At 36.0% G+C, this 72089-nt stretch overlaps 1 pseudogene; it reads right to left on the bottom strand.

Annotated features, from left to right (window-relative positions):
- Positions 1–40788: 40788 nt before the first annotated feature.
- Positions 40789–41142, bottom strand: LOC100589018 (annotated as a pseudogene).
- Positions 41143–72089: the final 30947 nt, after the last annotated feature.

The raw sequence follows: 72089 nt of genomic DNA on the forward strand, positions 1-72089 counted from the left end.
AGTGTGATTGCAGGTCCTCATTTACATAATTGCATTATGACAACGACTTTAGGAGGATAATAAATGAGGAGTATTTTGATGTTTGCTGGCTCTGATGCATAAAATACTCCCAGATTCCTTTCTGAGTACCTCCATGACAATTTTGCTGAGTAAATGAGAATAAAAATCTCTTTTAAGTTTGGGTAGTGGGCAATCATTCTTTGTTTGCAACTCAGACACTGCAAACAGTATGTCTTACAGTGCAATCTAGTATTCATAAAGGTGTTCCAAGAAAGCACTGAACAATAAGTTTCAGATGTCCTCCGAAGTTGGAAATATTTCGCAGTGTTTCTCCTTTATGAATGTTAGCTGTGAGGACTGCTACAGAGAGAAATTGGCCAGGAATAAAACGTATTTTTTCCAAAGCAGTTTGGTCCTTTGCCTAGGGAGTCATTGAAAAAATATGGAATATTCTAGGGGATGGAATTGTCCTGCAATGTAAATAGCAAGCCATCAGAAAAAAATATGTTTTAAAAAATAAAATAAGACATCTTATACTAGAATATCTGATCTTTGTTGGATTTTGCTATATTTTTATTTGTAATGTTATGCAAACAACTTGCTTAAAATATTTGACTACTAAATTTAAGGACATTGTCTGTAGCTTAAACGTAGCATCTATCAGATATAGAAATATATTTAAAGCAATTTTAAAATTATAGTAAAAATCCATTTATTTGTAGTTTACTGATAATGAGTATTATTTTTATTGAAAAGGAATAGAATAATATTTTAAGTTTTTACTAAAAATACAAAAACAGTTTGCTAAGTAACTTACTTGCATAAACAAATTTTAGGGAAAATATACAATGTACATTTTTTTCAGGACTCAGGACAAATTAACCATCCATATTTCACATGCTAATGACAAATGATTTATTCATTATCTTCAAGAGGTGTGCCACGTCTCTGTTTGGCAGCTTATTTTACTGTATATTTAGAAAATAGTAAGGCCATTTCTCTAAAAAATGTTTTATATTTTAAATGTTTCACATTTTGTAATTTAAATCATAGTACTACTAATTCATTCCAATAAGTGAAATTTCTCTATGCTGAACTATCCTGGTTACTTTTACATGCTTCTCTCTTTTTATCCCAAGTGACTTCTACAATTCCCTTTCCCAATCCTATCTTTGCTACATGGAATGCTTGTAGGTGGCTAGGGAGTAGAACTTGTCTTCCATCACTAGTCCTGCAGGGCCTGAACTAAGCCAGCTGCATCATTGGTGATTAAGGAAAATATTGATTGCCCTATATAGCATAAATAAATGCAGCCTGCTAATGGCTCCTTTATCCAGAATGTGGATATTGACAATAAAGCACTTTTAGAGAATAGCTGGTGGCTCTGAATCCTAGAGACACAAATTCTGGCCTATGACCAGAGACTATCTCTAAACAAATTACACAATAGCCTTTAAATAAAATCAAGTTACCATTCTATAGTTTCTGAATCAGCAAAAAAGAATGGATGCTAATTCTTTTTATTCTCATGTTTGTGATCCTCTTGGTTTGTAATTAATGAATGATTTTACCCTACGGAGTATGCAGGCTATTTGGAAATTTTGATTCTAAGCTGCTCAAAGACCACCTGTAGGCTACTTAGAGCTGAACTATGTGAGATTTGGCTCTTGTGCCCACAACATAAAATTGCGCAGTTCTCATGCAAAAGTCAGAGAGACAAAAAGGGGAGGTCAAAAGTGTGATAATAACTAGCCAAGAGCCAGCATGCTCCATAATAGTCAGAAAGCACCAACTGTATACTTACTCTATAAACAGTCATCCAAATAGCAATACTTTTGTTATTCACCAAGTATTTCAGTAATGACTAATTCCAAAACCTATACTTACCTTTTATTGTTTCTTAATGCATCTCTAAAATTCTATCTATGATTACTTTCATTTTACTTGAAAACCATCTCTCAATATTTCCTTTAAAGAATTCTGTCATATGATCTTGGTCTCGTAATATTATTGTACCTTCATTGCTGAAAGATATCATCTTGGGAAAAAAATATTCTGGATGAACAGTAATTTTCGTGCTGCAATTTAAAGCTATTCTTTCATTGTCCTCTGGCTTTCATTGTTTCTGTTGAAAAGCAGGATATTTGCTGTCCCAATTGGAGATCACTTTTTTGTTGTTGTTTTGTTTTGTTTTGTTTTTTGAGACACATTCTCACTCTGTTGCCCAGGTTGGAGTGGAGGGGCATGATCTTGGCTCACTGCAACCTCCACCTTCTGGATTCAAGCTATTCTCATGTCTCAGCCTCCCAAGTAGCTGGGATTACAAGCATGTGCCACCATGCCTGACTAATTTTCGTGATTTTAGCAGAGGTGGGGTTTTGCCATGTTGGCCAGGCTGGTCTCAAACTCCTGGCCTTAAGCGATCCACCCACCTTGGTCTCCCAAAGTGCTGAGAATACAGGTGTGAGCCACTGTGCCCAGCCAAGATTTTTGAAATTTCATTTTTTTTTCTACTCTGGGCGTTTTAAAGATTTTTTTCTTTCATGTTTTTGTAGTTATTCTAGGATGGGCCTGGGTATTTGGAGTTGATGAGGCCTCTTAAATGTGTAGACAGATTGTTCACTAGTTTTGAAAGTTCTCAGTCAGTATCTCCTGAAAGAGAACTCCTGCTACTTTCTCTCCTATTTTTGTAAGAAGTTAAATTATAAATATTTTTAAATGTTTTTACTGTATTATTTATGTCTTTTACTTTCTCATGCAGTTTTCCTCACTTTAGCTCTTTATTCTTCATTCTAGATAATTTCTTCTCACCAATTTTCCAATGCCCTAATACTCTCCGCAGCTATGTCTAACCCACTATTTAACTCATCTAATGAGTTTGTAATTTCAGATACTGCATCTTTCAATTCTACTATATTTTAAGGGTTTTTTTCAAAGAATTTTCAATATTGTCTTTTGTCTTCCTGCATAGAGCAAGTAAACTAAAATACTGTCAGATAATTCATATATGTTTTTCTCTGTAAGTCCTTGTCTGTTGTCTGCTATGTTTTCTGAGTTTTTATTTTTTTTCCATATTTTCTTATGTCCCTTTATTCCTAATATTTTATTTTCAAAATTGTTTGTAGAAATAATTTGAGCTTAGGACAATATTATCTTCCAACAGGAATAATTTTCATTTGTTTCTACCAGTTAACTGGGAGTCCTAACTTACTGGGCTTAGCTAAATAAAATTTAGAGACTGACATTTTTTGAGATGAGCTGCATTGCTTGCATGTACCTGTCTACTTTTGGTTTACTCTTACTCCTGGAAAGAGTACTTTTGGTTCCCACCTTATGGAGAAGGTTTAGTAGTCCATTATTCCTAATTGGCCCTAGACTATATGCCTTTCCTGTCAGCTCTATTTAGCTGTGACTCTCAAAAGTAACATCTAGTATCTTAGTATCTCAGAAGCAGGGGGAAAAGTAACCTTGAAAACATGGTTCATGTTTTTTGGCAGAAATTCTTTCTCAGATCTGGGCCAGCAATTCTTTGCAATCTTGGTAGCTTCCTGAAGCCTCAAAGAAATTATTTTTAATAGTGGTCAACCTTTTACAGTTGTCCTTAGTGAGAAAGTCCTCCCAATTTAATAGACTTCTATTAATAGAAGATGTAGTTTCAAATTAAACTAAAACTTGTTTGAAGATCGGAGCTCTTTGCTCTGTATGACCATTCCCTGTTTCATGAAGCAAAATATAGTGCATGTATTCAACCAATACTAGTGTGTAGCTTTAGAAAAAAGTGTGTCTCAACTTACTCAATTTTCTTGGAGATGTTATACATTTAACCTTATCTTACACATGCCCCTATTTTTAATATTTCTTCTGCTTTTTGGCTCCTTCTCATTGGAATAGCTGTTTTTACTATCTACTTTACCTTCTAACTACCTTCACCTTATTATGTGACTTGACTTGCTCATTATGAGCAGAATGTTGTGAGAGCCACCAACCCATAAAGTTGGCATGGGCACAGAATTAACCATCAGGCAATAAAAATACAAAAAATTAGTAAAACATCAATAATGCAATAGAGATGATGAATTAAGTAAAAATTGGTTATTAAAACTCCTAATAAAATAGACATAGCCCCAGAAATATTAACCAAAGAAAAAGAATTTATAAAAAAAATTAAGAATAATAAAAACCCATAGGTATAGATGATGCCAAAATCATAAAGAAAATGAATGAAAATTATTAATGCCTTTATGACAAGAAATTTGAAAACCCAAATGAGATTAATATATTTCTAGGAGAAAATAACTTATCAAAGCTAATTGCAAAATAATTAAATATTCTGCATGACTTATTAAAAAATTTCCCATAAGGAAACCAAGGATCTAAATATTTTAAGAACAAGTTTGTAAAATTCTCAGCAATCTTATAGCAATTTTTCCATAAGTATTAACAGAGGGCGTACACCCTGTTCGTTCTATAAGATCAATATAATCTTGACACTGAAGTTTGAATTCTGACAAGTATTGGTAAGGATACAAAAAAATGGAAACCATTATATACTACTACTGAAAGTATCTACCAATGTATTCATTTTGCAATATCTGAATGTGTAGAATTGCATTCCTAGCTATATATCGTAAGTAGAGCTGCTTAAAATCTTTTCACTAACTTTACATTGTGACTAGGCACACACATACACATACATAGAGATAAAATATCATAAAGCAATCATTACTCTTATTATGTCTAATGTTTTCAATATGTTTAATTCTATTCCTTCACATTGTAATAAAATTGGGGTTAAGTATGGCTAAGTTGATATCATATTCCACTAATGGTTCTCAGATCTCATTTTGAATAACTGTACCCTAGAGAAACTTTAACAAATGAACAATAGATGTGCAAATTACTATTAGCACCATCTATCAAAATAACAAAAACATGCAAAAAATCAAAATGTCAATAAACACGTGTATAAATAAATGTGAGGTATTTATAAAATGGACTATTATAAATCAATCAAAATGGTAAAACTATTATTGCACACGTCAATAAGAGCGAATCTTAAAATATAATATAGATATGGGCTGGGTTGACCCATGAGTTGTAATTTACCAACTGCTGGTTTAAATAATGTCTGAATGAATAAATTGTTGGTAACAAAAACAGTTCCTTAATTTCGAGAAAGAAAAAATCATGTTTATGTTATTAGGAGGATTATTTTATAATATTTGAGGTTTAATCAAGAAAAAGATAAAAATATAACGTAGTCATACGAAGATGCTAGAGTTATATTGAACTAAAAAAGCAAATTATAATAGAATACATATTGTGGCCAGCGTGGTGGCTCATGCCTGTAATCTCAGCACTTTGGGAGGCTGAGGCGGGTGGATCACGAGGTCGGGAGATTGAGACCATCCTGGCTAACACGGTGAAACCCCGTCTCTGCTAAAAACTACAAAAAATTAGCCAGGGTGGTGGCGACTGCCTGTAGTCCCAGCTACTCAGGAGGCTGGGGCAGGAGAATGGCGTGAACGTGGGAGGCAGAGCTTGCTTGCAGTGAGCCGAGATCGCGCCACTGCACTCCAGCCTGGGCGACAGAGCTAGACAACGTCTCAAAAAAAAAAAAAAAGGAAAGAAAAGAAAAAACAGAATACATATTGTGTGACTCTATTAATATCAAGTGTAAAGCCAGATGAAAGTAGATACTAAATTGGATATAACACATATGAGTTCCCTGAAGGAAACCATTTTCTTGTGGATTTGAGATTTCAAAAGATTTTAACACAAAGTCTGTTGATACAAATGGCTGAATTACAATGTAAACTGACTCCTCACCCTTGCAGCATCTCTTATTTAAAGTTAGAATACTGTGGAAAGAGTGGGACCCAAAAAGTCCAGATGGATGAAGACACCTCTACAATTTCCTTAAACATGAGGTCGTCACTTTTACATAGTTACAGTAACTTTAGATCTTTGATGTTGAGCAAACTAACCCTCTTAAATACTTCCTATGATATTATTATCAAAGTGGGATAAGAAAATGGAAAAGAAATACTACAATGCTATGACAATGAGTAAAAGACAATTGAATCTAGTATGGACTAAAATCCATACAAGACTGCTTTATCAAAACTATGTTCTCACCTAGTGACCCACTTATAAGTCAACTAGTATTTAACTTCTACTATAAACTCTACCAAAACTAAATTAAACCAATCTGTCCTTTTATTTGACAAATACATAAGTACCCACAGTGTGCTGGGTATTGTATTATAAACTCAATCACATACCTTATATTATTCTAAAATAATTATAAATAACTTTTATTATAGAAATGACATCACTTCAATACATCTGAATTTATATTTCCATGTATTTCTTCTGTTGCATTTACGCACCAAAGTGTAGCTAATTCGCTTGCTAGATTTGCAGTCATTGGCTATCTCCATCTCTTCCACATTATTTACGAATCTGTGCCTTTAGTATTCCATTAATTGTTGGCAGATATCTTGTAGCCATGTTTTTATTACAAGTTACTTCATAACAGTTTTGAAGGAAGGGAGAGTATAACAAAGTTATAACTGAAAAATTAATGATTCTGATTCGCATAAAAATCACTGACACATATTTAAATAGCAGATCTCTGGACCCCTTGGAAGGTTTTTCTAAAAACTTCAGTTTAATACCTGAGTCATGTTTAAAGAAATAAACAATAGGCCAGGTGCGGTGGCTCATGCCTGTAATCCCAGCACTTTGGGAGGCCAACGCGGGTGGGTCACCTGAGGTCAGGAGTTCGAGACCAGCCTGGCCAACACGTGAAACACCGTCTCTACTAAAAATACAAAAAAAAAAAAAAAAAAAAAAAAAAACAATTAGCCAGATGTGGTGGCACGTGACTGTATTCCCAGCTACTCGGGAGGCTGAGGCAGGAGAATCGTTTCAACCCAGTAGGCAGAGGTTGCAGTGAGCTGAGATGGTGCCACTGAATGTCAGCCTGGGTGACAGAGTGAGACTCTGTCTCAAAAAATAAGTAAATAAATAAACAAATACATAAATAATCAATAAAACAAAAATGCAGCCTTATTAAGATGAACAAAGTTAAGTTCACCTTTGTGCTGAAGAATGTCCATATAATTTTCTTTTTTTTTTTTTTTTTTTTTTTTTACATTTTTTTTTTATTATACTTTAGGGTTTTAGGGTACATGTGCACAATGTGCAGGTTTGTTACATATGTATCCATGTGCCATGTTGATTTCCTGCACCCATTAACTCGTCATTTAGCATTAGGTGTATCTCCTAATGCTGTCCCTCCCCCCTCCCCCAACCCCACAACAGTCCCCGGAGTGTGATGTTCCCCTTCCTGTGTCCATGAGTTCTCATTGTTCAATTCCCACCTATGAGAGAGAACATGCGGTGTTTGGTTTTTTGTCCTTGCGATAGTTTACTGAGAATGATGTTTTCCAGTTTCATCCATGTCCCTACAAAGGACACGAACTCATCATTTTTTATGGCTGCATAGTATTCCATGGTGTATATGTGCCACATTTTCTTAATCCAGTCTATCGTTGTTGGACATTTGGGTTGGTTCCAACTCTTTGCTATTGTGAATAGTGCCGCGATAAACATACGTGTCGATGTGTCTTTATAGCAGCATGATTTATAGTCCTTTGGGTATATACCCAGTAATGGGATGGCTGGATCAAATGGTATTTCTAGTTCGAGATCCCTGAGGAATCGCCACACTGACTTCCACAATGGTTGAACTAGTTTACAGTCCCACCAATAGTGTAAAAGTGTTCCTATTTCTCCACATCCTCTCCATCACCTGTTGTTTCCTGATTTTTTAATGATGGCCATTCTAACTGGTGTGAGATGGTATCTCACTGTGGTTTTGATTTGCATTTCTCTGATGGCCAGTGATGATGAGCATTTCTTCATGTGTTTTCTGGCTGCATAAATGTCTTCTTTTGAGAAGTGTCTGTTCATGTCCTCTGCCCACTTTTTGATGGGGTTGTTTGTTTTTTTCTTGTAAATTTGTTTGAGTTCATTGTAGATTCTGGATATTAGCCCTTTGTCAGATGAGTAGGTTGCAAAAATTTTCTCCCATTCTGTAGGTTGCCTGTTCATTCTGATGATAGTTTCTTTTGCTGTGCAGAAGCTCTTTAGTTTAATGAGATCCCATTTGTCGATTTTGGCTTTTGTTGCCATTGCTTTTGGTGTTTTAGACATGAAGTCCTTGCCCACGCCTATGTCCTGAATGGTATTGCCTAGGTTTTCTTGTAGGATTTTAATGGTTTTAGGTCTAACATATAAGTCTTTAATCCATCTTGAATTAATTTTTGTATAAGGTGTAAGGAAGGGATCCAGTTTCAGCTTTCTACATATGGCTAGCCAGTTTTCCCAGCACCATTTATTAAATAGGGAATCCTTTCCCCATTTCTTGTTTTTGTCAGGTTTGTCAAAGATCAGATAGTTGTAGCTATGCGGCATCATTTCTGAGGGCTCTGTTCTGTTCCATTGATCTATGTCTCTGTTGTGGTACCAGTACCATGCTGTTTTGGTTACTGTAGCCTTGTAGTATATTTTAAAGTCAGGTAGCGTGATGCCTCCAGCTTTGTTCTTTTGGCTTAGGATTGACTTGGTGATGCGGGCTCTTTTTTGGTTCCATATGAACTTTCAAGTAGTTTTTTCCAATTCTGTGAAGAAAGTCATTGGTAGCTTGATGGGGATGGCATTGAATCTATAAATTACCTTGGGCAGTATGGCCATTTTCACGATATTGATTCTTCCAACCCATGAGCATGGAATGTTCTTCCATTTGTTTGTATCCTCTTTTATTTCATTGAGCAGTGGTTTGTAGTTCTCCTTGAAGAGGTCCTTCACATCCCTTGTAAGTTGGATTCCTAGGTATTTTATTCTCTTTGAAGCAATTGTGAATGGGAGTTCACTCATGATTTGGCTCTCTGTTTGTCTGTGATTGGTGTACAAGAATGCTTGTGATTTTTGTACATTGATTTTGTATCCTGAGACTTTGCTGAAGTTGCTAATCAGCTTAAGGAGATTTTGGGCTGAGACGATGGGGTTTTCTAGATATACAATCATGTCATCTGCAAACAGGGACAATTTGACTTCCTCTTTTCCTAATTGAATACCTTTTATTTCCTTCTCCTGCCTGATTGCTCTGGCCAGAACTTCCAGCACTATGTTGAATAGGAGTGGTGAGAGAGGGCATCCCTGTCTTGTGCCAGTTTTCAGAGGGAATGCTTCCAGTTTTTGCCCATTCAGTATGATATTGGCTGTGGGTTTGTCGTAGATAGCTCTTATTATTTTGAGATACGTCCCATCAATACCTAATTTATTGAGAGTTTTTAGCATGAAGGGTTGTTGAATTTTGTCAAAGGCCTTTTCTGCATCTATTGAGATAATCATGTGGTTTTTGTCTTTGGTTCTGTTTATATGTTGGATTACATTTATTGATTTGCGTATGTTGAACCAGCCTTGCATCCCAGGGATGAAGCCCACTTGATCATGGTGGATAAGCTTTTTGATGTGCTGCTGGATTCGGTTTGCCAGTATTTTATTGAGGATTTTTGCATCAATGTTCATCAAGGATATTGGTCTGAAATTCTCTTTTTTGGTTATGTCTCTGCCAGGTTTTGGTATCAGGACGATGCTGGCTTCATAAAATGTGTTAGGGAGGATTCCCTCTTTTTCTATTGATTGGAATAGTTTCAGAAGGAATGGTACCAGTTCCTCCTTGTACCTCTGGTAGAATTCAGCTGTGAATCCATCAGGTCCTGGACTCTTTTTGGTTGGTAAGCTATTGATTATTGCCACAATTTCAGAACCTGTTATTGGTCTATTCAGAGATTCAACTTCTTCCTGGTTTAGTCTTGGGAGGGTGTATTTGTCGAGGAATTTATCCATTTCTTCTAGATTTTCTAGTTTATTTGCATAGAGGTGTTTGTAGTATTCTCTGATGGTAGATTGTATTTCTGTGGGATCGGTGGTGATATCCCCTTTTTCTTTTTTTATTGCATCTATTTGATTCTTCTCTCTTTTCTTCTTTATTAGTCTTGCTAGCGGTCCATCAATTTTGTTGATCTTTTCAAAAAACCAGCTCCTGGATTCATTAATTTTTTGAAGGGTTTTTTGTGTCTCTATTTCCTTCAGTTCTGCTCTGATTTTAGTTATTTCTAGCCTTCTGCTAGCTTTTGAATGTGTTTGCTCTTGCTTTTCTAGTTCTTTTAATTGTGATGTTAGGGAGTCAATTTTGGATCTTTCCTGCTTTCTCTTGTGGGCATTTAGTGCTATAAATTTCCCTCTACACACTGCTTTGAATGTGTCCCAGAGATTCTGGTATGTTGTGTCTTTGTTCTCGTTGGTTTCAAAGAACATCTTTATTTCTGCCTTCATTTCATTATGTACCCAATAGTCATTCAGGAGCAGGTTGTTCAGTTTCCATGTAGTAGAGCGGTTTTGAGTGAGTTTCTTAATCCTGAGTTCTAGTTTGATTGCACTGTGGTCTGAGAGACAGTTTGTTATAATATCTGTTCTTTTACATTTGCTGAGGAGAGCTTTACTTCCAACTATGTGGTCAATTTTGGAATAGGTGTGGTGTGGTGCTGAAAAAAATGTATATTCTGTTGACTTGGGGTGGAGAGTTCTGTAGATGTCTATTGTGTCCACTTTATGTAGAGCTGAGTTCAATTCCTGGATATCCTTGTTAACTTTCTGTCTCGTTGATCTGTCTAATGCTGACAGTGGGGTGTTAAAATCTCCCATTATTATTGTGTGGGAGTTTAAGTCTCTTTGTAGGTCACTCAGGACTTGCTTTATGAATCTGGGTGCTCCTGTGTTGGGTGCATATATATTTGGGATAGTTAGCTCTTCTTGTTGAATTGATCCCTTTACCATTATGTAATGGCCTTCTTTGTCTCTTTTGATCTTTGTTGGTTTAAAGTCTATTTTATCAGAGACTAGGATTGCAACCCCTGCCTTTTTTTGTTTTCCAGTTGCTTGATAGATCTTCCTCCATCCCTTTATTTTGAGTCTATGTGTGTCTCTGCACGTGAGATGGGTTTCCTGAATACAGCACACTGATGGGTCCTGACTCCTTATCCAGTTTGCCAGTCTGTGTCTTTTGATTGGAGCATTTAGCCCATTTACATTTAACGTTAATATTGTTATGTGTGAATCTGATCCTGTCATTATGATGTTAGTTGGTTATTTTGCTTGTTAGTTGCTATAGTTTCTTCCTAGTCTCGATGGTCTTTACAATTTGGCATGTTTTTGCAGTGGCTGGTACCGGTTGTTCCTTTCCATGTTTAGTGCTTCCTTCAGGAGCTCTTTTAGGGCAGGCCTGGTGGTGACAAAATCACTCAGCGTTTGCTTGTCTGTAAAGTGTTTTATTTCTCCTTCACTTATGAAGCTTAGTTTGGCGGGATAGGAGATTCTGGGTTGAAAATTCTTTTCTTTAAGAATGTTGAATATCGGCCCCCACTCTCTTCTGGCTTGTAGAGTTTCTGCTGAGAGATCAGCTGTTAGTCTGATGGGCTTCCCTTTGTGGGTAACCCGACCTTTCTCTCTGGCTGCCCTTAACATTTTTTCTTTCATTTCAACTTTGGTGAATCTGACAATAATGTGTCTTGGAGTTGCTCTTCTCGAGGAGTATCTTTGTGGCGTTCTCTGTATTTCCTGAATCTGAATGCTGGCCTGCCTTGCTAGATTGGGGAAGTTCTCCTGGATAATATCTTGCAGAGTGTTTTCCAACTTGGTTCCATTCTCCCCATCATTTTCAGTTACACCAATCAGACGTAGGTTTGGTCTTTTCACATAGTCCCAAATTTCTTGGAGGCTTTGTTCATTTCTTTTTATCCTTTTTTCTCTAAACTTCCCTTCTCTCTTCATTTCATTCATTTCATCTTCCATCAGCGATACCCTTTCTTCCAGTTGATTGCATCTGCTACTGAGGCTTCTGCAATCTTCCCGTAGTTCTCGAAACTTGGCTTTCAGCTCCATCAGCTCCTTGAAGCCCTTCTCTCCATTGGTTATTCTAGTTATCCATTCTTCTAATTTTTTTTCAAAGTTTTTAACTTCTTTGCTGTTGTTTTGAATTTCCTCTCGTAGCTCAGAGTAGTTTGATCGTCTGAAGCCTTCTTCTCTCAACTCATCAAAGTCATCCTCCATCCAGCTTTGTTCCGTTGCTGGTGAGGAACTGCGTTCCTTTGGAGGAGGAGAGGTGCTCTGTTTTTTAGAGTTTCCAGTTTTTTTGGTCTGTTTTTTCCCCATCTTTGTGGTTTTATCTACTTTTTGTCTTTGATGATGGTGATGTACAGATGGATTTTTGGTGTGGATGTCCTTTCTGTTTGTTAGTTTTCCTTCTACCAGACAGGACCCTCAGCTGCAGGTCTGTTGGAGTTTACTAGAGGTCCACTCCAGACCCTGTTTGGCTGGGTGTCAGCAGCGGTGGCTGCAGAACAGCGGATTTTCGTGAGACCACAAATTCAGCTGTCTGATAGTTCCTCTGAAAGTTTTGTCTCAGAGAAGTACTGGGTTGAATGAGGTGTCAGTCTGTCCCTACTGGGGGGGTGCCTCCCAGTTAGGCTGCTCAGGGGTGAGGGACCCACTTTAGGAGGCAGCCTGACCGTTCTCACATCTTCAGCTGCGTGCTGGGAGAACCACTACTCTCTTCAAAGCTGTCAGTCAGACAGGGACATTTAAGTCTGTGGAAGTTCTTGCAGAGTTTTTGTTTGTCTGTGCCCTGCCCCCAGAGGTGGAGCCTACAGAGGCAGGCAGGCCTCCTTGAGCTGTGGTGGGCTCCACCCAGTTCGAGCTTCCTGGCTGCTTTGTTTACCTAAGCAAGCCTGGGCAATGGCGGGCACCCCTCCCCCAGCCTCACTGCCGCCTCGCAGCTTGATCTCAGACTGCTGTGCTAGCAATTAGTGAGACTCCGTGGGCATAGGACCCTCCGAGCCAGGTGCGGGACACAATTTTCTACAGCACAGAGCAAAGTGATTCCAGGTTCAGAAGAAAGCCTATCTTTTTAATACATTAGAAAGGGAGAAGTCAGAAGAGAAACATCAAGGAGAGTAGTTAGAATGCATGTTGTCCCTTTAGACACATTGAAGACATTTACATGTATTTCAAATTTATATTTCTGAAATTAGGATGTCATACACAGCTTAACTGAAAGATACTTGTTTTGTGTTTTATATTTATCTATGGGTGGGCACATCAAAGCCAAGGTCTCAAGTGGTTAGGGCAGGCCAGTTAGAAGATGACTGGCTTGATGTCATAGAATAAAGTTAACTAGAAATAGTCACATAAACTTTAAGTGTTGCTGCTTCAAAAGAACCGAATAAAAAGAAATTGTACATAAGTGTCTGCAATGTCATCATCATCTTTGTGCTCAACCTTCACAGTACAAAAAAATGTGATATTCTGATTTCCCACTGGAGAAGAAATATATAAAATAATTTTCAGGTATAATGAAAGCCTTTAAAAATCACATCAAAAATTGATTTTTTTTCTCCATCTGCAGATATCTCACTTTGAAATGTAATCCTCTGGTAGAATATTGATGGATAGCTTCCTCATGATGCAGTCTTAGAAGACAATAATATTAGGAGTCATGAGCATTAGAGAGTGGATTAAAATTTTTGTCTTTTTCACTGTACTCAAGAATACATGATAGGTTTCTTCAATATTATTTTAATTAATGGAGAATGCCTTCCTCTTCAGAGCTTACATTATCTATTTGAATAATATGTCTAGTTTGTGTCCTTATTCTTCCTACTCATATTTTCTGCTACCACATCCATCATAATTTAACTACGGAATTTTGGAAATTTTCATCACCGTTACATTTTTTGGTGCTCAGCACAGTGGTTAATATAAAGTAGGTATCCTATAAATATCTGTTTAACCTAAGGGTTGGTAAACTTTTTCTATAAAGTTTATATTATAAATATTTTAGGTTATGCCTGGGCTTTGTCATAGTTACTCAATTCTGCTTTTGTAGTGAGAAAACAGCCAAAGACAATACATGAACAATTGAGAATATCTGTGTTTCAAGAAATCTTTATTTACAAATATGGGCGAGGTTGACCTATGAGCTGTAATTTACCAACTGCTGGTTTAAAGGATGTCTGAATGAATAAATTATTGGTAACAAAAACAGTTTCTTAATTTCAAGAAAGAAAAAATCATGTTTGTGTTGTTAGAAGGATTATTTGATAATACTTGAGGTTTAATCAAGAAAAAGATAAAGATATAACGTAGTCATACAGAGATGCTAGAGTTTTCTGAAATGATAGCCTCAGAATCCAATGAGGTATATTTTGTTCACTCAGAGCCAGTTTCCTAAATAAATGATAAATAGAAACAGAGAAGATCCACAAGCACTGAGAATGGACCCCAATCCATTTCTTGAGAAGAGCAAGATTGTATTCTATTCAGGATCGTTAAAAAAGATATCCTGGTCTAAATCTGGCAGAGACTGAATAAATTGAAAAATGAGAGAAATTATTTTTAATATAATTTTTGTTGTGTTAATTAGTGGCCCACTCTTTTTAGAACTGCTCATAAAGAAGACTGCCAAATTGTGTAAAATATGCTGAGAAGACTTGCTCCGGTAACATTCCAGAATACAGTGTATAGCGTCCATGGTGACTACAATAGCTAATTATGCCCATATGTCATGTTCTTGGCAGTAATGACACTTTAACAGATTCCAAAAACTATGCATTCTCTTCTAAGTTCTTTACTTGGGCATGGACTATGCCCAGTGTTAAAATAGCTTCAGCTAAATAGTCCAAATTTTAGGAAAATATCTGCATATTTAGGAGAATAATTATGCACGGCCTTTTATGGGTGTGATAAGCTATACCATTAAAGAAAGTTTATCCTTTTGTCATATATGCCATTACCAACAGCAGATTACACATTATATATGAGACATAGTGTAGATGGAAGCCTAAAAATTCCTTGGGGTGCTATGCAGACTTTTCACATCAGAAATGTTCTACCCTTAATACAGGTTATAATTAGGACACATTTATTCTTTCTTATTTCCTAGGTTATGCAAGTAGACTTGATACCTGGTCACTTGCAGGATAAAGACGGGACAGCAGAAAAGCATGTAACCTGTGATTAAATCGTTTTTCAGGGTAGAGTGACCTTTGTGCCACTTGCTTCTAGTTAAGAAAGATAGATAGAACTTCTTCAGCTCCAAATAAACAGTTCTCTCTGGAAGTCAGTTTTCTGAGTAGTCTACATATAAGCTTTTTTGAAATGAGGCTTGAGCTGCTTTCAGACTCAAACTAGTATTGATTACCAACCACTATGATACTTTTAGGGTATTAGGGATGTATATGTTGGAGGACAGGAGAAAAATGGAGATTACCTAGAGATGAGAGATAAAAGTCCTGCGTCAGGGAATTTGGGGCAGAGAGGCAAAACTGAATTCTTTTATTAAACATGTTCCAGAGAAACAGGAGTGAAAGCTTCAAAACATTTGAGTCTAAGAAGTATGTACTTCTCTGTCTCCGTCATTCTACTTGTTTTGTGTGTGTGCGTGAGTTTCTGTGTGTGCATGTGCACAACAGCGTGTATAAATGACCTTTGGGAGTAAGATTTTCAGATATTCTCCCTAAGTCTCATTTCTTATTAAGTTTCTATCTCTGAATTCAACAGCCTCTAAGAGCTATGTATTTCAAAAATGCCTAGGTACCCGAATTCTGAGAGACATAGAGTTTTGGCAGTACTAACAGCTATTTTACATGACAATATTAGACTAATCATGAGAGTTACCAAATAGTTTATTAGATACTATTTTATAATTAATATGGGATTAAGCTTGCAATCAGTGGCATAATTAACATATATGTCAACACTTCCTTCTTCTGTATGAAAAAATATTTTCAATAATAATTATGTAAAACATTAATAATTATAATTTTCTGGATTTATTAAACATTTTATAACAATTATAGAAGATTAATAATATCAACTTTAAAGACTTTCAAATTAAGTAAAAGATTTAATGTGTGAACTAAGATTTACACATCTGAAACAAAAATATTACACTTCACAGTTCCTGTTCTAGTTCACTGTTTTAAATTTTAAACACCATTAAAAACTCTAGATGGTTACAAAGAATGATAGAACTGATATAACTCAAGTTCTGTCTCTTCATCTTTCCCAACATGCTGCTAATATTTTTAACTTAGAATCAATCGTTTAAACAAAGGAATATGTGGTGCTGCAGAGGTTGGAGTTACTGTGGCCAACACAAGGTTGAACAATGTTGAATTGTTATAATCTTAGTTCTAACGCAGATGTGTGAGTCCACAGATGTCATGGTATCAGACCTGATGAGGTAAGAGTAATTGTCCAAATTAACATCCCTGTGGAATACACTTTTTTCTAAAAGGCAAATGATAAAAATGTACTATTTTGAAGGCTAATTAAATATTATTGAAATTCAGCAGTAAACAAAGCAACTGTTTAGAATTTGGCCAACAAAATATTTTTTCAGGAAAATACTTTATCACTAATAGCATTGAAATGTCTGGCTCATAGTGATAAAAAGAGACTGGCTTTTGGTTGAGTTCTTATTGTTTGTTAATTCTCTAGATGTGACTCATACTTCTTTATTGTTGACACTCAGGTTGATTATTTGTGGGAGGGATGTTTTACATCTCATATTCTGCAGAGGTGACTATTTAACCAGAACTTGTTAGCTCTCCACAGAAAAGTGCCACCTTTAAGTTAAAAAGAAGACATCTTCGGATATTATGAGCTTTGATATCAGCAAACTTAAATTTTATCTCACAAATTACTAGCTAGGTAATCAATATACTGACGGTTATTTTAAGCCATTTCTGACCTTACTTTTCTAAGTGGAGTGAATATGAATATACATATATGGGTGACATGTGGGTAACAACAAAAAATGCTTGTCAAATGAACGCTAAGAGGAAAATAAACTGAGATAAAGCCAAGACAAAGTGAGAAAGATACCTTCGAAAGACAAATCAGATTTGTGCTCTTTCTAATCCACAGACAGCCAAGAAATGGAAGATTGTGCTTGTGTGTCTGAGAAGTGGGTATAATTCACAAGAACCTGGTTCTAGCATGCATTTGTATTATAGCATATATCAAGATGCATGCTTTCAATTTTTTTCTCTGCAAATGTGTGTAAGGCTGAGCGTTTGTACCGTAAGAAAATGTAGTCTGTTTTTCATTTTTCTTCTTGAGTTGTATTTAAATAGCATGTTCATATTTTATGACCTCTAGTCGGAAGGGAATTTAAGCTGCTTTGTCTATTCATATTATTTTGGGGCATTTTACACTCAGGGCTGCAAATTGTATACTTACAATCTTTTATTGGAAAAGATGTCTTCTTTTGTTTATGAGTGCATCAGTGATTATAGAAACAGGCAGCTCCATCCCAAAAGGAGTGTGCTGACCAGGATGTATAATTTGTCTCACATGCCCCAAATAGAGTCAAAACATTCATAATTTAAACCTGACTAATGGAGTTCTCTAACTGTATTCCGTAACAGACCCTCAGAGAAAGGTTCTGAATATGCTCTCAAATCCCATAACAACTTGAATGATGATTGCAAGTTCTTATTATAGAGAATAAGAAGTTATCAATAACCCCCCAAATTTCTTAGAGACAACACACAAATGCTTTCTTCATGATACACTATTCCAACAATGGAACAAAAGTTTGATTTTTTCCTTGTCTTTTTCGATCATATCAGTATGAATATAATTTGGGTCAAAAATATATTTTGACTTATACTTTAGATTGTGATATTTGTTTTGCTTTAAAAAACATATTGAACCCAATTCTCCCCATGTGTAAAAGACACATACATCCAACTACAAGGGCAAAGGTATTATAAACATAAGGATATTTATACTCCAATTTCCCTTCCCTTATTTAAAACTCAATTTAGATTCTCCTAAAAAGCAGTAGAAAAGACTTTACAGCTTAGATTTACAAACATGTTTTCCTGTAAACTAGACTAAAGGAAAAATAGGTAAAATAAAATTATAAAACAACACTCAACTTTGATTAGAATATGCTTATTCAGTGACCATGTTTTTTTTACACACTATGTGAATGGGGAAAAACCAACACCTTGGCATTCTACAAATAGACTCACAGTTAGCTAGACTTAGAATGCAGATTTTATTACTCTCTCCAAGTGGATCACCAAATAATTCCTTCTAATCACAAACAGTATGCTTCCAAGCTGACCTTATTGATTACTTCTCTCTCAATCTCTCAGCAATTGAGTGATAGGCCTACCAAACTTCATTTGGTTGAAAGTTCTAAAAGATGTTGGGGTTTGTGCCTTGTAGAAATGCAGAATTTTTAGATAAAAGACTTATCTGAATATGTAATGAAAGTGATGTATATACACATAAAATATTACATACGAATTTAGGGGGATTACTGACCCCTGAAACCTGGTCATAGATCCCATTTTGAGGTCCTCTGCTCTAGGGAACCCATGAGGAGTATTTGCTTACTCTTAGTGAGCACAAAGCATCTCATATTGCAATTTTACTCAGAGAAGATGGCAACACTCAGCTTTATCCAGGTAACTCAATAGGTTCTTTTACATTAAAAAAGAATGTCTGAGGAGGATGTTAAAACAAGTAAGTATTGTTTGGTTTTTAAACATCTGTCAATATACAAAAAAAACCACCTCAGTTTAGGAAAGTTTTTGTTGTTGTTGTTGTTGTTGTTCTGTATGTTGTTGGTTCTGCAAAAAAGGAGTAACTATAAATTCAGTGGATTATCAGGACATCACCTCCTTCAAGACAACAGACTTACCAGGGGTCACAAAAGAAACATGCAAACAAGCAAATGAACTGGCACTGTGAAAACCAAACATCTTTTATCTTGTCACTAAAATCTAGATGATTCCTGGAACACCTAATATGTAGCTATGTATTAGTTACAAGTGAAATGCACAGCTTCATGTTGAAACATGGGGAAGGTTTATTTTTTACTTCGATAACTGTGTCATTGTTTTTGTTAGAGTAGGTGGTTAGGCAGACATGAGCAGGGCAGAACCCTTCCCCCACTCACCACCATGATTGTCAGGTGACCACAAGGTGATGGTAAGGTGGTTGTTAAACTGTCTCTCTCTAAAATAATAATTGGATGCAGCCAGCACCAGGGAAAGGCAATCTCCCAATAGATAAAAAACACCAGAAGCTGGTGATCAGCAGCTTTCCCATAAGATCACAGGAGTTAGGTGAGTGGGCTCAGGCATATGCACTAAGAGAAGAAATGGCACTTTAACTGGTATATGACCTCCCTCTAGGAACAGTTGAATAGTAAGGGAAATGGCTCAAATGAACATGCACACAATTTCAGTAAACACACTGCGCATGCAGCCCCTCCCAAGGGTTGACAGACCACTGTCCATGGGGACAGCCCATCCTAGGGGAAGAATTAGGGGAGAAGAGATGCAGGACCCCAGAAGCATGACAACATATAAAACCCCAAACCAAAGTGAAACCATGTACTTGAATCTCCCAACTCTCCCACTTGGCCTTCTTCCAAGTGTACTTTACTTCCTTTCATTCCACTCTAAAACTTTTTAATAAACTGACTCCTGATTTAAAACTTGCCTCGGTCTCTCACTCTGCCGTATGCCCATTGGGCGAATTCTTTCCTCTGAGCAAGAATTGAGTTGCTGCAGACCCACATGGATTCATGCTGCTAACAGTTTTGAATAAAAAAGTTAAAAGAATCTTAATCAAAAGTTAAAATGTGCTATATGGAGTGGAAATGGGTCTGATATGTAGAAAACACATAGTTTATTTCTAACATCATTTAAATGTGCATGTCTCCTCTTTTTAAAATAATCAGTTTTGCTCTAATTCTGCAGTCAGCTACAATGCAATTTATTTGCATGATCCTTTAGACTTGTTCATGGTATCTGTTTCGTATATTATTATAACTGCAATTGTAAATACATGAATTCCATGTCTTTTTCCGAGATAACGCTATTTATGGTGAATTTTTTTTTTAAATGCTGCTCCTTCTCAGGCCCTGTGCAGAGTATCTGCATTTGTTCACTTAATACAACCACCCTATGTGAAGAAGCCAATTTTTTGTCCTTGTTTCATATGGGAAAACAGACACCAAGAAGCTGAGTTGCTTCAGGCAATAAATTAAGTCACAGTGAAGCTGAAATTTAAAGACAAAGCTCCCTGACCCAGAGCTTGAGCTCTTAGCTACCATTTATCATATATTATGTGGAGTAAATTATCTACCTTGAATTATGTAAACATCCTTCCTTCCCCACATCTTTTCTCGCCTTGCTTGGCAGAGGTATTAGAGTGAATGATAATAAAGACAGTCTCTGTTTGAAAGATCAAAAATCTAAGTTCACCATCATTGTTCACTGTCATAGGCCAACAACAGAGCAGCATATCAAAACTGGTCCCTTCAAATTCTAAGACAAGGCTGGTGGCTATGCTGTTTCTTTATATCATGCAGCATCATTCTCGTCCCTTGATTTACAAAATGACTTATTCAAAGGATTCTTAGTTACAACACTTGCTTATTGTTGATGAGTACTAGGAAACAGTATGGAAAGCTTGTCCATATTTTTTTTTTTTTTAGTTTGTAAAGCAATTAAGCGAAAGTTATCTCAGGCCTTTTTGCAACTATAAAATATGAGAGGTTTTTGCACATAAACTTATAATTAAAAAACATTAAAATAGCCCATAATCTCACCATCCAGATAAAATAAATTGGCTCAATATTTATGCAGGTTTTCTTATCTGTATCTCTAAATAGTTATGCTTAGAGTAGTTAAATCATAAAGATGAGCAACATGTGAAAAAAAGAGCTTCGTTTCTTATATCCCCAAACCCCTTATCAAATATATCTACTGTTAATCATTCCTTGTGATTGCTTCTAGAAATATATTTTTTGTGAGTACATCTTATTTTGTTTACACAAAAAGAATTAAACAAGCTTCCATTTTCTGCCCCGAATATCTTTGTTTAACATACCAAATATTTTTCCATATTAATACATAGAAATCTACCTCAATCTTTTAATGCCTTATTATTTCTTTTTTTTAAAAACTTAATTTTATTTAAGTTCCAGGATACATGTGTAGTACGTGCAGGTTTGTTACATGGGTAAACATATGGTGGTTTGCTGCAACTCTCAGCCCATCACCTAGGTATTAAGTTCAGCATCCATTAGCTATTTATTCTGATGCTGTCCTTCCCCTGCATCCCCCTGACAGGTCCCGGCGTGTGATGTTCCCCTCCCTGTGTCCATGTGTTCTCATTGTTCAGCTCCACTTATAAATGAGAACATGCAGTGTTTGGTTTTCTGTTCCTGTGTTAGTTTGCTGAGGATAATGGCTTCCAGCTCCATCCATGTCCCTGCAAAGAACATGATCTCATTCCGTTTTATTAAAGCCTTATTATTTACTTCAGATACCTCATAATTAAATTGGTTTATATCACATAGGTGGATATGTAGACTGTTTGCAGGGTTTTTTTGTAGCAAAGAATCTTGCCAGAAATATTATTTTACATATATCTTGAAATAATTTAGTATGTAAATTTTCAGTCATCACATTGCTATGTGCATTTAAAAACCTACAATATGGTCAAATTGCTTTACGAAAAAGGTGAAATTTATTTTCGTCCAAGAATGTAAGGGACTGCCTATATTTCTAAAATTTACCACCATTAAACATTATAACTTAATGTGTTATTCTGATAGATGGAAAGAATCGTGTCTTGCTGATTTAATTTGCATTAATTTAATAATGCCATTGACCATGTTTTAACACATTTTTTGGCATTTTGGCATTTTTCCTCAAAGGGTCCTCTCACATTTTCACATTTGATTCCTATTAACCATCTTTTCTTATTTATTTTTATGAGCCCTTTGTAAATTAAAAAAAAAAGTGACCTCTTGTAAGTGTTACTAATACTCTTTCCAGTTTATCATTTGTTTTTTTGACATTGCACTTTTCTTACCATGTGGAGGTTTTTCTTTTCCAAGTTTTATATTCTGTTTATAAAAAGTCTGCTCCACTAAAAAATAATTAAATTCAATTTTTAATACTCTGTATTAGTTTTGCAGGGCTGCTGTAACAAGGCATCACAAACTTGGTCCCCTAAAACAACAAAAATGTATTTTCACACAGCTCTAGAGCGCAGACATCTGAAATCACTGTGTTGGCAGGGTCTTGCCCTGTGTGAAGTCCTTCCCCTAGCAGTGGATCCTTCCTTTTTTCTCCCAGCTTCTGGTAGTTGCCCACAAGTTTTGGTGTTTTTTGCTGGTGGATACATTACTCTAATCTCTACCTCCATCATTTTATGGACATTCTCTTTGCGTGTCTATGTTCCTTTGCTTTTTTTGAAGAACACTAGTTATTACCCACCCTAATCCAAGATAACCTTATTTTAATTAAGCTAATTATATCTGCAAATCCCTTATTTTCATATAAGGTTACATTCTAAGCTTCAGAGTGGACATGAATTTTGAGGGGTTCACTATTCAACCCAATGCTAACTCTTAATTTTATTTTTTTACTTAATAATTTGAAAATCATTTTTGTTTAAGGAGTAGTTTTCAAATTTTAACATGCTTCAGAATCACCTGGAGGACTTGTTAAGTACACGTAATTGGGACCCACATCCACAGTTTCTGATTCTAGGTTGAGATTTAAGATTGCTGGTGGTCTGGGTGCCCACTTCCTAATGAGATTAGTTATGTCCTTTCAGAATTCAAATATTGAAGTCCTAATCTCCAGTACCCAGAGTGTGACTGTGTTTGGAAACAGGACCTTTAAAGTGGTAATTAAGGTAAAATGAAGTCATTAGAGTGGGCCCTAACCTAAAATGGCTGATGTCTTTTCTGATAAGAGAAAAGATAAGGATATTGAGGAAGACCACAAGGAAAAACCAGAAGATGGCCATCCACAAGCCTGGGAGAGTAGTCTCAGAAGAAACCGTCCCTGCTGACATCTTGATCTTGGACTTCTAGACTCCAGAATTTTAAGAAAATAATTCACTGTTGTTTAAGCCACCCAGTATTTTGTGTGTATTATGGCAGCTCTAGAAAGCTAAGGCAGAACAGTCGTGTAAGAGGAAAAGTTTCTGTTTACAGAGTTCTAAATGGCAGCCTGTTATTCAAATACCAACCACTGAATGATTCCTTCAGTCCCTCTGTGTTAGTCCATTTTCACATTGCTATAAAGGAATACCTGAGACTGGGTAATGTATAAAGGAAAGAGGTTTAATTGACTCATAGTTCTGCATGGCTGGAAGGCCTCAGGAAATTTATAATCATGGTAGAAAAGGAAGAGGCATGTCTTACATGGCAGCAGATGAGAGAGAGCAAATGTGTGTCAGCTAAGGAAAAACTACCATTTATAAAACCATCAGATCTTGTGAGAATTCACTCAATATTGCAAGAACAGCATGGGGGAAACCACCCCAACAATCCAGTCACTTTCCAACAGGTCTCTCCCTAAACACCTGGAGATTACAATTCAAGATGAGATTTGGGTGGGGACACAAAGCCTAACCATATCACCCTCTTTCCCCACTGGTTTGCATCCTTGTAGTAAATCAAAATCCCATATTTATTATAATTTATTTTGGCCTCTATTCTGCTCCAAACCAGTTTTTATTTATGCAGCTCAAAAGTACTTTAATATGTTGACACAATGGGAGTTTAATATATTAATATGTCAAAGGTTTTGAAATTTGTATGATATTTTAATATCTAGCAAGATTATTCCCTTTTCATCAGTCTTTTCAGAATTGGTTTAGATATTTCCATTTCCATCTCCTTTTCAAATGGGGACTTGATAACAAGGCTGGAGTGCAATGGCACGATCTTGGCTCACTGCAACCTCCACTTCCCGGGTTCAAGTGATTCTCCTACCTCAGCCTCCCAAGCAGCTGGGATTACAGGCACACGCCACCATGCCCAGCTAATTTTTGTATTTTTAGTAGAGACGGGGTTTCACCATGTTGGCCAGGATGGTCTCAGTCTCTTGACCTCATGATCTGCCCACCTTGGCCTCCCAAAGTGCTGGGATTACAGGCGTGAGCCACCGCACCCAGCCTGTTCCCCTATTCTTAATCTCCTTCTTCTTCATCTTTTACATCTATCATTTATGACAAAATTTTGGACTCATGTTATTTCCAAAAAGGAATAATAATTTCTAATTACATTCTTCATTTTTAAAGATGTTTCCCTTAAATTTGAATATCAAACTGTATAAATTAGGTTTAAGTTACTACTATTTTTTTCCTTCAGAATGTTGTTGATACTGTTGTTAAGAAGTTTGAGCTAGTGTATCATAGCAACCTCCCTCTTCCTCTTTCCATCCCATCTTTTTTAAGTTCCTGAATTTTTTTTTTGCCTTAAAACTTAATTTTTTTTTACTTGAAATTCAAACCCAGAGATATGTCTTGTTTGATCATTTTGTATATTTTGTTTTTCCTGTTGCATGGAATTTTGTTTATTTCTTTTTAAATTAGTGATTTGGGTTATTGGCAAATTTCATTCTAGTCTATCTTTTCCTATTCCATTATTCCATTCTAATTTTTCATTTTCTGTATCAGTTGTTTTCTGAAGAAACACTGATTCTGTTGATGTTCAACTAACTTTGTCCTCCTTATCCAAGGATTTGGTCCAAGAGAGAGAAAGTTCATTGCCCCTTTTTTCTTTTCGTTTGTTTGTTCGTTGTTGTTTTGAAGAAGAGATGAGAAAGGTAAAGAGAGAGGAAGATATTGAAACTTAAATGATTCTTAACCATTAAAGCTGAAAAGCTTTGGAAATCTGGTTCAATGCTTTTACTTTTCAAAGCAGAACACTGAAATTAAAAATTTAAGTGATTGAGCCAACGACACACACTTTGAGGAGAATATTTGGAAAATTTAGATGAAATATACTATATTGTTTGCTGCACAATTTGCAGTTAACAAATTTTCACTTCCTTTACCTTCTAAAAAAGGATTTATAAAGCGTATTTCATATATTTCATGTGATTCTTACCTGGAATAGTATATATTATTTTATAAGCATAAGACATAACCTATAATTAGTGTTCTATAAAAACTATTATAATATGAAAGTGTGGGGGAGGTAAATGCTATTGAAATATTGGCATATCACTACTCCAAGACTAATGCATATTATTTTCATGTGAGATGAAAATAAAGCCTTATTCAATTATTCATTTAACTAAAAGTGGTCACTTGGCATCTCACACATCACTCACAATTTCTTTGTCTTGCCTCATGTTGCGTTTTCCTGCTAAGCATACTGTCAAATTTCTTCTTTGTTAATGCACTAAAATAATTTCTATCAAAATTAAAGTCAAGACATCCCTACACAAAGCAATCTTCATGTCTCACCTTTGTCAATGCAGCTTGTATTACCTGGCGGAATTCTAATTTCTTTCTATTGTCTAGGTGTATGATTTCATTCTTGCTTTCTCTTCTTGAAAAATATTTTAAGTTGTCTAAGACTGAAGCTCTGTATTCTCATTTTGTATCCCTCAAGTGCCTAGTACAATGTAGTCTGTATTGTTAGTACTTGTCAAACACTTCTGGAAGAAGGAATACCCAGTTCAACCACTTTCTTTCCCACAGATTTTGCCCTCTCACTAGCTACATGATAATAAGGCACTGAGTAAATTGGCATTTTTACATAGCTTTATACAGTTAAAGACAGAAAATTCAGTAGTTTTATATAGCATCTGTGCTGTTCAGAATCTCCCTTTCCTTAAATTTCTCCCTGTGCCACAACAGGTAAAGAATATCTCAGGGTGAGCTATTTTCATCCCTTTTTAACTGTATGGAATGCTCCTTAAGTGTCATTTTATTTTTTTATCCAAAACATTTAGTTGGAAATTGTTAAATTTCCAAATTGTAAGGCAATTTTTGACTTTGTTGACTCTTGACCTCATGACCTCATGTAGGGTTCATAGCACAGCCAGGAAAGTTGAGGTATGACCATGTAGCTTTAAGTTGGAGTATCCTTTTCAGTCTAGATATGTCTTAATTTATGTTTTTGTTTATTTTATGATATATACCTCCAAATTAACTTTAAAATTCAAAAATTATAGGGCACATTATATTTATCTGTCAACTGAAATTTTATCTCTTAGTGAAAAAAAAAATCCAAGATTGTTTCAGAAAATTTGGCATTTAAACAGGATCATACTGACTTTCATGGGATTAATAATTCACATATTTTATCGCATTTGGGGCATTTCAGTAAGTCCATTATACATATATTTTCTGTGCAGTCAGTAAATTTTGTAGCTCTTAAAACCCATGAAATGAAATATAGGTTTGAAAAGCCATAACAGTATCAATACATTAATATTTATGTAGCTCTTCTCATGACAAACATTCTAAAATGTGCTCCAGTAAAATAAAGTGAAATAAAGCATGAAGAGAATGTGGATGATTACAAGTCAAAAGGTCGCTTTAAAAGACAAATCAAATGAATCTGTTTGACAAAGTGATTGACCAGTTTATACCAAAGATAGCAACTCCATTTAGGTGACCTCTTAGCTTGGGAGGCTAGAGAATTAGAGGCAGCCGTTCAACAATGAGGCAAGTGTTATAATTAACAAGTCAAATTCAGCAAAGGCTTTCTAATCACTCAGATAAGACAGCTTCATTCCTATTGGACTATAAACTAACCAGGGCTTCAGTCCATGGGCCATTTTCATAACTCTATCAAAGTGACTTTGCAGTTCTAAATATAAATAAGAGTAAATAAGCTGATAAAATGCAGTCATAAAACATCTTTAATTTATTGTGGGGTTCTTCACACATCACAGAAACAAATTATTGATATAAATTATGCTAATTTCTTTCCATGATGAGGTCATTCATGAGTAAAAGATAAATCTAGAGGACAAATGCCCTTTAATGCCTACCTACTGCTTCTCTAAATGTGGGTTGTCTCCACCTAATTTCCTTTGAAAATGAACGATGCTATGCAAAGATATACTTCACTTTAAGACCTGTTTAGTTTAAAATGATGGGAAAGCGGTGGGGGGAATAGGTGGAGTAATAACACAGGATGTTGTTGAAGTATATAATCACAAATAAACAGGAAAGAAAGAGCCTGGAAGGCCACGTGATCCTGAAATACTGTTGTTATAACATTTTTAACCACCAAAATTCTTCCAATGATTATGGAAACTTATTTTTTTCCCTAGGTATGCCTCATCACACTGCAAAAAAAGTTACTCTAAAGATGGATTACTGATTTTTTTTCCCCCTGGATCTGAGAAGCTTTAGGAGAAAGATGACCGTTATCCACTCATTTTAGCTACATATTCATTCATGTTATGAAGAAGGACAGGAATGAGAAATAACCAAGGGTGATTATCACACTTACGATACTGTCATATTCCACTAAGGATCAGTGTTTTTCTAATATAATTACACACATAATTTCTACATATAATTTATTGTAGTAATAAAACCTATTGGCTTAATGCTCTCCCTTTCTTGGGAGCCAGCATTCCTAAATGAAAAGAACAGTCGTGATAAGTAATACTTTCCTTTCCTTTTCTTTCTTTCTCTCTTTCTTTCTTTCTTTCTTTCTTTCTTTCTTTCTTTCTTTCTTTCTTTCTTTCTTTCTTTTTTTGTTTTTGACATGGAATCTCGCTCTGTTGCCAGGGCTGGAGTGCAGTGGCACAATCTCTGCTCGCTGCAACCTCTGCCTCAATTCTCCTGCCTCAGCCTCCCGAGTAGCTGGGATTACAGGTGCCTGCCACCACGCCTGGCTAATTTTTGTATTTTTAGTAGAGACGGGGTTTCACCACGTTGGTCAAGCTGGTCTCGAAGTCCTGACCTCAGGTGATCCACCTGCCTTGGCCTCCCAAAGTGCTGGGATTACAGGCATGAGCCATCGTGCCTCGCAGATATCTAATACTTTTCTAATTAAAATAAGGCTTAGTTCTCTCTATGATGTCTTATGGTGATTCTCTGTTCCATTTAGAATTCCCTTGTCTGACTCTAATATTTCAAAGCTCCACATGGCTTTCAAGATAAAGTATACCCTGATCTGGATCCTTCATGACTTTTCAGCTTCATGTGCTATCACTCAATTAATCACATGTTATGTTCTGGTATGCCTGAGATGCCTTCCTGACCCTGGCCTTCCTAACTTCTGTTTTCCTTATTTAAGACTTAATTGAGTCATCGCCTCTTCTTGAGATATTTTATAACATTTCTTTTCTTTCTTTGAGCCTGAGACAGTGCCCCTCTTGGGTAGGTATTACCACAGTGCCTTACGTTTTCCTGTATCACTATTAGTATAATTAACCAAGTCGCAGAGTGTGAATATTAGAAAGTAGACACTTGGGTCAATTTATTTCTGCCTTCTAAACACCTGTGAGAGTTCATGACATTTAGTAGAAGCTCAAAAATTATTTGAAGGAATAAATAACGTCATCAGGCAAACAGTTTAACTTTACATAGTTGCTATGCAGGAATAACTCATTGCATCTGAGTGGCCTGTCCAGAGACACTCATTCCCTTCTTAGAAATAACCACCTACAAATTATAGCATTGCCAGGTGTTTATATCTGGCCCCTAAAATTAAAGGAGTCCCACTTTCTGCCCTAAAAGAGTATATATTAGAACTATTAGATAACCCAAGGGGCTCTTTGAGAATTAAATTAAGAAACAAAACAAAACAAAATAAAAAATTGGGTAAAATACATTTATGTGAGATATATTTGGCTAAAAGGTCTGCTAACGCCCTGAAATTTGTGGATCCCAGGCTTTTTGCTGGGCTATGAAAACACTTGCTTATAAAGCCAGAATCCAGTTAAGCTTCATTTTTAGATAATTATGTTCTTTTTCATCTCAAATTATAGACTTAGTAGTTCAACATCTATTCCTTCTAAAATGCTTTGCTAGATAAATTATAAGCCTGAGTTTTTCAAGCAAGTATTTTTTTTTAAAAGCATAGATTTTTGACACAGTTATTCCACTATTCACCTCTGTTTTACACTTTACCACCTTGAGGAGTAGTTGTTGGTATTAACATGGCTGTTTACAGCTTTAATTGAGACACCTTCCCTTCCCAATACACCACTGATCATGGATAGAAAGCAGATAGGGGCTAAGGCCCTGGGCTGGTGATGTTCATACAGAATCTACATTTAACATTTGCAGTGCTTTTAAGACCTTAATTTCTGGATCTTTTGCGTCTGAATTATCTAGGATGATTGTTAAAAGGTGGACATTGTAACCCTTCCAGAAACTAAATCAATCTTAATTTCTGAGTGTGAGCCAAGAAATATGCATTTTAATCAATGACTTTAAAAAGATGTATCACTAATTGAGAAAGGTGGGCCCTGTTATAACTTCTTTCAGTAGGATATATTGTGAATGTCTTATTTTGACATGGATTTATCATTCAATAAATATTTATTGACAGTTTTACTATGTGTTGGACTGTTTTTTTAGTAGTGGAGGAAATGAAGGTGAGAAAAGGCATTAAGAAGATTTGGGTTTAAGGGATTGACAGACAACATACAGAAAAACAACTCGTTGTAAACAAGGATTATGCCTTCCCCTTCACTCTGAAGTACTGGAAACTAAGCATTTTCTTCTGTGTAGACAGCAACTCTTTAATACCAGACTAGAAACAGTCTTCAGAGCAGAAAAGATCACATATCAACTCTTCCAAAAATAAGGTGTCATGTTTGTTTCACCAGGCCTCCAGTTTCAAATTGGTGTATAAATAATAACGCTGCTCCATGACAGGCTATCTCATCCAGTTGATGCTTAGAAATCTAGATTGCAATGATTTTTATCTTTTTAGGGCCTACCAGGAAGTTTTATTGTTTCAAGCTCTAGACTTCAAATGAATGTTTTCTAGAGATTTGATTTATTATTTACCAGGCAAGGTAGATTGTTTGGTTTTAGTTGCTTTAAAATTTTCACATACTTAAATTACAGTTCTGTTTTGTGGCATAGAAGCTGGGGCTCACACCTGCTCTGTTGTCTGTGTGTAGATGACCTGTCTTCTCAAGGAGACCCTTGCCTTGCCAGTGGGTTCTCCCTTAGTCTCCACATAGCATGAATGGCTTGACCTTCCATGTTGACACTTGTCCCTGTTAAACAACCCAGTTTCATTAAAAAATGGCATTTACAGTTCGGGCTTGGCAGACTGATAAAACATTTGGCTGATCACTGAACTGTCACTCTGAATTTCAGATACTCATTCCAGTGGACCACCTTCACTGCACTACCATACCATGGCTATTGAGAAGTTTACTGCAACAATATTCTCAATAATATAAAAATCCATCATTGGATTAAACTAGACCACCACATTTTATCAACATTCCTGTACTATGGCTTTTATTATACTGTCACTTTGGCTTATGTTGCCAGCTTATATTGAAGGATGTCATCAGAAACCACCCTGTGGGGCTTTGTGGCATATTTACTGTAGGGATTAAGTTTCTTGGTTCACCACATGACAGAGAAGCCTTCTTGCAGGAGCCTGTGAGAGAATTTCTCTCTGTGCTTTTGAGAAATTGATGTATCTTTATCTTACAAACGCAGTGAATTACGTAACTAGTCATGTTTTTCTTTTCCTGCTGACTGATCAAAAGGTCGTTACATATTTGTGATTTCTCTTTACTATGTTCACAGGATCTTGTGGTATTTATGTTCTGTACTTATCTCCCAGCACCACATCACATTTTATTACCCTTAATTTTTTGTTGCCTCAACTTTCTTCCAAACTAAAAACATACTTTATTTTTCTACTGTGTGTATTTCTTAAGATGTCCTAAATTATTTCTGGAAGAAGACAAGTTACAGTTGTGAATTGTTTGAAGTTTGTTTGTTTTTGATTTTTAAGATAAGAAGTGATCACTAACGATTACGTTGGAAAGCTCCAACCTATAACAATGAATAATCGAAAGAATATTAGTGAGATGGCATTAGTGAGAGTGGGGTGTAATACAAAATGAGGTAAAAGAGAGCTTGGAGAAACTTAAGTAACAGAATGGACTTTTGTAAGCCCTTGTAATATAGGCCCATATATTTTCCATATTTGGCTTCTGTAATTTCCGCTGTCTGTTTCCTTCACAAACATTATTCCTACAGTTGACAGTATCAGACTCAAGCAGGTAGGAATTAGACAATCAAGCAGAGCAAGTTTGGTCCAGTTTAGCATTGAGTGCTTTAATTGTGATAACTGCTATTCCTTTGATATTTGGTAATATCAAATTGACTAATTAAACCTTAACTACTGTAGATTATATTCATGAGAAAGCATTTCATTTTACTATTGGTAACATTGAATATAAAAGCCAGAAAATCAATTACAGAACATCCAGTCTAATGTGTTTATTAATAATTGCTGAAACTGGGGATCAGAAAAGTAATGTTACTTGCCCAAGTTACTTGCAACCAATTAGTGGGAGAACCAGAACTAGAATAGAAATCACTTGATTCATGGACCAGCAACAACTCAGAATGTACATTTATTACAAGTCCTCCTGTTGAGGGCTTTGCACCATTTTCTTTAAAGAGGCCAAGTTCAATATCTATTAGATGTCAAAACAGAGAAAGAGGTTACTGATATGAGAGGATACTTGGAAGTGCCATTCATGGTCTATGCTGTTTCCAACATCTGAAGATGAGGTGAGCTGAAGGTGAAACATGGGAAGAGGGCAATAAGGGCAGTTAAATGAGAAAACCATGTCAGAATGGCTCTAGTAATTTGAGTAGCTAATGGAGATAAATATAGGTAGATCTAATGCTTGCTCGTTAAGTGTATATTGAAATAATTATCTTGATAATCTAGGTAAAGAACCACATTTTCGCCTAAAATCAAGATGAATGAATCTAATGGGGTTTTAAGGATTTTATTATCTCATTTTTTAAAAATTTATTTTTGATAGTGTAGACAAAGCAATAGCTATTACATTTCCGCAGTTATAGATTAAAACATTTTGTGCTTACAGAGCAAATTGTGATTGAGACGTTAGAATTTTAGGAATTTGTTTATTGTAACCAGTCAATCTGGAGAGTTCAGTTGAGAATAATATTGTTCCTATAGCACAGGAATTTCTTTGCTTCATTGTGAGTTGTAATTGCTGGAGATTCTAATCATACAGGTGATGGCCCTAATTATATTTATTTTATTTCAGTCAGCAAGACTACATTTACATGAAGCTGACACAATAATTCTTCCTGGTGTTTGACCCTCAATCTCTATAAATCTGTTACGTGAAATAACAGTAAAAACAGTTCTACTCTCTCTTGTTCACCCTTCCAATAATGATAGTGACCTCTCCTATTTTATGAAAGGCTTTTTTTTTTTTTAACTTTTAAGTTCAGAGGTACAAGTGCAGGTTTGTTACATAGGAAAACTTGTGTCATGGGAGTTTGTTGTACAAATTATTTCATCACCCAGGTATTAAGCTTAGTACCCATTAGTTATTTTTGCTGATCTTCTCCCTCCTCCCACCATCCACCCTCCAATAGGCCCCAGTGTATATTGTTCCCCTCTATGTGTTCATATGTTGTCACCATTTAGCTTCAACTTATAAGTGAAAAACATGTGGTATTTTGTTTTCTGTTCCTCCGTTAGTTTGCTAGGGATAATGGCCTCCAGCTCCATCTTTGTTCCTGCAAAAGACATGATCTCATTATTTTTTTATGGCTGCATGGCATTACATGATCTATATGTACTACATTTTCTTTATCCAGTCCATCACTGATGGGAATTTAGGCTGATAACATGTCTTTGCTATTGTGAAGAGTGCTGCAATGAACATATGCATGCAAGTCTTTATAATATAAACATTTATATTCCTTTGGGTATATACCCAGTAATGAGACTGATGGATCAAATGGTGTTTCTGTCTTTAGGTCTTTGAGGAATCACCACACTGTCTTCCACAATGGCTGAACTAATTTGCACTCCCACTTACAGTGTATAATGTTCCTTTTTCTCCACAATCTTACCAGCATCTGTTGTTTTTTGACTTTTTAATAATAGCTATTCTGATTGGTGTGAGATGGTATCTCACTGTGGTTTTGATTTGCATATTTTAATGATCAGTATTGTTGTGCTTTTTCTCATATGATTGTTGGCCACATGTATGTCTTCTTTTGAATAGTGTCTGTTCATGTCACTTGCCTACTTTTTGTTTGTCTTGTATTTCTTTTGTTAGAATTTAATTTAATTTTAGATTCCGGGATACATGTGCAGGATGTGTGGGTTTTTTATGTGTGCCATGGTGGTTTGCTACACCTATCAACCCATCACCTAGGTATTAAGCCCCTCATGCATTAGCTATTTATCCTGATGCTCTCCCTTGCCCCCCCAACAGGCCCTAGTGTGTGTTGTTTCCCCCAGTGTGTCCATGTGTTCACATTGTTCAGCTCCCACTTATAAGTGAGAACATATACTGTTTGATTTTCTGTTCCTGCATTACTTTGCTCAGGATAGTGGCTTTCAGCTCCATTCATGTTCTTGCAAAGCACATGATCTCGTTTCTTTTTATGGCTGCATAGTATTCCACATTGTCTGTGTACCACATTTTCTTTATCCTGTCTGTCACTGATGGGCATTTGGGTTGATTCCATGTTTTTACTATTATGAATAGTGCTGCAATGAACATACACATTCGTGTATCTTTATAATAGAATGATTTATATTCCTTTGCTCAGTTTTTTTATGGGGCAGTTTGGTTCTTCCTATAAGTTTGTTTAAGTTCCTTCTAGATGGTGGATATCAGATCTTTGTTGGATACATAGTTTGCAAAAATTTTCTTTTGTGTAGGTTGTATTTTTACTCTGTTGATAGTTTCTTTTGCTGTGCAGAAGTTCTTTAGTTAAATGAGATCCCATTTGACAATTTTTGCTTTGATTGCAATCACTTTCAGCATCTTCATCATGAAATCCTTGCCTGTGCCTGTGTCCTGAATGGTATTACCTAGGTTGCCTCCCAGGGTTTTTATAGTTTTGGGTTTTATATTTAATCCATCTTGAGTTCATTTTTGTATATAATATGAGGAAGGGGTCCAGTTTTAACCTTCTGCTTATGGCTAGGCAGTTATCTCAGCACCATTTATTGAATAGAGAAGCCTTTCCCCATTGCTTTTTGTCAGGTTTGTCAAAGATCAGATAGTTGTAGGTGGGCAGCCTTATTTCTGCTTTCTCTATTCTGTTTTATGTCTCTCTATTCTGTCTGTGTTTCTGTTTTTGTACCAATACCATGCTGTTGTGGTTACTGTAGCCATGTAATATAGTTTAAAGTCAGGTAGCATGACTAGAGTAATATGACCTAAAAGAAGTTTCTTCTTTTTGTTGAGGATTGCCTTGGCTATTAGGGCTCTTTTTTGGTTCCATGTAAATTTTAAAATATTTTTTTCCTAGTTCTGTAAAGAATGTCAATAGTAGTTTAATAGGCATAGTATTGAATCTGCAAATTGCTTTGGGCAGTATGGCCATTTCAATGATGTTGATTGTTCCCACTCATGAGCATGGAATGTTTTTCCATTTGTTTGTGTCACTTCTGATTTCTTTGAGCAGTGGTTTGTAGTTCTCCTTGTGGAGATCTACAAAAGGCTTTCTAACACATTATCTTTAAGTTTCATAGCTTTATGACGTAAGCAGGACAGGTTCAGTTATTCCCATTTTATAGACAAGAAAGCTGAGAGCCAGAGGAATGATCTCCCATGTCTAAGATCAGTAAGTGAGGCAGGGGTAGAATATAGATCACAGCCCAGGTCTTTCGGCTCCTGGCCCACTGCCTTTATCAATCCTATTACCACAGCAATGGTCTTGGTCAGTGTGACCTCTCAGGTGAATCAACTAAAAAAAACATGACAACATGCATTCCTGTTTCTAGTTTCCTTCTCCAAACCCTTCCTCTACTTGCTCATTTCGATAGAGTAAGCTTCCTAAACTGGAATTTAATATGGAAGATAATTGACCTGTGGCTTTTGTGTTGATGGTGTAATGGGAGCCTACTGGGGGTTTATACTCAGGCATATCTAATCTGGAAGTGCAGGGGACTTAATGCCTCGTAGAGATAACTTTTGACCAAGCTAGAAGTCAGTATTGAAATTCCTCCACTATTATCCCCTTTCACCACCCATTGACAGATGGTTCTGAAGTCAAGTTGGCCCATGGGGATATGTTTCCAAGAATGGAGAAATTGATTGTAGTTAGCAGTGCTAGTCGCAAAATGTATCATTATATTGACTCTGTCTTCTCTGCTTCACTCCTCTTTTTACTCTCTTACACTTGTTTCCTAGCGTAGTGTAACCGAATAAAATAATATCACATGAGCCCTCAGTCTCAGGCTCTGATTTCTGGGGAAGCCAGGCTTAAATGCCAGGTTCATCTCTGTCTCATTTTAGGCTTAAGGAGTTCTTCCTTATATCCCCACCTGGATTACCTGACCCCTCCTCCCTATTCACCCAAATTTTACTCCTCTTTCAAGGTAGAGTAATGTGCCACTCATTCTAGGATTGTTTGCTGTAATGTTCCTGGCCCCATGTGATTTTTTTTTTGTCTCTCGGGAACCTCCATCTTTACACCCAATGAAGAAAACCACAATATGTTTGTATCTCCTGTGACAAATAGTAAGACAATTTTGTATAAGCTAACCTTCTTTGCTAGTTCATAAACAACTTTAAGACCTTAGGTTATTTATTTCTGTATCCTTAGCACCTGACATAGTGTTCAATGATTATTTCCCAATTGGTCATAATACAAGGGAAGGGAGAATTGCTCATTCTGATCAACTTAATCATCCATCTAACTGATGCAAGATCACTTTGGATGAATCATGTCTGAAGGAGTGTGACAGTGCACTCTGCTGTAGTTTGATTATTTGTTCTGTGTTGATATGAGAATAGCTGAGACTCATAAACTACATCCTGTATGTCATGTTTCCTTTATTTTTACTGTCTTTGACTGGACTAAAGCATTTGGAAATCAAAGGCGAGGAGAATATTTAAAGGTTCTAAGCATTTTTATTATGCTGTATCTCTTGTTAATTCATTTAAGCTTTCATTTTATGAAAGAAAAAATTAGACACAGAATATTGGCATAGCCTACAAAGGACCTCATGACCTAAGGAGGTCATGCATGGTGGTATAGGGGACATTCTAGGAACAAGAAAAGCTCTGTATACACAAAGCAAGTTTTATGATACTGTATGGGGGTGGGATGCTTGAGAAAGTTTTTTTTTTCATAATGTTGATACATATAAAATGGACTGAGCAACCTAACAGTGTGTGTGTGTGTTGCTTTTTAGCTTTTGGATTACCATATAGAGAAGGTTAATTTCAAAGGATCCATGCTGGTGGAAATATGGCTTAATATAAGAAATTAACGAGTGAAATTTCTTTAATATTCAAATCACTTCTTAGTATTAACTTAAAAAGTTACCAAGGCAAATTAATTATTTTAGACTGTTGGGTTTCCACTTAGAACATTTTTACTTAAAAAATGTTTAGCACTGGGTGGGGAAAGGAACTTGCGCTGGGGCAAAGGGAATCTCTTTTCCTTTGGCTTCATGTTTCCTTGTGAAAAGATCTCAGGGTGAGTAACGTACCTGGTCTTTTAAGCCACTGACTTAGCCTTCAGATGAAATGAGTGATCTGATGGAGAGTTTGGGAGGAGTTAAGCCTGTTCTGTTCAGCCTCTCTTTCTATTCTCTCTTTGGAGCCAACTGTCTTTGGGGCACTCACATTCTTCTCTGAACCACCATGCTGGAAGTTTCAAGTGTGAAGGCTGTACTTCTGCAGTAAGGCCTGTGGTCATTCCAATCAGCCAGGGACTGGGGAGGGTGAATTTGTATAATTCAAAGATAAATCTTACTTGCTTTGTTCAGTTAAGTCACATAAACCAATATCAATTTAAGAATAAAGGTGAATTTTCAGTGTACATCTATCTGACATTTATGAATTTATATGGGTTATAAATACAGACAGGTCAGAGAAAGAGTAGTTATTTATGGACTGTATCAAACCCTGACAGAGCTGTCTTTACTTTCTCAGTGGTAACAGTTAAGGGATATCCAAGCTGAAGGAACTGGAAATGCTCATTCGCCTGAAGGGAAACTCTGCTAACTGTAACATCCCACAGAAATGTCCTTAAGAAGAAACCGTAAATAGCAAATAATTGTACATGTACATAAGCCAATTTATTAATTCTAAAATTAGTTCTTTTTCTGTGTGGGCATGCAGTGATAGATGTTAAAACTGCCAACGCTTCTCTCAAAGCAACAAAAATGTGTTTCTTTTATGATTAGACAGATTCAGTATAGTTAAAAAAACAAAGCAGGTTGCATTTGGAAAGCACAGTATCTAATGCTGTTTGTTAACCCTGCAACCTTTATTCTGTAGAGTGATTTGAATTCATTTTTTAGACTAAACATTCAGCATTGCCCTCCAGCAAACAGCTCTGGAGATGAAAGGTATCATTTGTAAACTGGTCCCATTTGCCTTTGAAGGCTCAAATTCCCTAATCCATCCCTTCCCCCTACTCTCCTTGACATCTATGTGAAAGTAAAATATTATTCAGCTTAAAATAGGACCTTGTAAACATTAAAAAATATTTTCTGGAATAATACATCTTGTTTCTTTTTTATTATAGCAGATTACAGTTTTCTTATGAGATGGTAAAAAGAAGTGTTTTGACTCTGAACATTTAATTTTTTTTTTTTTGGAAAGTGACATTATTTATCAGTCCAAGATTTCAGATAAACTTTTTACTTCAGCCCTTGGAAAAGTCTCTAAAATATATTCCAGAACTATATGTATAATTTTACCAGAAAGTAAGCAATGCTGTAATATGTATTCGGTGCTTGAATAGAGCAAGCACTGAATATTTGACAAACACAACCTTGACTTTTACTGCCTTGCTATTTGGTTAGGAATATATGGCATAGAAACTGTTTTTATACTCCTTTTCTGCCCATTTCCAGACACATACTTGTCTAATCTTGATTAAAAGCTCTTTAACAGACATTAACTAGCCCTCTGGAAGGAGAAACTGCTATTCAACTTTTGAGTGTTTTACCCCATGTGAGTAACTTGTGCCTGATTGTTTCATAATAAATAGTGTAATTTGATTAGATATTAATTGCTGAGCCCTCTCACATAAGTTCCGTTCCACTTTTTAAAATTTTGAAGTGACTTTTATCTTCTAGGGATTTGTTTTTCTTTTTGCCCCCTCTCATTGTCAACCCCCATGCTTCAACAAAACGCTGCGAATAAAAACCACTTTCCAAAACCAAATTAGATGGAGCAATAGCCCTGTTAGATTAACCACAGTTCCTCCCTTGTCAGCTATAAAAAAAAAAAAAAAAATCTTTTTTTTTTTTTTTTTTTTTAAACAAGGAAAGAATGAACATTTGACCTTTGTCGCGGACTTGCCAAAAAAGGAAGAAAACTACTCTCGCATGCATCCGTGTCATCTGCATGATTGTGTAGAAGATCTTGTTTCCTGAGCTATCTTGATCCACAGGGCTTTTTGATCACTGAGTTAGAAATTTCTCCTGCATTCTCATTTTGAGAATAAATTGCTCGTGGGCTACCCCCACAACTTTGGGGATAAAAAAGAAAATTGACTGTGCTTATGAGGTGGACACATGAAAATGAACAGTTATGAGCAGGCAGAAGTTGAGTTAATCACTCTCTCAAATTTAATCATGAGGAAAGCTCCCCTCTTCTCTCGAAGATTTCCATGTGGCTATGGTTGCAAGTGACCCTGTCCTTTCAGTCATGGGTCTGGTGAATGTGAAATTATTTTGGTATGTCGATCTGAAATGCCTCCCATGATTACTTTGGAGTTATCAAATGGAGGTCAGAAACAAGGCAGTAGGGTCTGTCACCTTTCAAAAAAACAAGATTTGAGGAGAACATAGTTTCTGAGTGGGATAATTCAACAGAATTGGGAATGAGAAGGGTCTCAGGGCTGGAATATAGATGCTACCTGTCAAAATGGAAGACAGCAGCTGAGGAGATGCGAGCCCAGACTGCTTCAGGCAGCACTTCTCATTACTCATGCTTTCATCACTATTAAAATGCATTCCCAGGTCTTTCACTGTGCAAAAATGATTTTGGTCAAAATGCATTGAAAATATAATGACATGAATAGGAGAAATACCAGTTTCCTGCTTGTAGCACTACTCAGATTTAGGATTTATTATTTTTAAAGTTAGTACATAAAATTATCTTAGAAAGAGTCTCCTGCATTTCAAGTAGCCTTTTTCTTAAGGAAAGTCTTCTGAAGTTGAGTTTAACTGCAAAGGAAATACAACGTGAAAACACAGTATAAATTAGAATGGTTATTGCTCTGCATCGCTTTGTGTGTTCCTATAGCAACCCCTCCAATTTTACTTGCCCCTTATTGACCAGGCATATTTTTTGTGACTGCTCACAGAAGAATAAAAAATGAAGAAGAAAAAGAAAATGAGGTGGGGGATGAGAATTAAAGCTACCTTTTGTTCTTTTACAACCACAGGTTAACTGGTTATAAATGTCCCCCTTCCTTCAAATAAGTGTCATGGAGTTTTCCTTGCTTAAATTAATTCTTTCCAAGCAGTCCACAGAAACAATCAGCCCCATATTCTTACCCGAAGCATTTGGATTCTGAGACAAATGCAGCCCCATGACTATGTATATTAGCCAGATGCAGGCTATATTTACCCACCCTATGCTTACAGCAACTGCACTGTCAAGAGAAATGTAAATATTAATGAAGGATATTTCTCAGGATAGGATCTTCAGTGAGTGCTCTTCATCTGTCAAAACTGACTCAATCAGTACACACTTTCTGGACAGATCGAATGTTTATAGAGCCATAAATTGACATTTATCTGACAATTTTTGTATTCCTATCAAATGGCTTTCTTTACTAGGCCTAGGCATTTCAACACACCGTTGGTGTTACTGCGGAGAAATTAAACATACACTCTCTTTCACATTTTTCAAGTGAAGATAAGAATAAACTGGATGTACAGTTAGTGGCCCTTTCGAGAGTTATTTGGGTATGAAATGTAAACTTTGGCCTAAGTAAAAAGGTAGAGATAAATCCTAATAAAGTATTTTACCCTTGTCTGTTAGGAAAGGAAAAAATCCTATTATAAAAGTACTCATTATTAAATTAATTGTGAAATAACATGATGTATATGCATAAAGAGATACTTGTGTTATAGTCTCCAAAATATTAACAGATGATGAGATTGCTACTTTCTTTTCTGTGACTTTTTTTTTCCGAAAACAAAACAAATCTATAAAAATAAATCTAAACTACTTTGTTTTTCAAAAGCAAAATATAACTGTTGAAAGAATAAAACTTAAATAATATATGCACACTCAAATATACTCACACATACACACAAACCCTGTAAGTTAAATAACTCTTAAGAATGGGAAGAAACTAGCTGTTACTGACATTTACTATATGCCTGCTAAATACCAACAAGACCATATTTTATAAAATTAGCCATATTATGTTTACCTTGTATATGTATTAGGATTTATTGCCTCCCGACATCGAGATTGTTAAGCAACTTCAATATACATTTATAATATATAGGATAATTATGATCCTAAAATAGGTCTTATAATTTTTAAAAATAATTCAAAAATCAATTGCAAAAGTTAAATGCGTGTATGTGTGTGTTCAGCATGTGTGTTTTTACAACAGCACAAATCCATTTTTATTTATTTACTTTTTATTATTTTTAATCCTTAAGGGGTACAGTATCATACAGATTCTGTGTCCAATGGCCTTAGCAAGAAGATTGCTTTGGAATTTGGCACAAACCATGCCATCGTTTCCATGGGCTGGAGTTACCTTTCTCAAGATTACTCTTGGTTTGGTTTTGTTTGGTTTACTACCAGGAGTCACTGTGTTGTTCTTTGCATTGTATACATACACACATCTCTTGCCCAAATAAAGTTAAGTTTCATCATGGGCATAAACGCCTTCAATTCAAAAAACAGATGCACATTTCCTTTGGTTCTGGAGACCCAGCTCATAGCCAACAAAAATGGCCTTGGACCACAGCCTTTCAGACATATTTGCCTTTTACATGTCCTGTTCCCAGCAGGCCTCCTCAGGCTCCAAGATGACGTAAAGAGGCAAAAGTTACATTTGAAGGCTGAAGACTCAAATAGCCAAAGGCAGCAGAGAAGCAAGTGCTCTGAGTCTACCTAAAAGAGGACCTATTCCTCTGTGCCTTCTCCAGAAAAATCCAGAGGACCAGAGAGAAGCACACCAAAAAAACATCTATAGCCATGACAGAGTACAGTCAAGTTAATGGAAACCTTATGCCATGACCTCTTTCACATTTTGGTTTCTGTTTCAGTTTTAAGAATTGAGGTAACAGCAAACAAGTCCATCTTAAGAGTCAGATGGACAGCTAAAAATCAAGGAGGTCCCCAATAACCATCACTTTCCCTTTCCTTTCTATTACTCCAAATGTTTTTCTTTTGTCAACATCTATTCATACAATTCTACCGGGTTATTAACGTTGGCTGCATATCTAATCACAGGGTCATCCACTTAGGTTTGGTACTTTTCAGAATGTAATTAGCCCAGAAAATAGTATAGGTTGGTTTTTATGGCATATACTTGAAAGCAAGTTTTACTAAAGAAATTAGAGACAACCTAAATATTCTGGTGTATCTTCAATATACCTTACTATCACACTCGTCACATTGTATTTTAATTGTGTACCTGTTTATTAATATACCCCCCCACTTCAGCAATAAACTTAAACTCAAAAATTACTAGGTGCTCAAAAATGTTTTGTGTTTTGATTTTTGTTTGCCCTTTCATTTTTAAGAATTAAATGTGTCAGGGGCTGTGAAAGGAGAAAAGGGTGGTGATTGTTTTATTCCCTAAAACGGAGTAAAGGAATGTAGACCTTTCACCCTCTTGGTCTGCTCAGCAGTTTTTTCATTTATAGATTTTTCTTTCTCTACCCTGATGGGACTGCCAATCACATAGCTTCACCTGTAGTACAAAGGTGCTTGGCAATGATGCTAAGCCAACCAGAATACCCTCTCTCTCTAGAATTATTAATTAAGTCATCAGTAGCAAAATGACTCAGCCAAGCCAATCAGAGTTCTTTTTGAGGGATTGATATGGACCTTGAAATTTAAGATTCTTTTTCTAGAGATCCAGACCATTGAAGACCATTAAGGATTATCACTGCTGAGAATGAGGCCTACTAGGAAAAAGGAGAGCTAAGAGGAAGAAAAAAAATTGGATAGATTTCCTAATGACATAATTAAATTCTTAAATCAAGCCATACCCAACATTGGACATTCCATAGATATTCATATGAGCCAATGTGTTACTTAATTTGTTCATTCCAGTTTGTTTGAGTAGAGTCTGTCATGTCTTATAACCTAAAGTCTTAACTAACATATGGGGTGCTATAGAGTTTACAAAGCTCCGAGCATTGAAAGCAAAATATGACTGGATAACACAAAAGAGCTGAGCCAAGACTGCTTTCTCCATTGTTTGTGGAGCTAGTGGCCTCTTGCCTCTGCTTCTTATTAAAAATTTGCTTCAGTTTCTTCCTGTCTCTGCAATTTATATATTTCCATTCTGTATTTATAATTGTGCCTTCTCCTTTTCTGTATAACAATGTCAGATAGTTAGCATGTAACCTAGAGTCAGGGCCAGAATTACTACCATTCCTCAGAGCACTGTGGAGCATGTTGTCTCAGCTTTCTCTCTGCCTCAGCTTCCTTTCACAACATTCCACTAGAGATTCAAGGCAATGCGGTCCTGTTGATATACCCTACATGAGTCAGCACCATAGGACAGACAGTAAGGATATAAAGTGAATCTGGAAAACCAAACAATTTATCTGATAGAATGAAGCAATGTAAATTTAAGAATACAGGATTTGTCCAAAGTTTTGTTTTGTTTGCTAGTTTAAAATATGTGCAAGTCCTGCTGGAAAGGTCTAATTTATATCTGAGAAGCAAGCTGTTTTCTGGTCTAATGTACCTTTTTAGTTTAAAAGGATGCATTTTAGCAGCAAATTCTCTGGTTAGCTCAACAAGCCTTGCACTGCAATGTGACTACACATACTGGAGTGAAGCATCATCATGCCCTTGGGTCACGAGGAAGAGCCTCACATTGATAAGATACCAGGTCTACCTATACCCCTAATAACTGAATTATTTATCCTGTAACAAAGTTTGTTTCGCCAAGACTTAAACAACTCTTAGAGACAATTGGAATAAAAGTAAAGCACTGAAACCTAAATGTAACTATTAAATTTAAAATTATTGCCCAGATAAAGTGGAGTTCAAAATTAATTATATAAAACATGTTGGTTTTATGACTAAATATAGCTTTACATAATGTACTTTTAATGTTTATGCTCATTGGAACTTTATTTCACTCCTTTCCTTTGGAGAGCAGTACATTAAAATGTATGTGACCTGCTCTTTCTGCTTTCAAGGAAATGAATTATTTGCTATGGGCCATGCCACCCACACCTTCCTTTCTTATCCCCTTACACAGATTTTGCCAAAAGTTAAATTAATTCCACCTAAGGTATTTTTTTTTTTTGCCTACATTTTCAGTCCTCCTCCACTTCAAGTAATCTTATTTTCACATTTAGTTAAATCTCCTATTTCTCTAAAATAATCGCTCAAAGGGATTTGATGCCGGGAGTCCGCATTAGCACAGTATTGCCCCATAGCCCTTCAGAATTCAGCTTTGAAATATTTGCACTGTGTGCCCCTGCAATTAAATGACAAACCAGTAGTTCCCCTGAGGGACTAGGCTGGGGTGATTTTACATTATGCAAGTTTTATACTTTCCTGTAATTATGCTGACATCTATTTGTGTTATTAGCAGGCTACTTCAATTTATAGAAATAGAAGATTGGAGACGTAGATCATCTATAATTCCTTCACCTTCCAGATTAGGAAACCAATACCCAATCAAGTATTGTGACTGTCTAAAGGTCACATAGCTAGTGACTACTGTGTAACCTTTTCCTCTTTCAGAGATTTTGAAAATCAAAGAAAATGTGTAATAAATTGCAATAGCTCAATATCCTAAAGTCCCAGAAGCTTAAGTTACACTGTACTCAATGACTAATGTCTGGGTGTGACCTCAGAACTCCCAGGTTTCCAAAACCAACACTGATTGCCTGAACTAGATGATTTTTTCCTATACATTATTCACCAAATCCCATCTGAAGGAACTGTTCCGGAGGCTAAAGTATATCTCTTCTTATACACACATGAGAAATTATAGATCATTCAAAATACAGCAAGAACCGTATTGCCTGTGAATTGGATGTTTGTCCTGAATCCATGTGTGGAAGACAGCAATGTCAGGAATACAAGAGCCTGCTTCTGTGTTCTTCAACACCACGAGCAAAGAGGCGCTTTGCACAAGGAACATTCTGTTACACGACACATGCAAAGACCTTCAGGAAGTTTCTTCTGGAATGAAATTCTGGGTTCTCCCAAATCCCATCCCTCTCATAATATAGCACCAATAATTTGGGTGGCCTAAACGTCCCACTTGCTTGCAGACTTTCATTATTTCTCTTCCATTTTCTTTAGCAAGTGATGGGGATTGGTCCAAAATAAATAAAAATGTAACACAAATTTGGAAAGGCAAAAAAGCCTTCTTCAATATGACCAGTATAGTCACTTTGATGTCTTCTATATTTAAGATTTTATGTGCTTTTTCTGAAATAAAGCTTAGTTATTTCTTGTAATATTTATAAAATAATAAACACAAAAAACAGAAATTCTAATTTTAAGGTATTAAATAACTTTTCAAAAGAGCTTATCTTTTCAATATAAAATATAGAACATGCTAATTTTATAAGCAAAGCAGTTTTACCTAATATTTTCTGTCTCTACCTCTGATCTCTTTTCTTAGACAACCATATAAATTGGCTTTGGCTGATAATGTCATGTGACAGCCAAGTAAATTCCATAATCCAGCGTATTCCTTAACACTTCTTTCTTTTTCCCATTGTTGCCTCTCCCTCTTGTATACTCCAGCCCTTTGAAGTTTTAAGACTCATGGGTAGATTAAGCTCATCCCCAGACTGCATATTTCTCATGTTTTCCTTTATATTCTCCTCTCTCACTCTTTAGATAATCTCTGAGTAGGTGATATGTTTTTTTGAAGCTCCCTTGATTTTGCCAAATCTCTCTTTTTCTTTGAACTGGGACAAGGCTCTTTATATTAGATATAGGACTTCTAAAAATATTGGTTGAACACCCTGTTTAAATATCATGAATTCATCCTCTGTACATTTGTATTGAGTACCTACACAGTGCCAATCCTCAAGGTATTTATAGTCTATCAGGGGAAGATTTTTTTTTTTTTAGTATCAGAAGATACTAAAACTTATAGGAAACATAATTTGTGCCAGTGATTTGTGGGAAACAGATGATCCACAGAATTGTTGAGTTGTAGAGTGTCATATAGTTGATACATTAAGCTAACACAGTTTCTCTGTATCTTCTAAGGCAGAATAAATAGGTTGTGTGTGTATGTTTGTGTGATTCCTTTATTGGGGGAAAATTTTACTCCTAATAATTTGGAACAAAATTTGTATTTCTTTATAACTTCTAATTTCCATATATTTTACATCTTATGTCTTACCCTTTTCCAAATCATTGATTCAACATCCTCTATTTTGACAGAGTGAAAAAGTGTAGTCTAAAAATAAATCTAAAATCAATTTCGGACTTTTCTGTCATGGTTTACATCACTATATTTTGATTTAAGTCAGAGAAATCTATTTTGGTCTCTTAGTATTCAGAAAGATATTAGGCAAGTTATTTAAATTCTCTGGGACTCAGTTTTCTCATCTGTAATATGAGGATGACATGAACATTCTCTCAAATAATAAGAATTAATTGACATAATAAATTTAAACTGTCCATAGTAGGTAACAACAAATAAAAATGGGTTATTACACCCCAAGCAAAGTCCATGTCAGCTATTTAGAGCAGAGGTTGACAACTTTTCTCTGTAGAGAGCCAGGTAATAAGTGATGGCTATACTGTCTCTGTTGTAACTAAAGTACCCATAGACAATATATAAATAAGTGAGTATGACTGTGTTCCAATAAAACTTTATTTACAAAAGCAAATGATGGGCTAGAGTTAGCCTATGGGTTGCAGTTGGAGGACTCCTGACTTAAAATATTGCACCTACATTTTACCTTTTGCTGCTGTCTACTTTTTATAACCCAATTCCACTCAACTTTTCTATGAATTCAGTAACTGATTCATATTTTCTTTTAAAATCTGTTAAAACATATTAGATATAAAATGTATTAATGATAATACCTGTTAGTTACCACTCGGATAAAATAATATAAAATATTACAAATGTGAGTGGAATCTTCCTAAGTATCTTTTCTCAAATCCATTCCAATTCTTACTCCCAGAGATAAATGCCATGCTCATTTTGTGTATATCATTTCCTTGAATAGCCTTTTAGTTTTACCAAATATGTATATATTCTTTAAAAATATTCAGTCTATTTGACTATTTGCTATGATCTGAATGTTTATGTCCACTCATATTCATATGTTGAAATCTTAATCCTGATGTAATAGTATTAGGAGGTGGAGTTTTTGAGAGATAGATTGTGAGGTTGGAACTCTCTTAAATGGGGTTGGTACCCTTATGAAAAGACACAAAGGAGCTCGCTTTCTTTTTTTTTTTTTGAGACAGTCTCGCTGTCGCCCAGGCTGGAGTGCAGTGGCGCGATCTCGGCTCACTGCAGGCTCCGCCCCCCGGGGTTCACGCCATTCTCCTGCCTCAGCCTCCCTAGTAGCTGGGACTACAGGCGCCCGCCACCTCGCCCGGCTAATTTTTTGTATTTTTAGTAGAGACGGGGTTTCACTGTGTTAGCCAGGATGGTCTCGATCTCCTGACCTTGTGATCCGCCCGCCTCGGCCTCCCAAAGTGCTGGGATTGCAGGCGTGAGCCACCGCGCTGTCTTTCTGTTTTCAGTCATAGGAAGATACGATGAGAAGTTGGCAGTCTGCATCTCAGAAGAGAGCCCTAACAGAACTTGACCATGCTGGCACTTTGCTCTTGGACTTCTAGTCCGGAGAACTATGAGAAATAGATTTCTGTTGTTTAAGCCACTCAGTCTGTGATGTTTTATTATGGCAGCCAGAACTGACTAAGACAGTATTATATTTATATTATATTATATTATATTATATTATATTTATGTATCCCATCTTTGTCTTTTCATTTAAAAAGAAGTGTTTAAGATATATCTATATGGATATATGTAGAATGGGTGCATTAATTTAATTTATAATTCTATATAATATTCAAATATATGCATATACCACAATATATTAATTGATTCTTCTCCTCACAGAGATTTATGTTATTTGTACCTTTCGTTTTGCTTTTCTAAACACTTTTGCTGTGCATATTCTTGTATACATGTTTTGCGTGTATGAAGATTTATCTAGAGTTAAATACATAAAAATAAGTTGCTAAATCATTTTCTACTTTTCCAAGTTTTGCCAAAGAACCTTCAAATTGGCTTTAGGAATTTACATTCTTTTATGAAGATGGGAGAATTTTAACTAATTTATATGCATTCTCTACTGTCAGGCTTTTAGTGTTTTTCACAAGTTGTGAGGCACAAGTGGTATTTTATTATGATTTTAATGTGCATTTCTTTAAAAATGGAAGATAATTTTTTAGATATCTATTTGTTCTTAGGTAAGGTTGCCAATACATATTGTCAGATTTTCTTCTGAATTATTTATATTTTTCTTATAGATTTTAAAAAGTAATTTACGTATTATGGTACCTAATTGACACCAAATTTGAAAATAATCTTCCAGGGAGTTACTGGACTGTTTACTTTGTTTCAATGTCTTTTCATGCATGGAATTAAAATTTAATGTAGTATCAAATTTACGAATCTTTCTGTGCAAAGCTGAGTCAATTTTAGAAATACTTTTCTATATTAATGTCATAAAAACATTTTTTCTCCAGGTTTTCAAATTGTTTTCTCACATATTTAGGCCTATTATTTATTTGGAATTCATTTTGACTTTTCATTGTGTAAGATAAGTATCCAACTCAATTTTTTTCTATACAAATAATTTCTCCAGTAACATTTATTGAACAGTGAGTATCTTCCCTCAATGGTTTTCAATGTAAATTTTCTGATATAATATAACTATTTATGTGGTTTTTCCATTTTGTTTTCTTGGTCAGTTTTTCTATCATCATTCCAATACCATGCTACTTAATTACTTTAATTTCATAACAGACTGATGTTGTAGGGCAAAGAGCTTGTGTGTTGCCTATTTGTGGCTCTTGGCCCTTCCATATACATTTTGTTGACAGGCTTCTTGAAAAAGTTCTTGTTTGATTACTTTTCCATACACCCTCTTTTGTAAGTTTCTTGAAAAAAAAATCTTCTTACTTTATATCTGTTGTTATAGAAAATAATGTTTTGCTTAAAACAAATAATCCCATCAAAAAGTGAGTAGAAGCCATGAACAGACATTTCTCAAAAGAAGCTGTACAAATGGCCAACAAACCTATGAAAAAATGTTCAGCATCACTAATCATCAGGGAAGGGCAAATTAAAACCACAATGAGATATCACCTTACTCCTGCAAGAATGGTCGTAATTAAAAAGTCAAAAAACAATAGATGTAGGTGTAGATGTGGTTAAAAGGGACCAGTTTTATGCTGCTGGTGGGAATGTAAATTAATACAAGCTCTATTGAAAACAGTATAGACATTCCTTAAAGAACTAAAAGCAAATCTACCACTGGATCTGGCAATCCCACTACTGGGTACCTACCCAAAGGAAAAGAAGTCATTATATGAAGACACATGCACACACATGTTTGTGGCAGCACAATTCACAATTGCAAAGACACGGAACCACGCTATGTGCCCACTGACCAATGAGTGGACAAAGAAAATGTGGTATATATACACCATAGAATACTACTGAGCCATAAAAAGGAACGAAATAATGTCTTTTGCAGCAACTTGGATAGAGCTGGAGGCCATTATTCTAAGTGAAGTAACTCAGCAATGGAAAACCACATACCATATGTTCTTACTTCTAAGTGGGAGCTAAGCTATGAGGATGCAAAGACATTCAGAGTTATATAATGGACTTTGGGGATGTGAGGGGGAAGAATGGGGAGGTGGGGGATAAAACACTGCATATTGGGTACAATGTACACTACTCAGGTGATGGGTGCACTAAAGTCTCAGAATTGACCACTATAGAATTCATTCATGTAATGAAAAACCACTTATACCCCAAAAGCTATTGAAATAAGAAAGAAAGAAAAAAAAGGAAGAAAGAAAGAGAGAGAGAGGGAGAGATGGAGAGAAAGACAGAGATAGAGAAAGTAAAGAAAGAAAGAAAATAAATAAATAAATATATTTTATTAATAAGATATTACCACTCTGTGGCTGCTATACAGGAATGCAACTATTGCTACATATTCTTTTTTATACTAAGCAATCTTGCCACTCATATCATTTATAATGATTTCTCTGTAGAGTATTTCATGTTTTCTAATTCAGATAATTTTATCAAATAAACATAATGGCAGTTTAGTGTCTTTCTTTCCAATCTTTGTATTTCTGACTATGGGTTTGGCATAGTAGTCCTGGACTACATGACTTTGTTTATTTATTTTTTTAAGTGAGGCAGACGTAAACATCTGACTTCTTTTAATCATTGTCCTTATAGCAACTCAATACTATTCTTAATAGACAGATTGATTCCATGAAGAGTGGTAGAATATAAACTTACAGTTGTGGTAGCTTATTATCAAAACTGGACCCAGCATGTCTGTGAAGGAAGCCAACACGGAGGAGTACAGAGTCAAGGAGAAAGTGAGGAATGGATTTGTGACAACCCCATGGTCATAGCCTTTGCCTGCATTTCTCAGTTATGCCCTGTACTTTTCAGTTATGAAAGCCAATAAATTATATTTTTGACTAAGTGCGTTGAAGTTTTATTGTTGTCACTTTTGCCAGAAAGGATCCTGACTAAATTATTCCCAGGCAAGACTAGTCTTTCCTCAGCAGTGCTCTGATCTTTACATACCATCTCTCCAATTTTCCTGAGACCTCTGATACTTTGTACTCTTGCTTATCCACTGAGCCTGTCTCTCCTACCCAGGCTCCTCAATTGGCCTGATCTAGTCACCAAAGTCAACTGTCCTGCTCTGTTCTAGAAGGCCAGCTCCTAGGATCTACTGCCGCAGGGCACATGAACATTCAGCATTCCAATATTGTAACTATCAATGTTGTTTACACATCTATCTTCCAAAACACCAAAAAGTCTTATTTGTAATTGCCTGAAATAAAATATTCATTTTTATTTGTATGTTCTCCATGAATTTAATAGTTTGTTACCCTTTTCATTTCTCTTACTAAACCAAGAACTTCTTGAGGTTGGGTATATTATCTTTACAATCTGAGGACTTATGCAGTGCTAGAAGATAGACAATATTGGTTGAGTTGAAATTATTGTTAGTCATTCAATACTCTTTAATAAAGATATCTTATTTGCATATACAATTCCTTCCCTCTTGATAACATTAAGAAAATTCTACTTTATAGGCAGATGAAAAACATTTCAAAAGTCAGTTTTTTATTGCCAAGAATTGGGCCCTTTCCAGTCAAAATTTTTTGTTAACCTAGTTGAGATTAGACCAACAATTTAATTTGGTTTCCAAACAGAACATTTTGTTACAGTCAAAGTTGGATACATCATTCTGTGCCTTTATGTTCTTTTTTGCAGTGAGTGGAACACTTGAGATTTAAATTCTGGCTGAAAATTGGAATCATTTATTTGTGAACATGTTCCGAACACAGAAGCAAGAATGGAACATGACTAAAAGGAAACTAGGTTTCCTCTCAGGTTTTACTTGGAAGAGATTTTTTTTTTTTTTTTTTTCTCCTGCAGCTTTCAGAGAAATGGAAAATTACCTACCTTCTAGTTTCTCTTCTTCACTTTTATGTACAGGAAAGCCTGGTAATCAAGGAAGGGCAGAAAACAAAGCTGAAGCACACACCCATAATTGCACTTGCCTTTTAAAAAGGTGAGCCTTTCTACATCCCAAACAGGTTGGACTAACAAGTCACAGATTGAGCCAAAATACACTCGCAGTGCATTTACCTTTTCACTCTTTATGCAGTCGTTTGGTAACTAATTACAAATACATGTGTACTGCTTCTGATAGTATTTCTGCTATTACAAAAAACTTCCTTCTACTGACTTCACATCAATGTACTATCCTGTGCAACATTTAAATGAGCAAACAATGACAGCAGCGATACATGAGCTTGGATGCCTCTGGACTCTCATCTTTTTGGGTATAACACTAAGCAAGTTACATCTTTGAATGTCGAATTGTAAATGGTTGTTTTACAAAGTTTGCTGGTTTGAGAGTGTGACAACAATGTCCTTTCTGTACGTTTTTGAGGGGTCATTGATTTGAATATTTCTTGAAGACATATATGTTTTAAAGACAATATTTGACAGAGATTAGTTAGGCATGAGGAGAAATTTACATTGACTGTAAATATAATTTATATTTGAGTAAAATATAAAAAGCTTGAATAAACATGTAATTGAACAACTGCAACGTGCCTTAGTTTGCCACTGGTTTAAAAAACCACAACCCTTGGTTTAAAAAAATCAAGTGAATAAAAGCAAAATTAATTATTTAAATGAGGAAAGCATTGATTAAGAATCCTGAAAACATTTTTATCATTTGGTTTTTCTTAGAAGGACACGCTGTTGAATATCTCTTCTTCCTTGATAGTTGAGTAAATATATGTTTAAGTGGTGACAAAATATTAATAAAATGAGATTTATCTGAGTTTTGAATTTTTTCCATCATAATTGTCAGAGAGATTAGGTGTAGATGGAGAGAAATTTTGCTATTATTGTTTCTAAAAATATCCTAATTTTTGACAAAGGTTCATCAGAACAGGTAAGCATTTTATTATTCACTGTTACTGGAAGACACTAGACTCATTGCAGCTTTGTCACCATGTGCATCCTCAAGGTCTTTTCTCCCTCACAGTATTCATCCAATTTTGTGGTAATTAATCACATAATGTTTGTCTTTTCTGTTAAGCTATAAGTTTGGAAAGAACAAGAGCTACTTTATTTTTATGGCTCTATTATATTATGTGGTGTATAGTAGATAATAAATGTTTTATTGAATGAATAAATAAATTAATTAATCAAAGTCTGGACCAATGAAGTAGATTCACCAATAATATTTTGGTAACATGTAGAAATATTTAGGATTGAGCATGCTTAGATATAGGTAGACAGCATAATTTATTTTTTTTTATTATTCAGTAAACATTTAAAGACTGTCTACTATAATAGGGGAATCCTTGTAAAGTATTTCCAGGTATACTCTTCTCTAGAGAAGGGGGCCAATAGAGAGATGTTTTGACTTTCTTTATTTCTGATTAGACCGGAGCTTGAACTGTATCTCAGAGTCTTTGCCTTTCTCAGAAACCTTGTACTAACCGTGTCAAACTCTAGATGAGAATGTTAGGAGAAGTGAGATGGGAGGAAGGGCTTTAATCTTTTACCCTATTCTCAACTTTTACCTCAGAACATTCTAGAATCCGACTCATCAGAGCACTTTCATTAGGGTGTGATTATATTTTCATAGGCTGGCTTTTATATATTTTTAATTTTAAGTATATTTTTGTTTGTTTGTTGTTGCTATTAGAAAAAAAAAACCCTCCTTTCAGGGCAAGCAACTTTTTGCACATTATGAAAAAATACAATTAACCTTGATATAAGTTTCCTCTTCATTTAACAATGCTGTCTTTTTCCATTTTTTATTCTTACCAATAGAAAAGAAATTTTCCTTCAGAATGCATTCCCATTCTTTTTCAAGGTTTAAAAAGAGTGGCAGAAAATTAAAAAAAACCAAGAAGCAATATTAAATTCCAGCCCAAGGAACATTTTTACAATGGTTGCATACAATTCTAGACGTAGATGTTTATGTAGGAAAATCTGATGTATTTTCACTCCACAGAATCACAGGAAGTTGTACTATAATTCTATTCATTCATTTTCCCCAAAACGAATTATTAGGATTAAACCCAAAAGGAAGGTTACACAGGCAAGTGGAAAAGAGAGACTCTACTCATTTTTCCATCACCATTAATTAACAGCATATAATAATGAATATAAAAGGGCCATCTGTGCACCTCAGAGAAAGAATCTACTCAAGTCCATGAGGCCTTAAAGCAAAACGAAAAGCACTTAATAAACAAACACTGCATACTCAAAGCATTGTGCTTAGGATGAAGGTCATTGCTGCTTTGTACATCTTTGTTATTCTGCAAAGATGTGTGCTTGGATGGATGATAATGCTTCTTGCTAAATAAATGTAAGGTAGAATAGTGAATATTCCATTTTGTCCAGAGCAGATCCCCTGCAAAGAAAATGAAGGCTGTTAAAAATGCCTCCTGCAACTTTTGGAGGTGGGAACAACTACTAATGCATGAATTAGTTGCCTTATCTTCCATTCCTTTTGTACTAAATAGTATGAACAATTAACTCTCTTCGAACCATACCTGAAATATCTCTGGACAATGAATGGCACTTATAGGAGACAACATTATTTCTGAAGATGTGTGTATTTTTAAAATTTCTACTAAAACTTTTCCAGTGCAGAAGTTTCTGGCAAAATAGCCAATGCATGTTTCACTAAACAGAAACAAATATCTTTTTCAGAGAATTTTTTTCTTCATGCATCGGTTTGGCTTTTTAAAACTACTGGTATTAAGTATACTTAATCTTTGAGACTTTATTAGAAAATGCAGAAGCTTTATACTACATATCTGTCTCTAAGGCAAGACTTTCAAATATGAGTTTGAATTTAAAATTGAGCAAAATACTAAATGTAAAACATAAACGTTTAAAAATTATAAAAAATTTCTTCAGGTATGACTTTTTAGTATAGTAATATTCAAAACATTTTCTTGAAGTACTTTATAATGTAGCTGTGTTAGGCACAAATATATTTAAATATTAAAAAGGTTTAAATCTTAGGAGCATCATGCAATCACTTTATTATCAACAATTACTTAGAGGCTATGTACAAGATAGTGCATAAGACGAACTTAATTGAGTTAATGAGGACCTCTCTTCACAAAGTGCTTTTAGTCCTGCATGATAGAGACATTTTTAAATATACATATATATTTTTACATATATATACACACACAAGGTTCATATCAATTAAAAAAACTATGGCTATTAAGAGAAAGGAGAGGTTATTTAAATTTTGGGAACCAGGGAACTGGATAAAGAGTAGAGATTTAGGAGTAATAAGTCTGGATTCATTGTCTCACACCTGTAATTCCAGCTACTCAGAAGTTTGAGACGAGAGGATTGCTTGAGCCCAGGAGTTGAGGCTGCAGTGAGCTATGGTAATACCACTGCACTCCAGCCTGGGCAACAGAGTGAGACTCTGTCTCTAAGAAAAACAACAGAAAAAAGGAAACAATAATAGTGCTTAAAAAAACTATTTTAAAAATATTTTTTACTAGAATTTTTCTTCTATGCATATGTCATTAATAAAATTGCTTATTTGTTTTCTTTCTGCAATCATTCTTTATGAAATCACCACTGAATAACCAAAGGAGTTTGTTTTCTTACAATTTCAAGCTTGATGTAGCTAGCATTCGCTAAGATGCAAATATTGGTTATCTATGTTTTGATGGAAAAAAATCCTTTTATTTAGATAGCTTAGGATGTTTTGTTTTTCTCCACCAAATTTCCTGACTGATTGAACAAACCCATTATGACCATAACTGTTATTGATAGATGAGAGCTCTCATGTTGCCTGAAACAGCAGCAAATTTATACTATCTGTTCTGGAGCCCTCTATAAACTCTCATGAGTATAAAGTACTTGTTTCCTTTTCCCTTTCCCTTCTTTATTAATTGTTTTCCCTTTCTCCATTTTTTAAAAAAATGCCATTATAAAAATTTTCTGTAGTTTATATATCGGAAGCTACAACATCAAATTTTATTAAGGATGTCAAATTCTCTTCATTTTGAATTCATTTTGAATTCAGAGATAATGCCAAATGCAATCTCTAGCTCATTGCAAAGTACTTCCAAGTGTGACTATCTAATCCATTTTGGGGGGAGAGTATAATCAGATACAGTGATTGTAGTAAGTGAATAATTTATTTGTCCACAGATAATTCACCAGAGCAAATATGCACCACCTGTGTATCTCTACTAAAGGAGTTTTATTATAACAACTAATTATTCTGGATGTTCTGTATATTTGGCTCATTATGAGACAAACATTCGAGGCCAGGGAAAATATAGCATAACATACATGCCTTAAGCAAACTACTAAGGAAGATGTGGCCACATCCTGATTTAAGATTCTGAGTATTTGAACTCAATCATGGCAATAGAATAAGATTTGGAAATGATGATTTTCATAATCAGTACGTTCTATATTATAGAGATCATCACAAAATGACCTGAAATATGTCAGGTAATTGGTATATTATGCTATTATATTTATAGTTTCTTTGTTAAAAAATGGCTTTCATAAGTTTCATTTTCACCAGGTCACTTGATATTAAGAAATCTATGGTAGTTTTCAGTTGTGTTCTTCTTTAATCTTAAACATTCCAATATATACAGAAACGCAACTGCAACTCTGTTGATCTGCTGTTTTTGTTTCTTTTCATGCCCTGGGGGGAGTTTTGCTTAAAGAAAATTCACCTCTTAAGTTGCTCATGACTTTAGGATATCTTTCCACTCAAATTTTTCTTCCAGGATACCAGTTTATATTCTTTCCTGTGACTTGTTTCAACTTTTGTAGGATGTTTGATTAAAATTTACTTGTCCCAAACCTTTTCAGGTTACCAGTCTCACGTTTCTTCCTCTTTGTTCCAGAATTCCTTCAGCAGATAGGGATGGAAATCTGTGTTTCTGATTTCCTTTATGTTTGTCATTCAGATTTAAATCCCAAGTAATCTCTTCTACATGTATTGTATTATCCTGAGACACATGTTACACAGAAAGGTGGAGATGGTGAATTATCATAAATGATGCCTGATGGACCAATTTAATGAAGAGTTCATCATTACCCCCTTGTTTTTAAGAATTCCCATACATATGGCATTTTGCTGGACCACTTTTATTCACAGACCCATAGAAACTGTTTTGAATGTGATGATTGTTCGGGATTGACTTCTCTTCTTAATAATTCATTTTGTAATCACAGTCTGTTACATATGTTCTTCCCCTTCCCCTGGGTGGTAAGGGTCAGAGGGATCAGATTCTCACAGAGTGAGAGTGCTCTCTTTCTAAGATTCCCATCACTGACTGGAATAATAAGTGAAGCTCACATGCAGGATGTGTAATGTCTAATTAATATGAACATGTAATTTTAGTTTAGTTACCTCTGGATATGCATTCCTGGGTCTAAGACTGGTTATAAGGTAGAGAGAACAATTGTATTTTTATCCAGATGGTTACTGTTAGTGCCTGATTATTACCTAGAACGCCTTGTCCATGTTTCAGCTGAGAATAGTTGCTCCCAGAAGACCAAGAGTTCCTTTCAGGCCCTGAAATTCAATTGACTTCCCTGCTAAAGCTCCAGGAGGAGGTGCCCAAGAGTATCTGAGGGCAGGGTTTAGACGCTTGTGAGTTACAGCCTGTCAGTTTCAGGCTTCACATTTGTTGTTCTTAGCTCCCAAGTGGCAAGTATTTCCTCTGTCCTGCTGACCGCACTGTCTTGTGGACATAAGACAAATGGTTCCACGCTCTGTGTTAGCCTAGCAAGAGCATTTTTAAAACTCAGTTCCTTTCTGACCATTTTGAGTTCATGGAACTATATTGACAAAATCTGTAGATTCACCATCTACATGTCTTCAATGATTAATTTTTAAAAACCCTGGTGGTTATTGATTTTTATCCAGCAGCCCCTTCCACACCTGACATATACCATCCCTTACCATGTTAATAATTAGACATACCTCCATTGAAAGCATGTTTGATTAGCTACACAACAATTTTTGTCGTAAGCCAAAATTAAAAATGATAAGGTTGTATTAAACTATACTTTTAATGTCCAAGCAGGAAATAAAGATCTGACGTCATGCCTCCTAAGCTAAACATTGTCCTTAGTTCTAAATATAATAATATTCAAGGTTACTCTAAAGATTAAGGCTCTTGAGTTAGGATCGTCCACTCAGGAAAATTATACTTTGACAACACCAGGTTATCTTAAACCCTTCGTCATTAAATATAAGGAAATTAATCAAAATCAAATGGACTAAGCTCTTCTGTCCATGGAGAGTTTTGATCTTTATCCTGAATGCCTCTCAGGATGCCATATTGAGGTTTACGAGAATTTTGCTCCAGTCGACTCCTACAGAGATACCGCTTGATGGTGATATGCTGCAATACATGAATTACTGGGTTGTCAAAGTGCCAAGTCCTTGCCTGGGATTCTCCACTATATTCCAGTGGGTCCCTAATAAATGTCTTTATTTCTACCTTTCAAAATAAGTAAAAAAGGAACATATAGTACTCTTCTCTACCCAGAAAAGTCAAACTACACATTTTTTTTTTCTCAACAAAAAGCCTATTTAGTATACAGATCAAACAATTGTTATTGGTTTCTGTATTTTCTTCCAATTCTTACCCATGCAGGTTGTTAGGATAGGAACTTGAATTAGTTTACTAAGCCTGCCATAACAAAGTATGACAAAGTGGGTGACCTAACAGAAATGTATTTCTCACAGCTGTGGAGGCTGGAAGTCCAAGATAGGCATGTCAGTAGGGTTGATTTCTTCTGAGGCCTCCCTCCTTGGCTTGTAAATGGTCATCTTCACCTCCCTCTCTTTACATTGTCTTCACTCTGCATTTGTCTACGTCTAATCTTCACAAGTCAAATTCGGTTAGGGCCCACTGTGGTGACCTCATTTTAATTTCATTACCTTTTTAAAGACCTTTTGTCCAAACACAGTCACTTTCTAAGGTACTGGGTGTTAGGACTTCAACATATGAATTTTGGGGGAATAGAACTTAGTCCGTAAGAGAGCTCTAGAAAGGCAGGAACATGTCTTTAAAGTAGTTACATATATTGCTCCACAAAATATAGAGACAGCTACAATTATTTATTCATTTATTAAAAACAAACTGAGGAAGAAAGAACAGAAATATAGCACTGCGTTTTAGGTGGCTATATTTAATATTCAAATTCTAGAGAGCATAAAATGAAGCATTCACATAATATTCTTTCAATTTCTGTGGTCATTTGATTAAATCACTGCTCTCAGGTTTCAAAGGAAACTTTCGGGTCTATTTATCATATCTGAGGAATCACGAAGTACAGGAATTATGTAACTCATATGATGTCAAACTGATGAAAACCTACTCCAGTGTGTAAGTCTTCATAGTGAAATGAGCATGAATTTTTCTATTGGAGTGCTGAATATTTATACTTGTTTGATTAATTCAAGTTTATTTAGTCAGGGGAGATATAGAAAAAATTGGCGATTTTCTTGAAAGACCTTATTTTATGGAATTAGTATTTTAGATAACTTTTAGGGTTCTAATTTGAGCTTTAACTTCCTTCTTTATTTGCATGACTATACTAGTGACACTGCTAAGCAGTGCCACAATGTGCAATTGTCTAGTTGATACAGGAAAATAACTCTTTGTGGATTTTTTTTGTCTGGATTGCTATATTTTAAGCTTGTAATTAAGTATGAAGTCCGTTTATTTTTCTGCTTTGTATCTGATTTTTGTTTTCTCTAAAAAGTCACAATATATCAAATGATACTTAACAAATGTTGAGTCAATTGCAAAAATAATTAACTGCCTATGGCCCACTTACACAAATTAAAATGACAAGGAATCAGTAAAGACAAGATGTGTTGTAAGGCGTATGATTCCCCTAAAAGCTAAATGACCAATGAGTAAGAAAACTCACACATAACCCAAAGTAGGTTAGATAATTAACAAGATTGGGAAAAATTCTAAGAAGCGTTGCATCTTCCCAATGTAAAATAATTTTCATTAATTAATTAAGACCCACAAACAATCTAGGATGTTTAGCTTTATTTATTGCTCTACTGGAAGAGCAAAATTAAAAAAACTCCTATATTTGAATGTATTCTCTCAGGCATTTTATTTGTCTGACCAGTGCAAATCTCCGTATCTACTTTTTAAAGATTTGTCCCACCACTTTTTACAGAATTTATGGATCTTTAAAAGTCATGAGAGAGAGGAAAAATTTCAACTAATTGTTACATAATTGCTTCCTTCAATATTAAAAGTTTTTTGGCATTCAACATAGCAAGATACTGTCTTACAGAAATAAAGAAAGCTTTAAAAAATTAAGAAAAATAAAAACATAAGACATTACTCATTTGTATATTTAAAAGAAGAGATTTTAGAATTTGCTCTAAATTTTTTTCTGACTGTTCTTCATGGCCAGTTGGTCCACTAATATTGTGAACTGCTAAGATGTCATTTTAGGCTTTTGTTAAGAAGACCTTCTCACCTTCTGATGCTCTTACCTTTAAAGTTCCTGCTATTTTTTGAGTGTTTGTTTCCTGCCCACCCCCCACCACCTCACCAACCACTTCCAAATGTATATATTAAAATCCTAATCCCCAATGTGACAATATTTAGAGATGGGGCATTTGGGAGATGAATAGGTCATGAGGGCTCTCTTAGTTTATTTTCCGTGGCTTTTAGCAAAATACTTGAAACTGGGTGATTTACAGAGAAAAGGAATTTATTTATTCCAGTTACAGATGCTAAGAAGTCCAAGGTTGAGAGGCTGCATCAGAACATCTGATGACGGTTTTTTTGCTGGTGGAGACTTTCCACAGAGTCCCAAGGCAGTGAAAGGTATCACATGACAAGGGGGCTGAGCAGGCTAACATGAAGGTCTCTCTCTTTTTATAAAACCACTAGTCCCACTCTCATGATTCCTTGTTAATCCATTAACCAATGAACCCATTAATCCACAAATGGGTTAATCCGTACATGAGGGCAAAGCCCTCATGACCCTATCACCTCTTAAAAGCCCTGCCTATTCATACTGTTACATTGGCAATTGAATTTCAATATAAGTTTTTGGAAGGGACAAATATTCAAACCACAGCTGGGGTAGAGCCCACACACATGGGATTAATGCCCTTACAAAAGAGGCCCTAGAGATACTCCTATCTCCTTCCACCATGTGGGGACACAGCAAGAAAGATCCAGAAAGCTAGCCCTCAACAGAAGCCAAATTTCTATGAGAAATAAATGCCTGTTGTTTACAAGCCACCCAAGTATGGTTTACCTTATTATAGCAGCCTGAATAGACCAAGGCAGTTAAAATAATTACGATTCCTCTCCCGTATACTCTAGTGGGTATGTACATACATTCCTCCCCTCCTCATGTAAAATTGGTTGAAGTTATGGAATTGGTTATTGGGGAAGCTATTGGACGGGTTTTTCTGCTGAAAATTTTCAATACTTTCTGAATTTATTAAAGAAATGTAATTAAAAGTTATAATTAATCTAATTTACACAGCTAATTAGACTGTAATCCTTTCTTGCCTTGTCTCTGTGTGTTCTTGAACAGTGTTGAAAAGGAAAATACAGATTAGGCAGCATATATTACAAATATTACAGTTGTGGTTTCATGTATGTATATGCATGTATTTTGGTGTGAGAAATGGAAAAAGTAAGAGAATAAATCACATAGTTATTAAAAGGGTTTGAATGTTCAGGGGCAGGAGTAATTCCTTTATCATTTATTAATACATCTTTTATTCATCAATTTATTCATTCATTCTTTATTTTCTCTATTTCCCCATTAATTCATGAAAAATGTATCTGTGTTATGTTTATTATTTGTCGGACTAGGTGCAGGTGACATAATGATTAATGAGATAAGTACTTCATGAAGTATGAAGTTTCATTCCAAATAAAAATTGAAATCTAATAAATACCAGTTCCTGAAAGCCTGGACAAAGGCATGAAGGAAAAATTTTCCTCTAGTAAAGAAAGCAGAGCCAGACCTAATAGGCTCTTTACCTCAAGAGCAGAGCTCCTCGTGGTTGGCAAAACACAGGCTTTATCTGAACTGAAACCTTAGTTAATCAAGGGATTTTTCTCTTACTCAAAGCCATAACCTCTTCTGGATAATAAGGATAAATATTTTCCAAAGGTAAAGTTGGTATTAAAACTGAATTTTAATATCTCAAAGGGATCTTAAGTTATCCTTAGTTCAAATGTAAGACTATCCAATAGTTGCTGTAGGTCTGAATTGCTAATTCAGAGACCTTCCCAGATTTGAAGATGCACTAGAACCTTTAGCAACATCCTTGGTCTTTGATTAAGTTGCCCAAAACCATGATTTTGTCTTGCCTTTATTTTCTGACAGAATTTCAGGTCAGCGTAAATTTAGTTGGGGATAACTCTGAAATGAGGAAGAATCATTGGAGGTACTAGCCTACAAAGATTTACTGAAACTCTAAAAAGATATTAAATCACCCTGAAATCTAGGCACTTCTAAAGAGGCACTGTTATCAGGATCATGGCAAAATCTAGAAAAGTGAAGCAACATGGCCTGCTGTTTTGTTTTGTTCTGTTCAGATTTCATGTCCTAGAGATTGGCAAGCAACTTAGTGGTGTTTTAATTTAACCTTTGGAAAATCAGAAAAAAAACTCTGATAACTTATATTTTTAAAGCTCCAAATGTCAGCTAGAAAAGAATGATACTTATTTCCCTCCTATTAACATATAGGCATGCTATATTAAAAAAAAATCTATAATACCTCTAACATTGAACTCGGTCACATAAGGAAACAGAATAACTGCTGTTATGTTTAATAATAAAGGATCTGTATAATAATTTTTATTATAATAGCCATTAAGTAATTTTATTTTCTTTCCTTGATGAAAAATACACATGCATAGGATAATGTGTTAGGTTTACAAAACTAGACAGGGTTCTTTCCTTATAATACAAAGGTCATAGACAGCTTATGCATATGATTACATACAAAAGTAACAAATTCTTTTTTATTTACTAAAGGGAATTAACCATTTTAAAACAGATAAGTCAGGCAAAGGCTGAATTGAGCAGGAAATGGTCTAAGGTCTCTCATACATCATTGGCTCAGATTCCCAAAAGGGATGATTTTCAACACAAAAGTGAATTTTCATAGACTTAGAGCTGGAGAAACAAATGCTTATATCTGGAGAAGTTTAGCTACAAAGACCCCTGGATGGAAGAGTAAAAATAGATAACACTGATCAGCAAATATATGCATCACACTTTGATAAATACCTCCCCCAAGATTGCTTCATATTAGCCCATTTTATAGATAAAGAGATTCAGCAATGCATCAGGCAACATTGTGGAGTGAGAATTGGAACTGATGCAGTCTGACTACAGAACCCAAACACTTAATATCTACTCTAAAAAAAAATAAATAAATTATTAAGCAAGCGAGCCATGCTTGATAGAGGGACAGAGTGGACCAGATTGCCAAGTATGATTGACATGTATAATAATCACTATATGTCATTTACATTGGTTTAGGACATAGAACATTGTTAAAGAGTATCTCTCCAGGAGTTTTCAACAGGCCTTGACAGAAAATAAGGGGGGCAGAGTATGTTTACTGACAGGATATGTGGGTTGGTGAATTGAACAAATAATCACAATTCAGATGTCTTAGGTTTGCATCCTGAATTTTCTGCACACCAAAACCCATATGAGAGTTATGAAAATATGCTTGTATTAGTTTGTTCCCATGCTGATAATAAAGACGTATCTGAGACTGGGTAACTTATGAAGGAAAGAGGTTTAATGGACTCACAGTTCCACATGGCAGGGGAGGCCTCACAATCTGGCAGAAAGTAAGGAAGAGCAAGTCACATCTTACATGGATAGCAGCAGGCAAAGAGATAAACTGTGCAGGGAAACTCCCCCTTATAAAACCATCAGATCTCATGAGATTTATTCCCTATCATGAGAACAGCATGAGAAAGACCTGCCCTTATTATTCAGTTACCTCCCACTGGGTCCCTCTCATAACATGTGGGATCGTGGGAGGTACTATTCAAGATGAGATTTGGCTGGGTACACAGCCAAACCATATCAATTCTCTACAGCCCTTCAACTGTAGAGAGAATAATTCACCAAGGATCCCAGGCAGGGCCAACTACATAATTTGTAGGGACTTAAATGAAAATATGAGGCCCTTGTTCAAAAGGCAGAAAAAGTGTCAATAAAGGTAATAAAATCTACTTCTTTTTTTTCTTCTGCAGTCCTTGTCTTGATTTTTTTCATGGTTTTTGAAGAAATTGATGTTTATTGTTGTTCTAAGTCAAGGAAAATTAAAATCTACAATTACTATTGAATTTCACCATTCATCTTTATGCTGTGCAATGCCTGTTTTAAATGAAAATATAAGAGCATTTAACTTTTGTGCAGGATCACCTACATTCATTCATATTTTGTAACTTGTACATGTATATGTATTTTGATCTTACCAGAAAGATGCAATTACACAAAAGCAACTCAAAGGTTTTTATTTCACTCTTGATACACATGCATCCTACTAACATTTTTCTACCTTCAGTTTATAGATGAGTAAGGAAGGACTAAAAGAAAAAGCAACTATGGCCTGCCCTACCTTCCTATTTCTACATTATCATTTTCAGCATAAGTCATGGATTAACATAGATTAGAAACAAAAATTACGATATGATTCCTTGGTCATTCATGTTTCTTAGGATGCCTTCCCTTGTTTCTCAGTTTGAAGCAAGTTCTGATTAGTGGTATGTTGGTCACTCACTGTCAGTGCTTCTGCTTGCTCAGTTGTATACATAATAAAATTACTTTGCACTGGTTTGGGTCTTACTTGAACTTCCTTACATTGTGGACCTACCAGAATTTTTTGGTCATGGGGCATCATGAACCCCATATGTGAATGGGGCAGCAAGGAATGGCAGACATACATATTGCAAATGCTTCTGTTTGTGCACACTCTCCATTGTTCCTTTGGATTTCACTTGTGAAATACAGGTTCAAAGATAAAATAACAAAGAATCTCAATATAAAAGCAGAGCACTAAAACAAGTGTGGGGTCCTCTGTAACTGCACAAGCCACATGCTTGTGAAGCTGTCATTGTCCCCAAGAACAGACTTTGAAATCTTTCCCCATGTTTAGGTCAAGGGTGTGTTTACCAGAGGATGCTCCCAGATAGGGATTGGGTATGGCAGGGCTACAAACATAAGCTCATTAGTGAGAGATACAGGAGTCTATTGGCAGCTGACATTGGCTTAAGGCCTCCCAAATGGCATTTCTAAACTTTTTGTAAACCGACCAATGGGCAAGAATTTTTTTATTAAACATTTCCTTCTTTCTCCTTTTCCTAAGGTAACACATCATGATCTGATGTTTCTTCCAGTCATTCTCACTTCTTGGCCATTTTTTTTCATAGAGATCAATGCAAATGGTACCAAGTGGTCTGAAAAAACAGATAGTAATATGGCGATATGAAACTGGGTCACCTACCAACTCGCGATTGAAAAAAGATGAGATCCTGATTAGTAGATGGGGCATGGAGGAATGGCATGCTGAATTGATAAAAATTTCTCATTATGATGTCACAGTGGAGAATGCTGTGACAAGTATGACAATGCATTTGAAAAATATGGAGGAAACAACTCCTACAAAGGCAGCAAAGTTGGCTGGTTACTAAACTAAATTTTATTGACAACTGGCAGAGAGATAATGAAGGACTCAGTGGTGTTAGCAAGAAGTCAATGGCTAATTGCAAGAGCCAGAAAGCCTTCATGGGATCTTACAAATAGGCCTTTACCACCTACAGTGAAAGAGCAGGTAACACTGGGCTTTAGGCTGAAAATCTAATTGTGAGAGTCATAGGGCTCTAAGACATTAGAATGCTCAGCCAAGGCAGGATTATTGTAGAAAATATTCTTCCACCAAGACTCCGGTGGAGGAATATCTGGGATCTTGAAAGCAGAGAATCTGAATGAATGTTCTGGAGGATGTTGACTCTGTAAACCCCTTTACCATCTGGGCTCACATAGGTGGCGCACTTTTCTGTAGTATTAGCTAGTGCTTCTGCTTTGTTAGAAGAAGCAGTGGAAGTCTCTTTCCCACAACTATTTCCTTGGGATTTGTTTCTACATTCTTCCCTGATTCTAAGACTTATAATTAGAGTTACATCCTAACATAACCTGGCAAGGGATCTACTGAGCCTGAAAAAGGGGGAAAGTGTTTATCCAAATGAAAAACTGCAATAACTAGTTAGCATGTACTGGCAAGAACCAGGAAAGTATTACTGGAATTAAATTTTGAGTATGCCTAATCAAAGAACAGGGTTGTAAGTCTGGATGAATAAGAATTGTTGGCTTGGAGGCACTCTAATGGGAATCAGTATTTAATGTCCTAGCAAGAATCTTGGGGGATGGAGCAAATTAACCACTGGGTTAGTTCTTAGAAGCTTGGAATAAACAGTGCCTCACACTCAGTGAAATAAAAATGCCTGAGTTTCCCTGGATGATGGTAGAGGAGGGATAAAAAAGGTAGAGTAAAGTTGGTATGCTAGAATGGGTTTATTATGCAGAAGATACATCACAGAATAATGTTTCACAAGAAGGCTCAAGGAACCCATGATTCACCAAGGCCACCAGTAATGTGCTGCTATGAAGAACACTAACATTACTAAGAAGTATGATGGTGCTTCTCCTCTGTATATCAAGGCTGATGTGGTCCCAGAGCTGAGCTCATTATTCATGGAGGTGGAGAATGAATAATCAGATGTAAGAATGACCGTATGACAGCATTTAACTTCTAGAAGCTAAGAGGCCACAATTAATGTAATGACTGGTAACCAAGAAGGCTTGACCAGCTGGGAGTTGTGAAATGTTAATAGACAATAAAATAACAAAAGAAGGCATAAATGTAGGAGCAAAAATTAAACAGTGATTCTTCAATAAAAAGTCATGATCCTCTCTCAAGTGTTCAGACCCAAGGCCATTTTTGTATCTAGAAAACTTTGACTGGGGAAGAAGCACTTTGCAACATCACTGCAAGTGTATCTCTAATTATATTCCTAATTTTTCTCAAAGGAATCTACAGCCGTTTATACATGTGAACTCAAACTGGGAAAAGGAGTCTAAAGCCGGACACTTTTAGGACTATGGGATGCAGGTTCAGAGTTGGCATTGAAGTCTATAGACCCAACCATCATCATGGTTCCTGTGTTGGCATAGATGCATATAAGGTCCAGATAATGAATGAAAACCTGGTTCATAATGGGTCCACTGGGTCCCAGATCCATCTACTCATCATCTCTCTAATCCCCAAATGCATAATTAAAATCAGTATATTTGGCAATTGGATTAATTGTTTCATTCATGGTCTATAGAGGAAGAACTATCATTAGACGAGGACGACCAAATGGAAACTTCTGAAACTGCCTTTCTAGGACAACACAGTAAATAGAAAACTGTATGAAATCTCAGCGGGATGGCAGGGATTAATGCCACGAATGAAGACTTAAACCATGCAGGGCAGTGGTCTCTATAATATCTTTGTTTAATTAGCCAGTCTGACCCCTTTGGAATTTGGCAGACTCTGGAGAATGATTGCAGACTACCATGGACTTACCCAAAGAGTACACCCTGTTACAGCTACTAGGTCAGATGTGGTATTACTCCTTGAACAGATTAATAATACCTTGGGCACAGACTACACCACTACTGATTTGGTGTATGTTATTTTCTCTTCCAATTAAAAGAGGATCCAAAACAGTTTGTATTCACTTGAAACAAACAGCAATAGTTAGTGACAGTGTTATCTCAGGGCCTTCTTAACACTCTGGCCCTTTGTCACAACATAGTTCAAAGAGATCTGGACTGCATAAGCATTCTACCAAAAATGGTACTGATCTATTACATTAATGATATCATGCTGATTGGACACAATGAGCAAGAAGTGACTAGTAAACTGGAAGCATTGGTAAAACACAGGTATTCCAAGGTGTGAAAGTTAAATCCTGTGAAAATTTAGGGAATGGTCACATCAGTGAGATTTATTAGTTCGGTGGCCAAGAGTATGCTTGAATATTCTCTCCAAAGTAAGACGCCTTTCTGCATTTTGCATCCACTACCACCATGAAAGAGGCCATCTGTGGTGCCTGGCATACTCTTTGGAGGCTGGAGGCACATATAGCAAGTGACACAGAGGCTACCCACTTAAATAGAACCTGGAGCGAGAAAGGCTACCACCGTAATTTTAGGCGGTAGTGCAAGCTGCCTTGTGATCTAGCCTAAGCAATTCTTCAAGTGCTGTGATGTTACAGGTGTTACTGGTGGGAAAAGATGCAGTGTGGAGCATGTGGCAAGACCCAGTGAGAGAGTCACAGAGTAGTCCCTAGGATTCTGGAGCAAAACCATGCCATTCAAAGCAAATAATTATATGCCCTCTCAGAAAGAGCACTTAGCTTTGCTGAGCCCTAATGGGGATGGCTTAGTCCTGGACATAAAGTGACCGTGCATCTGTAACTTTCTATTATGATCTGGATTCTTTTGGGCCCACTACATCATAAAATTGGTGGGGACAACTTCCGCTCATTGTAAGATGAACATAGTACATCTAAGATTGAGTCTAAGCAGGACCAGAGGGTATTAGTAGATTTTTATGTCACACATTGGCAGTTCTGTTGCCCTGACTTGCACCTATATCAATATGGGAGATCCAGTATAACCAACTCTAAGGGAAGAGAAAAAGCCTGAACTTGATTTATGGATGGATCAGTGAGTTCCTGAATTCAAGCCAGAACTGGATGTTGGATGCAGTGGAGCCACTTTCAGGGGTGATCCTGAAAGACAGTGGGGAGAAAAAAAATCATCCCAATGAGTAATGCCAAGAGCAGTGCACAAAGTTATGTACTTTGTGTCAAAGACAAGTGGCTTGTGATATTTAATTTTAATGTGTTAACTTGTCTGGGCTAGGGCATGCCCAGATGGGTGATTAGATATTATTTCTGGCATGTCTGTGAGATTATTTCCATAAGAGATTAACATTTGAATTCATAGACAGTAAAAAGATTGCCCTTACCAATGCGGGTCGCTATCATCAAATTTGCTGAGGACTCGAATAGAAAAGAAAGGTGAAGTAAGGGAAAATTTGTTCTATGCTTGAGCTGGGACTTCCATCTTCCCCTGTTTTTGTACACTGGTGTTCTTGACCCTTAAGACTATGACTGAGACTTACACTGATGGCTTCCCAGGCCTTTGGGTTTGGAGTAGAACTACATTACTGGCCTTCCTGGTTCTCCAGCTTATTAATGACAGACTGTGGGACTCCTTAGCCTCCATTATCGTGTGAGCCAACCCTTTGTAATAAGTCTCTTCGTATTTATCGCTCTATCTATCTAATCTCCTATTGGTTGTGTTTTCCTGAGGAACCCTAATACATACATATGGTAAAAACATATATAGATTCTTGGGCAGTGGTCAATGGCCTTGTCTTCTGCCCAGTAGCCTAGAAGTTAAAAAGGCTAGAATATCAGAGATAAGCAGGTCTGTTATGTGGATGGAGATGTAGAAGTGGGCACAACATGCGAAGATTGTTTATATTACATATCATTGACCACAAAAAAGTGTCTACCACGGTAGATGCATTGAAAAATTGACACGGCCAGTTTTTTCATTGAATACCGTAGAATCTGCATGACGAACACAGAGATAGAGTGGCTATAGTGGCATAGATTAAGATATTAAGCATTTCCTCCCACTTATGAAGGTTAATCTAGCTATTGCTGCCTTGAAATGTTAATAATAAAAAAAATTGTGCTTCCAATATAACACTATTCACTATTCCTCAAGGAGACCAACTTGCCATTTAGTAGAATTGACCATGTGGAATGCCTCTCCTAGAAGGGTCAGGAATATATACTCACAGAGTTACCTTTTTCAGGTATAAATTTACTTCAATTGTTTGTATAATCTCAGTTATCATCACTGTCTAATTGTTTATGTAATCCTAATTCACACAGGTATGAAATCCCACACAGTATGACATCTAACTAGTGGACCTACTTCACACTAAAGGAGAGATTGGGAGTGGGACGTTACGCTGGGATTTACTTCAGGTATCACATACTACACTTCCTGGAAACAACCAGCCTTATAGAATGCTGGCATGGCCTTCTAAAGACACAGATCACTTCTAAAGTGGCATCCCAGAGAAAAGGCTCTGAAATCATGGGACGGCATTGTAGAGGATGCAGTGTATTTGTTACATCAGAGGCAACTATGGTTCTTTGAGCCTTAAAAAAGGTAGACTCTATGGATACAGAAACCAAGGGTTAGAAGCAGGAGAGGCCCTATTTACCATTATTACAGTCATTTATCATCATTCTGAATGAAAATTTTTTCTTCCCTTCTGTACTACTCAGGCTTAGATGAAGGTCCCAGTCTCAAAAAAAACAGGGCACTCTCAAGGCAGAGGACAAAGCAAGGATCCCAATGAACCACAGTATACCTTGGAATCCTTGTGCTCAGAGACCCTCAAGTAAGTAGAAAAGACATTATACTGGTAAGGGTAATTTATGCTTATCAGCAGGAGGAGGTAAGACTATTAAAGAGAGCAGGGCGGAAAATGTGTAGAGCCCAGGTGACCCACTGGGGCAACTTCTGATACTCCTTTGCCCCATTGTGATTGTAAACTACAGTTCGCAGCAACTCAAAATTGAGAAATGTATGATTATCAAGGGTTCACACCTTTTAGCTGTCATCTACCAAGGTGAAAGGAATTTAGAATGGATAATGGAGGAGGAAAAGGACAAGTACCAGCTGTGGCCCCAGAATCAACTGAGGGACAGGGGTTATATCGATCACCTCCCGCTTGGGAATTTCAACTTACAAATAAAAGCTGATTGGAATATGTAGAAGACTTGCTCTCTGAAGCTGTATAGAGAAGATCTTCCCAGAGAAGTAGATCTTGGAGGTGCAAGGAGTGAACTCTTGCATTGTAGAGGTGTATGCAAACTTTTTCTTAAAGGGCTAGAGTATAAGCTTGTGGGACATACCGGTTCTTTTGCAACTACTTAACTCTGCTATTGTATTTTACAAGTAGATATAGATAATACGTAGATGAATAGGTGTGCCTGTGTCCAATAATATTTTATTTACAGAAACAGGAATTCTGCCCACTGGTTATAGTTTGCCAGTTTCTTGTCTGCAAAATGCCCCTCTTAGACCTTTAACCAACAGAAGCTTTAATTGACCAAGAACCCAGCTGCTGTGCTCTGAAATCCATTTTCATGTTTTGGCAAAGGGCAGACTTCCTATGGCCGTTCCCAGATGGTGACAAAACATAGCAGGAATACCTAATAAGACCATTTTCCTGGGGTCATAGGACTCATCTGGCAGCTGATTTTGGCTTGAGGGCTCCTTGATAACCTTGCCAATACTTCCATAGACCTCATAGAAATCCAAGATGGCTCTACCCAACATTTTTCCCTTTATCCTATACTAAGGGTCAGAACAGTTACTGGATCTGATTGCTTTCTCAGACTAATCGATACCCTCCCCATTTTCTGTCCCACGTGAAGTCTTTGCACATATACTTCTTTCTTAGGATATGCTTCTTTGAGTGCCTGGACTAATACAACTGAAAATCTGATCTTCTGTCACTATTTACAAAGGAAAGGGAAGATCCCACTCAACGTCCACTCTATAGGAACAGGATGCTCTTCTCTTGTTGCTACAATCCAGAGTCCTCAGTTTGGGGCTGGATTGTGTGAATTTTGTTTCCACTTTCAATAGGGTTAACCATCATGTTCAGTAGTTAGGGTGAGAGGGAAATCTTAAATAATATATAACTTTCTATATTGATATTTCAACCAGCTGGTTGAGCTGCTTCTCTTATTCCTTGGCAAAGATCGCAGAAAGATTGTACAGGAAAGGCATTCAGGGCAGAAAATTAATTTCTAGTTAAAAAGGGCCAACACTGCCACAAGCAAACAATTTTTTTCTTTTTTCTTTATTTCTTTCTTTCAGGATAACCCTTTGGCTACAGATCATGCAGGCTTTCTAAAGAAGCAGCTGCTCAGATAATAACCTTTGGCCATGATGCAACCGATTAATTACTGTGCCATCCCGTAAAAGGCTCTGCAGAGCCATATTGTCTTTTGCATATTAGTTGTCTCAAAATTATGGTAATATTCCAATAAGCAAACCTCAAATACAAATTTACAAATCACCGTTTTCTCCTGCCTTGCCTCCAAAGTTCAGTTATCTATAAAGCATTTGATATGTGTAGATGAGTGAGGCTATGGACTTGCCAAACGTATTTGTGATTGCTTGACACATCAAAGTCAGCACTCTGTTGGTTCACAGAAGCATTAACTGATAAAGTGGTGATACACACACACACAGACACATGTGCAAACATATAATCTTCATGTAAACCTTTGGTAAATGGTATGGTGACATTATGTATTAACATGGAAATATGAGACAACCAGAATGCATATGGCTGGCCTGAAGATTTTTTTTTATTCTACCATCCATACCCAGAACTCAAGTTTAAACTTTTTTCTATCATTGTGGTTTTACTTCTTTATATGACATTTTAATAACATTGCATAATTTAGGACTCAGAAATGCAGAAGATACTATAGGGAAGATCTTTACAAGCTTTAATGTAAACAGAAATCACCTCACCAAATTCATATTTTTATATTCAGTAGGTCTGAAGTGAGGGCAGGATTCTGCATTTCTAACCAGCTGACAGGTGCTTTAGATACTGCTATTCTGTGAACCACACTTTGAGTAGCAAGACTGCAAGAACTGTTCTATTTGTGCCTTTGTCTCTCCAATTTCCCCTGCCAGTGATTGGTTAG

Source organism: Nomascus leucogenys, chromosome 2, assembly GCF_006542625.1.
Source record: "Nomascus leucogenys isolate Asia chromosome 2, Asia_NLE_v1, whole genome shotgun sequence".
Lineage (NCBI taxonomy): Eukaryota > Metazoa > Chordata > Mammalia > Primates > Hylobatidae > Nomascus > Nomascus leucogenys.